Source organism: Hibiscus syriacus, unplaced genomic scaffold, assembly GCF_006381635.1.
Source record: "Hibiscus syriacus cultivar Baekdansim isolate YM2019G1 unplaced genomic scaffold, ASM638163v2 tig00110503_pilon, whole genome shotgun sequence".
In the NCBI taxonomy this organism is placed as follows: domain Eukaryota; kingdom Viridiplantae; phylum Streptophyta; class Magnoliopsida; order Malvales; family Malvaceae; genus Hibiscus; species Hibiscus syriacus.
Window position 1 is genome coordinate 2,151,093 of NW_024062764.1, and position 72,089 is coordinate 2,223,181.

The following is a 72,089-nucleotide window of genomic DNA, read 5'->3' on the forward strand; positions in this document are numbered from 1 at the left end:
GGATACAAAAAGTTGAAAAGGGTATTCGTTTATTAAAGCCGATAGCATTTTCCCCCATCATAAACGCGAGAGATCAGTTATCGTTCTTGATAACTGAATATTGCCTCGATTTTAAAATTATGATGTGATCTTTGAAAAGGATGTCGACCTATTTCGGGAATCACCAGTAGTCACCCCTGGGCATACTTGCGAGAGAGGTACCATTAATTCCCTAATAAGTGAACATTACCTTAGGTTTGAAAATAAAATGCGATCAAACAAATTTTTATTCGTCTTAATTAAGCTAAGGGAAAATTAAGGCCTTTTCTAGCTTAAAGTGTCAAATTATGAAAATTAAAGGACCTAGAGACATAAACCCTAAGGTGTAGGCTCTAATATTATTCCCTATTTGATTTTTAAACCAATTTTTAAACCAATTACGTGAAGGTCGACTCGGATTATTCCCTAAATTAAGAGGACTATATTGAAATCTAGCTAAAATTGGAGGTTCTATTTAACTTATTTAATTATGTCACTATTAAAGCTTTAATTGAAATTATGGGACTAAAAAGGTAAGATCTAAAATATTGATTTCTAAAAGATCTAAAAGCTTAGGACCTAAATATATAATTTCTAAAGTTGGGGGGCTAATTAACAATCTAAATTCTAGATATTATCTAAATTATTAAACCTAAAGTTTTTTAGAAAATATTAATTATTAATAAATTTTAAGAGTCAAGCAATCAATTTGAGTAATCGGACATCTTATGCGAAAACTCGACTCGAATTGCTCCCTAATTACACTAGAATGTCATCCTAAATTCTAAGTTTGATTCGAGTGTTAATCTAATTTAAAATTAAATCTAAGAATTTAAACTAGGAAATATTGAGACATTTAATAAACCTAATAAAAAATAACAAATAAAAAATAGTAAAAACATAGAATAAAGATAAAATAAACATAAAATAAGGATATAATTTCATAAATGTGAAATTACTAAACTAAATGGGAACAAATTAAACATTAAAATATGACTAAATTAAAACAAATCGAAATTCGAAGGCTAAATTGAAATAAAATAAAAAAATAGATTTAGGGATTAAAATGTAAAAATATGCAAAAGTTATAAGGACTAAAAAATAAATATACCAAAAAATATATATCATGCGTAAAGATGGTAAATCACAAAATCAATCCCTACTGGTGACCAGAATGCAAAAACATGCTAAAGTTAGGGGGATTAAAAGCGAATAACCCAAAAAAATAAAAGTCATACATGGAAAAGACAAAATAGTTGTAAAAACGAGGCAAACCTACAGGGGCTAAACGCAATAAACCCGTAAACTCTTTCTATAAAAGCCAATCTTCCTTTTTTTTATCATTTCAATCGATGTTTTGAAAAGAAAACCAAAAAAAATCAAAATGCTCTAGTTTTTCCTTCGACCGGCCCATTGTCGGTCGCCTTGAACCCTTCCAGCTGCCGCACACGGCGAACAAAAAAATAAAATAACTCCAAAAAATTCACTGAAACTAGATCTACCCTCAACCCTCTAGGACCATTTTAGGACTTAAAATCCCCTAAAAGCACCCTAAAACCCTAAAAAAACTTGCCAAAATGCTTCGTCTACCTTGAATGCCGACAATGCTCCCTCGACTCGGGTTCACTCCAATCTAAATCTTTTATTTTTCATATTTTTTTACTATAAAATGGTTTTTTGGTTGATTGTTAGATTATATTCAATTAAGAAAAATGAAATCTATTTTATTTTTTATTTAAACATGAAAAGGTTTTTTTTTAGAGAATCACTATATATATATATATATTTGCGAAACAGAAAGGGATGCTTTCATTCGAACTAAAAAAAGGAAAAGAAATTTTTTTCTTTTTATCTATTGGGTTTTGAAATTAGCAGTAAGAACACACAAAAAAAGAAACGGAAGTGAGCTACATTGAGTAAAAAAAAAATCAAAAAGATGAATAACCTTTGAAGTTTGTTATTGCTTGAACATAATATTACAATATTTTTTTGGAGGATTTTTTGAATCCCTTTTACATTGTTTTCGTTCGGGTCTTATACCCATTTTTTCAAAGAAAATTGAAATCATTGTTTTTTGTTTCTTCTCCTTTGTTTCCTACAGGTTGCGTGTTTGCTTGGTGGCTTCGTTGGCATTGGAGCAGAGAGGGGTGGCCCTCGGTTGGGTATTGGGGTGACTGTTACTGATTAGGGGGATTGAGCGACGACAGAGAGAGAGCTTAGGGTGAAAGAAACCGTAACAGGTCTGGGTCTCATTTGGGCCAGGTTGTTGGGCTCTGGGTTTAAATCTGGTTTTTAAAATTGGGGTTTGGTTTGGGCCCAGTTATAAATGAGTTATTGGCTTGTAATAATAATAATAATAATATTAATAATAATAATAATAATAATAATATAGGGTAGATTTAAGAAATGGTTATTACAATATGCTTTCCTACCAAGAACACTCAAAAATTATTTTCTTTCACTATCTAACTCTCTTCTTTCCGGGATTGTCTTAGAAAAGGCGCTTTAATATACGGCTAATATACGGTGTTACCAGATACATTAAAAGATATTTAATAAATTCGGTTTAGCGCTACCAGAAATGTTGAGTAATAATAATGTAGTAGGTCTAAATCTTGAAGAAATATTAAAAAATTTGGCAACAGACAAACTTAACTTGTCGATTTGTGTCGATCCAAATTAAAAATGTATCGATCTATATCAATATAACAGGTAAAAATATGAAAAAACCGGTCACGAAAAGACAATACCGGTGATATATTTAAAGTGTTGATACTTTAATATAAGTATCGACACTTTGTGAATTTAAAAGAGAAGCAATTTTAGCGCCTATAAAGTGTCGATACTTTATAAAAATGTATCAATCCACAACGATATAACAGGTAAAAATACGATAAAACCAGTATCAAAATGATAAAACCGGTAAAGCGCTACCGGATATATTGAAAGTGTCGATACTTTAATAAGTACGTGTAATAAATTATCGATACTTTCAAAGAAATAGGTAATTATCCTATCAAAAGTATCGACACTTGACATAAAAGTATCAACACTTTGGTAGTTGTATCGATTAAATATAAATAACATATCCGATGAAAATATAAAGGCCATAGCTAAATATCCTCTGAAAATAGATAGAACGGACGAGTTTCTGAAATCGAAGCGTAATTGTTGCTGTATTTCAGAAGGCATTTCTAAAGCAAAGTTTGTTTGTTTGTTTCTGCAGTCGAATCAAAAAGTATGTTGTCGAAACCCTAGTTTTTTATTATTACAGTAATCGTAAATATGATTTTTATGTGTTGTTTGGGGTTTTGGAGTAAAGAAGCATTTGGGACCGATTATAGGTAGAAAGTGATATTCAAGGTAAAATATAAATGTCGATACTTTTATTAAATATTATAGGTAGAAAATGATATTATAGGTTGTATAAATGTGCCGACACATTTTGTAGTGGCCATTCAAATTCTTTTGAAGAAAACCATTTTACCACAAGAGTAGTTATCTATATTTGTATATTGAATAAAGTGTATGTAAAAAGTATTTGATTTGATTTGCTTAAACTGATATATGAAGGAAAAATGGAGTCAATGGGTGGAAAAATTGTTGGTGGCGCAGATGACTTTGAAATTGAGGCCGAGACTCGAAAGCAACCAAAGGGTGGATATATGTACTTCTAGTAAGTATCAATGTCTTTTTGTTATTACTGCTGAAATGGTAATTGGATTAAAGTATTTAAGAACTTTAAATTGATGACAAATTTTAAATGTTGACAGTAAGGGTCAGTTGAATGTGCTGGGAGAAATAGGGTTTAGATCATTGGTAGGAGTAAGGGATCGACCTATTCGGAGGGAATTGTTTCGATCCTTGATGGCGCAATTTGATGTCAAACAATGTATTGTTAAGTATGGTGATTTTTCATTTCCTCTCGGGATCCCATGTGCTGCAGTCGTATTGGGGGTAGAAAATGAAGGAAAAAGTGTTGTAGAAGTCTGTAAGAGTAAGAACTGGAAAGAACTTGCCTCCAAATATGGTTTGAAGCAGAAGGTGACAAATACTGAACTTGAAGAGGAAAAAAAAGTGGATCTTACGGGGGGATGAGCTGAAGGCCAGAGTTCTATTGTACCTTGTCGGTATCTTTCTTTGTCCAACGGGTGATACGTTAACAAACAAGGACTATATGAAGCTCATTTGAGATGAAGGCTTGAAGGGTGAATTCAATTGGGCTGAATATGTCCATTCGAGATTGATTGAATCAATAATCACCTTTAAAAAGGGCATCCAAAGATACCTCAAAGGGTGCATAGCAATCTTAGAGGTAAATGACTTGAAGAACTTTTTTGTGTTTATATATAAAATGATAGTATAGTTATTATATAAAATTATAAATTTTATTATAAATACAGGTTGCACTGTTCGATTTTTGGTCGGGCTGTGAGGCAGTGCCGGCTTATGAAAGAACCGGAGTGGCACGCATCCGTGCATAGGGGAAGGAGGCGGTGGTTAGAGTGATGGAGAAGTTGAAGTTGGATAGACCGAGGAAGCACGAAAGGGTAATAAATGTAATTAAATAATATTAAGAATATAATCAATGTCTTAATATTGTAATTTAATTTTGAAGGTTATTGGCAAGGAGGTAGAGGAGGCAGAGGAGAAGAAAGAAGAGATGGTTGTATTGGGGGATGACGGTGAGGGGGATAACGGTGAGGGAAAACAGAGTAACTTCGACATTTTGATGTCTGAATTGGCTGATATCAAAAAAATCCAATTTGATATCATGCAAAGACAATCAAGAGTCGAAGAGAAACTTGAGAGAGTCGAAGATACACTTGAGAGGCATAAGGGGGAAGTGGAAGGAAAAATAGATGGAGTGGTGAAAGAAGTAGAGGTGTTGAGGGGTGAAGTGGTGATCTTAAGATGGTGACGGGTGAAAAATTTGATGGAGTGGTGAAGAAGGTTGTGGAATTGAGAAGTGGACTTACGGGGGTCAAGGGGGTGGTTGATCAATACTTGGATGAAGGAGATCAATTGAAGGGTGAAATAAAAGAGATGAAGAGCTATGTAGAGCAAAAATATGATGAACTGAAAAAATATGAAGAAGAAAAGAGAGAGGAGGAAGAAGAAAAGATGGAAGAAATGAGGAGGAAGGAAGTCGATGTCATTTATACACCGGAGAGTGTTATAGCAACAGATTTGAATTCGGAATGTCCTGCACCCCAGAACAAGAAGCAGAAGGTAAGTTGAATAAAAGAAAACTTAATTTGATCTTTATCATGTTGTTGTGACAAAAATTTGTTAGGTTGAAAAAGCAGATATTCCAAGTGGAATTGATGACATCGAAGCTGAAATTTGTGATTATTTATGGAATAATGAGTTAGAATCGGGGTAAGTGAAATATATTGCTTTGTGAGTGATATTTAAATATTTTATGACAAAATATTAATCCTAATGATTCATACAGATATTCTGTAATCTCAATGGGAAATCAATTCTCTAGTGTATACGACGTTGCAATGTTGAAGCCTACAGAATGGGTTGGCGGTGTGGTAAGTAGAAAGTAGAAAATGTTAAAACTTATGGAATATGTTCTGATTGTGTAATTAATTTTGTTAGGTTATTGATTTGCTTGCCTGGACAGTATGCTACGATTCTCAAAAGTCACTCCGGAGGATTGGCTACCTTCCATACCTCTTAGCGGTGAGTTAAATTAATAAATGTTGAAAAGCAGTGTTATAGACGGTAAATTAATAATGTTTATTGCGTAATTGCAACAACAGGCGTTGGATTCCAACAACAAAGAAAGTTTTGAGAGTATTGCTACCTTTTAGGGACCCATATTGGATAACTATGTGAAATTCACCGACTGTGAGAAGGTAAGACACCATACCAATTGTAAATGATGTTTTCAGATATAGAATGTTGAATTTTGTCAAATTGGGTGTGAAATTTGTTGCAGATCATAATCACAATAAACTACCATAATTCTCATTGGTATATGTTGGTGTTGGATATGGTAGATCGTGTTGCAACAATATATGATAGTATGTTTACATCTGAAGCAACTAAATAGAGAGTAAAGGATGCTAAGAGATTGGTATGTATGTATGTATGTATGTATGAAAGGACATTATGTAAATTATAATGCATAATTTGTTTGGACCATAACTTCTTTTTTTTAATACAAATTAAAATATTATATTTTTATAATAAGAAACGCATTTGAGTTGAATACTGTGGATCTCTAGGAAAGTTCCCCTTGAAAAATTTCAAATTTGTGGAGCATAAGAAGAATAAGCAATTGAATGGGTATGAGATGTTATCATAAATAGAAAGCTTAATTTATGCAGGATTCATAATTGACATGTGTGGTTTTCAAATTTTGTAACAGATATGATTGCGGCATGTATGTGATGATGTGGATGGAATCAATCGGTTCTACAGGGGCAACTATTGATTTTGTAAGTGGAATTAAAAATTCGTTTGTGGTAAAATTGTTAAAAGTCATAGATTGAATATTGTGGTTTACAATACTTAACGTTCTGAAAATTTGAATATAGGTTGTTGGAGAGTGGGATCGATCGCGAATATTAAATGATCTCGTAAGCCACAATCAAAATCAACGAAGACAGGAGATAACAAAAGCTGCCATGAGACACTACAATAACAAAAGGATGCAATGATGGAAATGTAGGGTTAATTTTTTATAAGATTTATAATTTTGTATGTGAATGTAATTATGTATGAGATGAGAAAAGTTAGCAGTAGGTTGTTGTACATTTTCTTATACACATTAAGAGTCATGTTGATACATACGATATATGGAGATTGTTGTAAAAGGTAAATTGACAATGTAGTTGGTAAAAATATACTTTTTACTAAAAAATTAATAAACACTGATTTGTTTCCAACATTTTTTCCAGTATGATTCCCAAACGTTAAGTTTCCAAAACATAAGTAAGCATATGTGTAATGTAATAGGTAAAATTTATCGATCCGAAAAACATATGCATCCATAATTATAATGTCATAGGTAAATTTTCAATGTAACCGGTATAAATATACCGATTTTATGAGAGAATAGGTCTACAACATGTATCGACACTTTTTTAATTTTGTGTCGATACTTTTGGTCCAGAATGGATGCAAAAAAGGATGAACGCATAAAGTGTCGATACATTTTCAAAAAGTGTCGATCACAGCAACATATGTATCCATAAGTATAATGTAATAGGTAAATTTTTAATGTAACCGGTATAAATATACCGGTTTTATGAGAGAATAGGTCTACAACATGTATCGATATTTTTTAATTTTGTGTCGATACTTTTGGTCCAGAATGGATGCAGAAAGGGTGAACGCATAAAGTGTCGATACATTTTCAAAAAGTGTCGATCCCAGAAATATTGAAACCCATAATTATAAAGTAATAGGTATATTTACAATGTAACCGGTATAAATATAACGATTTTATGAGAGAATAGGTGTACAACATGTATCTACACTTTTTTAATTTTGTGTCGATACTTTTGGTCCAGAATGGATGCCAAAAAGGGTGAACGCATAAAGTGTCGATACATTTTCAAAAAGTGTCAATCCCAGAAACATCGAAACCCATAATTATAATGTAATAGGTAAATTTACAATGTAACCGGTATAAATATATCAATTTTATGAGAGAATAGGTCTATAACATGTATCGACACATTTTTAATTTTGTGTCGATACTTTTGGTCCAGAATGGATGCCAAAAAGGGTGAACGCATAAAGTGTCGATACATTTTCAAAAAGTGTCGATCCCAAAAACATCGAAACCCATAATTATAATGTAATAGGTAAAGTTTTAATGTAACCGGTATAAATATACCGGTTTTATGAGAGAATAGGTCTATAACATGTATTGACACTTTTTTAATTTTGTGTCGATACTAATTTAAATCTCGCATGTTTTCCCCTTAATTATTTATTCGATACAAACTCCAAAATCGATAAACAAACCCTAAACCTAAAGGCTTCTAAACTCTTCCTACTTGACGAATACTAGCGTTATCATAATAGTGACGATCAGATATTCAGGTAAATTTATCGATATTTTATGGGTTTGATTGATTTGTATATTGGATTTTTTTCCTGAATGTGTTTGTGTTCCATTGTAATAGCATCCACACCCAAAATGGATCCAAAACGTCAGCGTCAGAAGCGCGGTCTTTCTCAAAGCTCTTATCAACCCAGTTCTTCTCAACCACAACCTCTTTCTCAAACAAACGATTCTTCTGAGGAAATCAGGTCATTTGAAACTCTGAACTTTAGATCCGATATGGAGAAACAAATATGGCAGACGAGTTTTAAAGTAAGGAAGATTCGTCCCGAACGTGTCATTGACCTGGGTTTCTTGTTTGATGATAAATATGCATTTAGTTTTAAATTCATATTTACATCTTGGGGTTGGCTTGAATTCCTTGGTGTAGAACCAAAATATTACCCCAACCTAGTTAGAGTCTTCTACAACAATGCTTCCTTACAGCACAAGCCTAATAAGACTAATATAATAGGAATTAATACCTATGTCATTGGGAAGGAAATATATATATCTCCGGAAACTATTGCAGAGGGTCTAGGTGTCGAGAATAAAGGGGATTCAGATGAAAATAATTTAGATACTACAATACAATGGGTTGCTAGAAATATCCCAATTCACCTAGATGTAGAGTCGAGAGTGTTTCACAAAATGCTCACATGGTATATCCGACCTAGTGGGGGAAAACATTCAACGCTTTGAGACAACGATTATTGGTGGATAGCAAAGTATAAATCCAAATCCAAAACGGCTCCAAACATTTCTAAACTGATATTTAATACAATTGTATATATGGTCACAAAGGGAGCAACAATTTCAACTTCACTACCATATGGATGTGTCATCACCCATGTTGAAGAAAAAAGAAGTTGATTTTTCGCATGACGCCCCTGTTCAATAACCCGCAAGATTGACATGTTATTTATTTAAAAAGTGGGATATGATTTTGTTGAAAACCTCGGTTGGAAGCATGTTAAGGAGGTCGGATTAGATCAAGAGAGGGAGGAAATGAACCCCATTGGCCATGAATACGAGCAACCAATTGGAGACGCAATGATGGAAGAAGCTCCAGTTGGAGAGGATGTCACAATTAAGACCGTGATGGAATACATGGTCAATTTTCAGGAGCATATTGATTCCCTTGTGAGTGGAATGCGAGCCGATATTTCATCATTGCACGATGAAGTCTCCATGTTGCATGACGAATTACGTCAACAACATTAAACGAGTTAGGTAATTCATTATTTATGGTTCTAAACATTTACACGTTCTGAAATGTATTTTATTTTCTTTTAACAGATGTGGATAACCAAGCGGTCAATGAAGATGAAGATGACGATGAAGATGACGATGATGATGATGATGATGATGATCCAAACAAGTATATCGTGTCTGCAACGCCGCCTTCAAGAAAACTTTTAATTTTTGATCTCAATGGTGTCCTTGCCTACATCCCAAGACTGCCTGCAGGTTTTAATTCTATTTTTTGTATCCATTATTTTAACATATAAGCGTAAAACTTTAATCTCATTTTCTTCATGTTATAGATGTTGTCCTCAGAACAGGATTATTTGAATTTATGTAATTTTGTGTAGACAATTTTGTTGTTGCCATTTGGTCTTCCAAGATGAGGTTAGAACTGTTGAGCAATTGAATTACTGTAGCCAAAATCATTAATATACAATTGAATGTTAACATTCAAACTTGATTACAATCTCAGGCATAACATCGACTGTGTACTTGAGAAACTACCTTTATTTTCTGAGCATTTTCTATTCGTTTGGGTAAGATAAATGTCATTATAGTTTGCTGACTTTTCTTTGTCTACGATTCCTACATATTTATGTTCGATTGTTTGTGAACAGGATCAAGCAAAATGCAAAACATACGATAATGTTACCTACTGTAAAGATCTCAATTATGTTTGGAACGCGTGTCCTGATTTTAACGAGCTAAATACACTTTTGGTCGATGATTCAGCGGAAAAAATGATTTATAATCCGGTAAGTTGCATTTATGCAATTTTTTTTCCAGTTAAACAGGTGTTCATACATTGATTATTTTAACAATTTATGTGTTTATATAGAAATACAATTACATATATCCACATACCTTTGACGTTGCTTCCCATTCGAACGACAATGCTCTAGGTATGCCACAAATTTATTCATGCTTATGCGAATTTAGTTTATTTTTGGTAAAATTGCACCTCATTAGTTTGATAATTGAAATTATTTTTGTATGTCCTCAGAAAAAGGCGGAAACATACGAGAGTATTTGGAAAATTTGTTGAAGGCGCCAAATGTTCCGGACTTCGCTAGAAATAACCTTTTTTCATCAGATTAATTTCGTTGTCGGTACATTATTTGAACATTGTTGTGTATGTATCTTTTGGTTTGATTATATTATATGTATATTTTCATTAATTATTCCATATTTGCTTCTATGTATACAGATACATTTGAGGATTGTTGAAATATCAATACTAGTTATTAATGTATTTTACATCTGCGTGCAAATGTATCGAAACACATTGTTAAAGAAATGTTTTCTATGATCTCCACAACAAAGTTTTCATACTTAGAAATATCGGTATATTTATAATCGTTGTTTATAATGTCTCCAAACTTAAAGTTTCCCATAAAGTGTCGATCCATATATAAAAAGTAACGACCCAAAAAACATCGAAACCCATAATTATAATGTAATGGGTAATTATTCAATATAACCGGTATAAATATACCAGTTTTATAAGAGAATAGGTCTATAACATTTATCGACACTTATTAGTATTGTGTCGATACTTTTTCTCTAGAATGGATGCCAAAAAGGGTGAACCTACAAAGTGTCGATACATTTTCATAGAGTGTCGATCCAAAAGGGTTTCACGAATAAAGTGTCTATACATTTATTAAAAGTGTCGATCCCAAAAACATCGAAACCCATAATTATAATGTAATAGGTAATTGTTTAATATAACCGGTATACATATACCGGTTTTATGAGAGAATATGTCTACAACATGTATCGACACTTATTAGTATTGTGTCGATACTTTTTTTCCAGAATGGATGCCAAAAAGGGTGAACCTACAAAGTGTCGATACATTTTCATAGAGTGTCGATCTAAAAGGGTTGCACACATAAAGTGTCGATACATTTATTAAAAGTGTCGATCCCAAAAACATCGAAACCCATAATTATAATGTAATAGGTAATTTTTTAATATAACCGGTATACTTATACCGGTTTTATGAGAGAATAGGTCTATAATATGTATTGACACTTATTAATATTGTGTCGATAATTTTTGTCCATAATGGATGCCAAAAAGGGTGAACGCATAAAGTGTCGATACATTTTCAAAAAGTGTCAATCACAAAAACATCGAAACCCATAATTATAATGTAATAGGTAAATTTACAATGTAACCGGTATAAATATAACGGTTTTATGAGAGAATATGTATACAACATGTATCGACACTTTATTGAAAAACCCCAGGTTTTATTGGCTATGCTGTCAACATGATTAACCTGGATAATCCCAGTTACAAAACTGATTCCGGCCATGATTGCGGGAGACTATACTCTACAGATTGTTTGGCATTTATGTGATGATGCGGATGAAATATTAAACGGTCTCGTAATCCATAAAAAAATATACTAAGAGAGTAAATTTTGTAAATATAGGGTTAATTTTGTATAATTTACATTATACTCAAACTGAGCTTGACTTGAGGACATGTTAGTTTGTTATGTCCCTCACCGTTGCAGTACCCACATCGCCTAATTATCTTCTCGACCTTGTTCTTCGGTACTTCTTTTCGCTTGCGTTGTTTTCGTTGGGGGTCACGAACGTTGTTTACTACAATGCTCTGGTTGACTGAATCATTCAAACCAAACGAGTTTTCTAATTCTTTTATTAGTCTTTTCATCTCATCTCTTGCGGTTTTGAAAGACTCGTCTGTCTTTGATGCAATGTAGCATAACCTACTTGAGGTTGAACGTAGAGCAGCGAACCGTGCCATTTGCATCACTTCTGGAGACACATTCAAGTTAACATAACTGGGTGCAGAAGCCTTCGCATCATTAGTCCACCTACTTTGAATCAAAGTCCTGGGCAAATATGTGTAATCCAAGTGCTTCAAAATGTGAAGTTGATGGTGACATGGAAGTCCAACGGTCTCGATTTTTTTGCAAGAGCAAATTAGGGTTTTCGTACGAGAATCATCTAACACACGTAACCCGTATTATTATACCTATACAGATTACGGATGTTATCCGAATTTCTAAAAACTATTTTACGATTCGAAAGAAATTTAAAATTTATTTTCTTAAAATAGTAAATGATATTATAAAATTATCATATCATAAAAATTACGTTTCGTTGTAACCAATTTAATTCAAAATATTTTTAATTATGAATAGTGAATAGTACCCGAATAGTGAACAGTGAACAGTGGGGGAATCGATTCCCTATAGCAGGGGAATCGGTACCCCTTTAACAATATGGAAATTTTGCTTAAAAACCGTGGTTACTGTTCATGCTACAATAACTTTCGAAAATTTACATATAAATTCATAAAAATTCACCTTTCATCACTATAAAAATTTCCAAAATTAATTAAACAAATAAATTGAACATTTTCAAATTACATGCCACTATCTAAAATCAAATTTCACAATAGGATGTCTTACTGATATTGAAATATACCTCTCGATGCTTGATGTCATTCTGAACTCTTTATTCTTATTCTTTGCTTTTTACCTACGCGTGAAAATCATCACACGCTAAGTATAAACTTAGTGAGGCAATTAAAACAATATATAGTGCAATACAATTCATGCATGAATTTAGATTTCAAATCCAATGCCATAAAACCATGCTAATAACATCTTCAATATTTTACCATGATCAATATAATATAAATTTCTTACCTTTTATCCCATAAGCTCATAAGCTTATTTTTACCAAAATACTTACCATTTAAATTCCATAAGCTCGTAAGCTTTTTTTTTTCAATATACTTGCCATTATTCCGTAAGCTCATAAGATTATTTGCATGGTTACCATTTATTAACCAATAAAACATAATCCATAGCTAATAGCCCATATTAAACCTTGAGGACCCTGGGTATTCGAGTAATATTTGCACCGTAGTGCTACACATAAGGTCGTGCCCACCATATACACCGAAGTGTATTACACATAAGGTCGTGCCCACCATATACACCGAAGTGTATTACACATAAGGTCGTGCCCACCATATACACCGAAGTGTATTATAAACCTGCAGCTGCTATACTCTATGGCATGCCAACTATACCCTGTCCCTCAATGACTTACTTGGGCATATAGTCTATTTTATTCGATCCATCCATGGCAAAGTATATTATCAAATTTAACATTGGGCAGTTCATACCCGAAAACATTCATGGTAAAATATCACATTTTTTCATGATCAATGCATTTTAATTTCATACTCTGACATCTCAATGTCAATTTATAAAAAATGATATAAAATCTTGCCGATATAAACAAGGTCGACTTATCGCAAGTCTTCCTTGTGATGTAGAAAACATCCATGTATAATTTCATGCATGTATTGCACTCACCTTGACACTTTATGTCTTTCAAAATATATGAGCCTCACTATTGTCCACAATATACCCTTTTTATACTTGACTTGCTTCAATTGCAAATCAACCATGATCTGTATAAATCATCAATTCATAATAATCCATATGTTAGTATTTTACTAACATAAATACATTCCACCATATCTCCATACTATATTTGAAATTCATCATCTATCAAAATATTTAACTCTTAATTATTCCTTATAACATTGGAACCAACTTTTCCCATTTACTCAAAATGGTCTTCACCATTTTACCACTTAAATTCTTAATACCAATAATTCCAACATTGAAATTATTTCCATTCAAATGCTTTTACAAAAGCATAAATACATTTACGTATCCCAACTATGCAATTGTTGTACTTAAATCACCAATCATTTCAATCTTCCCAAAATAATCAATTTCACATCTAACACTCATTTCAATTCTCAAACAACAATTTCCAGCATTCAGACAACTCGTACTACCTTTAAAGAATCATTAAACTGTATTGATACACACACTGGAATTTAATTCCCTTTTTTCTATTGAAAACTAGACTCGAATACGAATCTATCCATATAAAGAACTCCTTCTAATTCATTCTGTACAATTTATGGTGAATTTTCAAAGTTCACCAACAGAATCTGTTTTGTACAGAATTCTGCTGTCCGACTTTTCTGACCTTTCCTCAGTTAAAAATTCATATCTATTTGTATACAACTTGAAATTGATCCCCGTTTGTTTTAAACGAAGCTAGATCCATATATAAACACAATATATAAATATAACCTTCAAATTATTTTTATATATTTTCTGGTGAACCTACTGTAATTCCCAAAATCTACACTGTTTTTCTTTAACCTCATCCTTATGTTCTTCATCAATTCTTACAACCTCAAAATCATCAATAATCATCATCAAGTTAACAACCATAGTATAAACCCAAATTTCCAGATTTGGGGATATTTGAATCAAGCAAGATTATCATGCAATATTGATATCAAATGATAGCATTTTTCGCAAATAACCATTTTCTATTTTCATCATACTCATAATCCTAAAGAAATTGCTTGAAAAATGAGTTGAAGATTTGTCACCCTTTGAAGAAGCCCACGTCTGGTTTGAAGAAGAAGAAAGCAAATTTAGATGGAATTTAGGAAACATTTCATCTTAATTAACATAATATCTCACTTTAAATGAATATAAAATTCATTTAATTGGGATAAGACCAAATCACCCTTAATGAATCTCCAAAATCACCATAAAACCAAGCCATCTGATATTACAAAGTCAAATATAATTTAATTTGACTTTGACCTAGGAAAATGCCATGAAATTTTCAAAACTTATGTTTTAGTCACTAAATTCCACAGTTTCGCTTTAATCTGAAAAATTGCACAATTCCAAACCAAATTTCTCTGATCCAAAATATTACAATAATATTTCCAACCATTTTATAACATCCTTCAAATTTTTTGTAAAATTCCGATTCGATCAGAATTTACCGATTTCTTACCGGCTTTAACTCTTTCTTTACTAAATTCCAAATCCAACAATATGATTTCCATAAAACTCCAATCTCAAGAGTAAACCATATATTTATGGAATAAAAATCTTTTTAGGAAATTTATCACTTAATTCCCTAAACTTTTCCCAAGTTTTAACTTTGACCATCAAACTTTCAAAATTTACATTTTGGACATTATCTAAATTTTTGGGGTATTACAATTCTCCCCTCCTTAAGAAAATTCGTCCTCGAATTTTAAACTTTCTATGAAAACCATAACTTCTCTTTTATGAGGATTGCACTTTCTATTGTAGATTCATAACCCTAGTTTAGGGTTGTATGAACTAGTAAAACATAATCTCGTCTCATACAAAAACCTCTTCTGTCAACTTCTTGAATTCCAAATTTTTTTTCCTCTTTACTTTGAGAATTTTGTAAAGATCATGCACATTATTATATTTTGAACTTGTTTAATCAAATTCTTCAATCTGATTTAAAAATATCTACACATTTTCATATCATCCTCTCTATCCCAAGTAACGTCCTCTACATTATGATTTTTCTGAATCACTTTAACTAGAGAAATCATCTTGTTATGCAGTTCTTTGATTTCTCGAGCTAATATCCAAACTGATTTTTTTTTCAAATCTGGTCGGCTCTTAATTTCCTTTGATGAAATAACATGTGAAAGATCCAATCAATACTTTCTAAGTATCGACACATGAAAAACATTGTGTATTTTGTCCAACTCTGGTTCTCCATTACCTCCATAATAAATGCTAACTGATAATCCATCAGTCTAAATTTTTTTTTATCTCATAAGATCCAATGAATCTTAAGCTTAGTTCTTCTTTGCCTTTTTGAGCGCACAATATTTTTTCCAAAATGATACATTGAGAACTACTTTATCACCTTCATAAAATTCAATCTCTTATCACTTCAAGTCTGCATAAGACTTTTGCCAATTACATATCATCTTGAGATTTTCTTGAATTATTTGTACTTTATCATAAACCTCTTTCAATAAATCTAGGCCAACAAAATTTCAATCTTTTAATTTGAACCCATTCAATGGTGTTCGACATTTTCTCCCATATAACTTCACACGGAGTTATCTTGATGCTTAATTTAATAATGTCATTGTAGAAAAATTCTACTAAAAACAATTACTTTTCTTTTCCCATGATTCCTTAGAATCAATCACACATGCTCTCAGCATATCTTTTAATATCTGAATAGATTTTTTTTTTTAATTTACCATCCGTCTGTGGATTAAAGATCATACTGAAATTAAATCAAATACCCAACACTTTATGCAAATATTTCCAAAGTCTTAAAGTGAACTTTGGATCTCTGTTGGATATAATGGATACTTGTATTCCTTGTAATCGATCTATCTCCTTGATATACAACTCTGTATATTTATCCAATGCATATTCCATTCACATCGGAATAAAATGTGCCGATTTAATTAACTGGTCACTATCACCCAAATGGAATACTTTTTATTTGATGTTAAAGGTTGTCCAATAACAAAATCCATAGTGACTCTTTACTATTTCCACTTTGGAATAGAAATCAGTTGCAACAATTACGAAAGCACTTTATGCTAAGCTTTTATTTGTTGACATGTCAAATATGTAGCAACAAACTCAGTAATGTTTCTTTTCATACCTGGCCACCAAAATAACTCTTTACATCCTGATACATTTTGTTCCCACTTGTATGCATAGTCAGTAGACTATAATGTGCTTCAGAAAGAATATCTTTCTTCAATTCCCCATTATGAGATGTATCACTATACACCACATACTTTTTGTTCAATTCCAGTTGTACCAACACTGGTGCTTTTGTTAAAATATTCTTTAAAACTGTAAAACACTCTTGACATTTCTCAGTCCAAGCAAATGAAACATCCTTTCTCAAGAGCTTGATAAAAGGAGAAGCAACCATCGAAAAGTTTTTCACAAACCTTCGATAATAACCAAGAAGAGCAACTTCTGATAGCCAAAACTCACACTTTGACATTTTGGCATAAAACTTTTTACTCTTAATTATCTCGAGCACAATACAATATAAACATCATGCTCTATCTTCGTATTCGAGTATACTCGAATGTCATCAATACAACCACCTCAAATTAATCCAAGTAAAATTGAAATACTTGATTCATCAAGTCTATGAATGCTACCTGAGCCTTTTTCAAACCAAATAGCTTTACTACGAACTCGTAGTGTCTATACCGTTTCTTGAAAACTATCTTTGGAACATCTTCCTCTTTAAAATTTAACCGGTGATATCCCATTCGAATATCAATTTTAGAAACATTATTGCTCCTTTTAAGCTGATAAAACAAGTCATCAATCCTCAAAATAGGATATTTGTTTCTGATAGTTACTTTGTTTAACTATCAATAATCTTTTCAATAATCTATGCATAGTTGTATATATCCATTTTTTTATAACCAATACCTGTTTACCCCAAGGTATAAAATATTCAGTCTAATACATCCTCCATTTATCAGCTCTTGCATTTGTTTATTTATTCTTTTAGCTCAATCGCAATCATTCGATATGAATCCATAGATACAAGATCAATGCCTTAATAACCCTTAATATTGAATTTCACCTCTCAATCTGGAGGTAACCCATAATAATAAATCTAAAAAGACTTATGGAAATTCCTAAGTTATGGAAATATCATTTGATCTTACTTCAAATACTTGAGTATATATTACCTTAGCTATAAAAGCTATGCATCCTTTTTACATCATCTTTATCGTAACCATTTCTGATATCACTTATTGATAATTTCACTTTTTCATCAATCATTAATTTTTTTTTAATTTCTCTGCATTTTTCTAAATTAATCGCTTCTTGCGACCAATAACCCAACCTTATTGCAGAGACAACCAACTCATGATCAAAATGATCTACAACTCGTTAATGTTGACCCTATAAGATTCATCGGTAACATAAGCTCCTGAATCTTTATCAAACATTTACTATTTGTCCGATTAACACTTGTATCTCGACCGTGACCATGACCATGACCATAGGTCTTCCACGATAATATCACTCAATATCAAGTAGAATTGAATATTTTTACTTTGAAATTCCTTACTTCATTCTTAAGGAAATATTTATAACTTTTCCAGATCCATAGAAATTATTCTTGAATAATTGCAACATTTTCCATCTCAAATGAAAATTTCAATGTTCACATCATTCAATAAGAAAACTTGACAATTTGTAGCAATAACTTCATAGTTGTTAATGCTAAAATCACACTAGTAAACAAATTTACTCCTTTTTCTTATCATTACGAACTTGACACTTTTCAAGTTCTTGAGAATCAATCTCAATCTATACAATATTTCATTGTAGCATGGAAGGGTTAGACAATCCATTTATCCATTATTCCATATTTACCTTTACAAGGTAACTCTATCCAGTTTTAATGGACTTGATATCTATTCCCAATCCAACTCATAATCATTTGATTCACTAATAACTCATCTTTCTTTAAACTTTTAGCGGACAAGTTATTACCGCTTATTCATTTCCTCTTCTCAAAACAACAATTCTTTAAACAATTTAATGCGTAGCTTAAATATTTCTCACTTATTTAAGCTTACCAGGAGAAACCTCAGAGTCATCACTAGATTAAAAAATCTCTTCTGAATCCTCATCCGATTTGATTTTTCTTGAAAGTCATTCAAATTTTTTATCGATTCTCCTATTCAGAATCTTAATTAAAAACTGGGCATTTCTTCCACAATCTGGAGAAAATCCCTTACAACAATCACCCTTTTAAGGCATATTATAACAGTCGTTTCAGATTCCTTTTTGTCGACTTCAATCTCGACTTTCTTTTCAACTTTCTAACCTTTGTCTTTAATTCCAACATCTGAACATAGTCAGAATTATCATACATTATTAAAAAGTAACTTTACTCCCAATAACATCATCACACTATATATACAAATATCAGTAACTTTTGACATCCTAGTGGCATGTATATATTTTTTAACTCAAAATAACCTCGGTTTAGTCCTAGAATCGGCTAAACCTGTAGCTCTGATGCCAATAAATCTAACACCCGTAACCCGTATTATTATACCTATACAGATTACGGATGTTATCCAAATTTCTAAAAACCATTTTACGATTCGAAAGCAATTTAAAATTTATTTTCTTAAAATAGTAAATGATATTATAAAATTATCATATCATAAAAATTACGTTTCGTTGTAACCAATTTAATTCAAAATATTTTTAATTATGAATAGTGAATAGTACCCAAATAGTGAACAGTGAACAGTGGGGGAATCGATTCCCTGTAGCAAGGGAATCGATACCCTTTAACAATCTGGAAATTTTGCTTAAAAACTGTGGTTACTGTTCATGCTACAGTAACTTCCGAAAATTTACATATAAATTTATAAAAATTCACCTTTCATCACTATAAAAATTTTCAAATTAATTAAACAAATAAATTGAACATTTTCAAATTACATGCCACTATCTAAAATCAAATTTCACAATAGGATGTCTTACTGATATTGAAATATACCTATCGATGCTTGATGTCATTCTGAACTCTTTATTCTTATTCTTTGCTTTTTACCTACACGTGAAAATCATCACACGCTAAGTATAAACTTAGTGAGGCAATTAAAACAATATATAGTGCAATACAATTCATGCATGAATTTAGATTTCAAATCCAATGCCATAAAACCATGCTAATAGCATCTTCAATATTTTACCATGATCAATATAATATAAATTTCTTACCTTTTATCCCATAAGCTCATAAGCTTATTTTTACCAAAATACTTACCATTTAAATTCCATAAGCTCGTAAGCTTATTTTTTTTTCCAATATACTTGCCATTATTACGTAAGCTCATAAGCTTATTTGCATGGTTACCATTTATTAACCAATAAAACATAATCCATAGCTAATAGCCCATATTAAACCTTGAGGACCCTGGGTATTCGAGTAATATTTTCACCGTAGTGCTACACATAACGTCGTGCCCACCATATACACCGAAGTGTATTACACATATGGTCGTGCCCACCATATACACCGAAGTGTATTATAAACCTGCAGCTGCTATACTCTATGGCATGCCAACTATACCCTGTCCCTCAATGACTTACTTGGGCATATAGTCTATTTTATTCGATCCATCCATGGCAAAGTATATTATCAAATTTAACATTGGGCAGTTCATACCCGAAAACATTAATGGTAAAATATCACATTTTTTCATGATCAATGCATTTTAATTTCATACTCTGACATCTCAATGTCAATTTATAAAAAATGATATAAAATCATGCCGATATAAACAAGGTCGACTTATCGCAAGTCTTCCTTATGATGTAGAAAACATCCATGTATAATTTCATGCATGTATTGCACTCATCTTGACACTTTATGTCTTTCAAAATATATGAGCCTCACTATTGTCCACAATATACCCTTTTTATACTTGACTTGCTTCAATTGCAAATCAACCATGATCTATATAAATCATCAATTCATAATAATCCATATGTTAGTATTTTACTAACATAAATACATTCCACCATATCTCCATACTATATTTGAAACTCATCATCTATCAAAATATTTAACTCTTAATTATTCCTTATAACATTGGAACTTACTTTTCCCATTTACTCAAAATGGTCTTCACCATTTTACCACTTAAATTCTTAATACCAATAATTCCAACATTGAAATTATTTCCATTCAAATGCTTTTACAAAAGCATAAATACATTTACGTATCCCAACTATGCAATTTTTGTACTTAAATCACCAATCATTTCAATCTTCCCAAAATAATCAATTTCACATCTAACACTCATTTCAATTCTCAAACAACAATTTCCAGCATTCAGACAACTCGTACTACCTTTAAAGAATCATTAAAATGTATTGATACACACACTGGAATTTAATTCCGTTTTTTCCATTGAAAACTAGACTCGAATAAGAATCTATCCATATAAAGAACTCCTTCTAATTCATTATTTACAATTTATGGTGAATTTTCAAAGTTCACCAACAGAATCTGTTTTGTACAGAATTCTGCTGTCCGACTTTTCTGACCTTTCCTCAGTTAAAAATTCATATCTATTTGTATACAACTTGAAATTGATCCCCGTTTATTTTACACAAAACTAGATCCATATATGAACACAATATATAAATATAACCTTCAAATTATTTTTATATATTTTCTGGTGAATTTTCGAACCTACTGTAATTCCCAAAATCTACACTGTTTTTCTTTAACCTCATCCTTATATTCTTCATCAATTCTTACAACCTCAAAATCATCAATAATCATCATCAAGTTAACAACCATAGTATAAACCTAAATTTCCAGATTTGGGGATATTTGAATCAAGCAAGATTATCATGCAATATTGATATAAAATGATAGCGTTTTTCGCAAATAACCATTTTCTATTTTCATCATACTCATAATCCTAAAGAAATTGCTTGAAAAATGAGTTGAAGATTTGTCACCCTTTGAAGAAGCCCACGTCTGGTTTGAAGAAGAAGAAAGCAAATTTAGATGGAATTTAGGAAACATTTCATCTTAATTAACATAATATCTCACTTTAAATGAATATAAAATTCATTTAATTGGGATAAGACCAAATCACCCTTAATGAATCTCCAAAATCACCATAAAACCAAGCCATCTGATATTACAAAGTCAAATATAATTTAATTTGACTTTGACCTACGAAAATGCCCTGAAATTTTCAAAACTTACATTTTAGTCACTAAATTCCACAGTTTCGCTTTAATCTGAAAAATTGCACAATTCAAAACCAAATTTCTCTGATCCAAAATATTACAATAATATTTTCAACCATTTTATAACATCCTTCAAATTTTTTTGTAAAATTCCGATTCGATCAGAATTTACCGATTTCTTACCGGCTTTAACTCTTTCTTTACTAAATTCCAAATCCAACAATATGATTTCCATAAAACTCCAATCTCAAGAGTAAACCATATATTTATGGAATAAAAATCTTTTTAAGAAATTTATCACTTAATTCCCTAAACTTTTCCCAAGTTTTAACTTTGACCATCAAACTTTCAAAATTTACATTTTGGTCATTATCTAAATTTTTGGGGTATTACAAATCAAAACTAATTTCAAATTTCCTATTTTTTTCTTTGTACTTTGACAAAATATAATGTTGACATTCATCTGATAAGGACTGAATCTCTGCCTCAATTCGGTCCAATGTCTCCCGTAGAAGTTCATCTTGGAACGCACGAAAAGATTCGCGGGTAAAAATCGCAGCAATATGGCTTTCAAGTTCAAACAGTTTTATGATCGGAAGGGCTTCGTATGGGAACTTAAGTAATCCACTTTCAACTCGTTCATACGCATTCTACTAATTCCATCTTCAATTGCACGAACAACATCTAAATATGTCTTCTTGTGTTTCAGTGCAATCGGTAGTGAAGCATTCATAGACTCGTACCATTGTGTTGAGCGAATATTGGCAAAGAAATGACCAGTTAGATATGCTTGTGCCCATAAGTGCCGTGTATTTCCCTTCTCATTCACCCATGGATGCTTTTCGACGTTGAATTCTGAAACAACCGAATGCCATTGAATATCAAATTCCTCGGTTGTCCACTAGGAAGCCATGCATTTTGAGAATGCTGCTGTAAATTTTGGGTCACCGATGTTAGCTTGTGCATTGAGAGAAAGATGCCAAGAACATAATATGTGCTTAGCATAAGGGATAATAGATTTGATAGCCCTCTGCATTGCCTTATCCCCATCGGTGACAACTGAAATAGGTGATTTATTCATCATGGCTTCTAAAATATTCTGTAGCACCCACTCGAAAGATTGAGACGTCTCGTCAGCGATTATGGCAGTGGCAAATACAATTGTGTTATGGTAATGATTGACTCCGATAATATGCATAATTGGTCGGCCATACAAATTATCTTTGTACGTTCTGTCGAACGAAATTACATCACCGAAGCATGTGTAATCCGATCTCGATGTAGAATCCGACCAAATAAGATTATACAATGCCCCTGATTCGTCTACCGAGTATGTCATAAAAAACCCGGGATCATCATGTTTCTTATAATCAAAGTAGGCAATAAGCGCATTCACATCCCTATCGACAATTTCCTTTGCTTTACTTATTTGAAGTGCATTGTAGAGGTCTTTATGTGTAAATCCAACATTATGATAGCCCCTACCTGCTGCGTTAAATAGTTCATTACTTGTGACGTGCCAACACCGACCTCTTTCAATGTTGTTGCCTCATCGATATCAGCCTTACTTACATCTCTATTAGAACGTATAAATGGTGTCATTGCAGGTGTGCACAATGCATGATTATGTTCCTGATAAGACATACTTATAACCCACTGATCATTTGTATTTGTTGTTGTAACTACGACTCTAGCCTTACATCCTGTTCTTGTGACTGGCGTATGAGCACGTTGACAACTAACAGTATTGACTTTTGATGCTCGAAACCCTTCTTTGGAACAACAAAATTCTTGTGTCTTCACATTCCCTTCCACGTCAAGCCGTGTTGTTCCCTTATGTGCACTAAACCCATGTTCCCGTGTGAATCCCTTGTAAAAGTACCAAGCTTGATCACGTGAACAGAAGAGCTTACCAACCAATCTGTCAGATTCATCAACATTATGTACTTCATGGCATTCCTCGGTTGGCTTAACATTGTCTGCATCAGTATGATCCATGGAAAAAATTTTGTTGTGCAAGTTCAGTGGTCCCGGAGTTGATGGAGATGTAAGCAAGGGTTCATTGAACATGTTTCAGTCGTGTTGCTTTCAATAGGATGTGGTATTGGTAGTGTTAGTTAAAGGGTGGGTACAACATTAAATTCGCAGTACATATTAGGTATGTACAATAACTACCTAAATATGTGTCGATACATTTTATACAAGTATCGACCTAAAAAACATCAAACCCAATAATTATAATGTAATAGGTAAATTAACAATGTAACTGGTATAAATATACCAATTAATTAGAAAACAGGTCAACATAATGTTTCGAAACTTGTGTAATTTGTGTCGATACTTATTGTTCAGGATGAATGCACAAACGAGGTGCACGCATAAAGTGTCGATACATTTATTAAAAGTATCGATCCCAAAAATATCGAAACTGATAATTATAATGTATTAGATAAATTTACAATGTAACCGATATAAATATACCAGTTTTATGATAAAATAGGTCAGTATAAAGTATCGACACTTGATAAATTTGTGTCGATACTTTTGGTCCAGAATGAATACCAAAAAGGGTGCAACCACAAAGTGTCGATACATTTATAAGAAGTATCGATCCCAGAAACATCGAAACCCATCAGTATAATGTAATAGGTAAATTTTCAATGTAACCGTTATAAATATACCGGTTTTATGAGAGAATAGGTACAAATAATGTATCGACACGTTGTTAGTTTGTGTCGATACTTTTTTCCAGAATGAAATATGAATGTCCAACTAGGTGCAAGCATAAAGTGTCGATACATTTAAAATTGTATCGATCTAAAAAACATCGTAACCGATAATAATAATGTAATAGGTAAATTTGTAATGTTACCGGTATAAATATACCGGTTTACTTCGAAAATAAGTCAATATAAGCGCTACCTATTACATTATATAAGAGCTACCTAATATGTTATTGTACTTGATAATATTTCCGGTTAAATGTCTATTTTATTATATAAGCGCTACCTATTACATTATATAAGCGCTACCTAATATGTTATTGTACTTAATAATATTTCCGGTTAAATGATATAACATTACCGGTCAAAATTTTAACCGGTCACTTGTTTAACCGGTCACGTCATTTTTTAGCCGTTTTTTAACCGCTGCACAGCAGAACTTGCCCTTCTTTCCACCCTTCCACTTTTCCATCAAACCAAGCGAGCACCCTTTATTCGCGGTATTTGAATGCAAATTACTATCTGCACTCTTTAAAATAAGTATTTACTTTTTTTATTTTATAGGCTCATGCACCGCTTCTTCCATATAAATTACTTGGGTATAAATCTACATTTGATAGCATTAATGGATTGATTGTTTTCCTGCATTAAGTCAATCTTAAAGCTCCTGCCAAAAGTTTGCCCTTTTAACGCCGCCTTCATCTTTAAACTGTGTCTTCTCCTTCATAGTTATAAGCTGGACTCGGTTTTAAAATGCCTTTTGTTTCTATTTCAGAGCGGTTATGCGTGAAAGATGACTAAACCTAACCAACAATGTCAAACAATTTTGCTCAGAGTCACATGAAGAACATGAATTTAGGTCGCTGTTAAACTTCAGAAGGCTGCTGTGTTGGATTATTATTTTCTTTCGTTCTCCAAATGGCCTGCGATTGTGTGGCAAACTTGGTCATCGACATCGATATTCTGTCGATCTCCTTACGAAACCATTCTAATGACTTAAGGTTAGTTACTGATTTTAAGAAACGCATTGTACCTGGCTAAGATTCTTTGATGTTTTTTAATATATTATTTTTCAATCTGAAAAGTTAGAAACTGAAGCAAGTAGCCATTTGTATCTCTCACAAAAGGCAATAAAAATTGTATCTTTATAGAAATGTGATCTGATTTTTGCTTTTAGATATTTAAACTTACGTCACTCGCTCATGTTCTTGGAAACAAACTATCATGATTGGTTGGATGATGAGATCTTCATTCTATGCAAGAAAGTTGCATTCACCATGTTGCATGGTTTGTCTGATGGATTCTGAACTAATAGTTTCAATTTTGTTGCATTTCTTCCTTAAATCAATCTCTTACTATATTCTATCTCCCTATCTAGCGTTGAGGTCTCTAGAGTCCCTCCAAACCTCCTGACTTACATATTTACCAAAGTTTCTCAAAACCTCTAGAACTCCGTAAACTTCGGTCAGTTACATTTCCTGACGTGACCATTGATAGTCTCACGTGCTCTGTAATATATTATATGGTTGTAATCACTAATTTTTGGCATTATCTCTACTGCTGCCGGTCACCAACCGAGCTACTACCAGTCACCAACCCTGCTGCTGCACTGTGCCTGAGCTCACCAATCGAACCCATGCCCTGCAGCACCCATTCCCTGCCACCAATCACAATATCAACTTCAACAATTTTTTCCAGCTTTATGCAACAACAACAACAACAAAACCCAATTCCCATATGTATGGGGTAAGGGGGAGGTAGGGTAGTAGGCTTCCCCCAACACCAGGTTGAGAATAGCTTCCGTGAAAGACCTCCGGCAGTCAGAAAATTAAAAATATAGATAAAATGCAATGCATGTATAAATAATTACATAAATACATAGCTAAACAGTATTCATATGCAGTAATTAATATCATATGTGCTTCTGTAATGGGGAGTAATCCCTGCAAAATAATCCCTGCGAAAGAATCTCTGCATATAGACAGAAACCTAAGACCCGGCTAAATTTAACAGAGGAAACATGATGAGAATGATACACATGAGACAACGATAGCAAGCCCAGTTCTAATCTTTCATAAATACCAATAACAGAAAAGTATAAAAAGTAAAAGTCATGAAAATTACTACAAATGCATTTAAAAGAAGACAAAGATGATACACCCTATAGATGTGACCCACACTACTCGACTACCCTAGTCTTAAGCCTCCATAATTTCCTATCATAGGTCATGTCTTCGGTAAGGCCTAAATCCATCAAATCAGATCTCAAGCAGTCATCCCACTTCCGCCTTGGTCGTCCTTTCCTTCTGGCACCGTCGACTGTAATCGACTCTACCCTCCTGACCGCATCCGACGGTAGTCGCCTAAGGACGTGCCCAAACCACCGTAGTCTTCCCTCCCTCATTTTTTCGGAAACAGACACCACCCCTAAGGACATCCTAATAGCAGAGTTTGTCGTCATATCCCACAGAGTCCTACCACATGTCCATCGAAGCATTCTCATTTCTGCGGCCTCTATCCTCCTTACGTGATCCTTCTTGGGTGCCCAACATTCTGATCCATACAACAGCGCTGGTCTTATTGCCATTCTGTTTTTTCAAAGAGAAAAAGAAATAAAAAAGCAAGCTTTTGTTCCTATATTTTTTTCTCTAATTCGAAATATCATACAATACATAAATATATTTTTTTCCTTTTCTTTCGAGGAGAACCAAAAGCAATTTGAAACAAAATCGAAGCAGAAGAGAAGAGAAAATGTGAGTTCTTACCAGTCGGTCGAGCCCATCACTGGCGTTTGAAGGATAATCTCGACGATCCGAATGGTAAATATGTGGAGAAGCGAACGAAGAACGACATACTGAAAAATTGGGTCGATCAAACGGTAGACAGTGACGATCAGAGCTCGAGAAGGCCAAGCGATTTTCGGCTCCTTTGCGACGAACGGAGCCGATTCTCGCGAAATGGAGGTCAGATCGAAGACGAGGAGTTCAATGCGAACTTTTGGGTGAAATTTGGTGACCATCGACCATCGATGGCTGGCACAGCGGCGGACAAAGGTAATCATCGACGATCGACCAATTTTCTAGAGTCTAAAAAGAATTTTTTAAAAAATGAAATGAAAATTAAAAAAAAGAAAAGAAAAAATGTTAATATTTATAGAAAATTTTAAGGGAAATTGCACTTTAAAACCCTTAAGTTTGGCATATTTTATAAAATGATCACCAAAAGGGACCGTTTTTATAGTTTACCAATTTTTGATGCATGTTGTATGTTTTTTGGATTAATTTATGTTTAATCCTCCTAGTTTAACTGTGTTTTTGCATATTAGTCACATGTAGGGATTGTTTTTATTATTTACCCACTTTTATACATGTTATGTATTTTTAGGGTTATTTTTTCAATTTGTCCTTGTATGTTTAGCGTGTTTTACAGTTTGGTCTTGAGTAGTGACTGTTTAATTTTATTTTTTAAAAAATGATTAAGGACTAATTTTGTAAATTTATTTTTTTATTTTTTTTATTTCGAATGAATTATTTTAGGTTAGAAAAATTGGACTATTTATGAAATAGCCCATGTATTTTTTCATGTTTGTATTTTGAACCCGAATGAGTTTTTTTTATTTATTTTAATTTGGTTATGTAGTTTTAATTTATTTTAATTTAGCCCCATGTTTTTATTTATTTTTCATTTCTTGTAATTTTAGCATAGAAGATTGAAAATGTTTATTTTAGTCACTTGAATATTTATTTTTGTTTCAAATTTGTCATGATGGTTTCATTGTTTGTGCGTTATTCCTATTTTTAGTTTCTTTTAATTTTTGCATGTTATTTGAATATTAGTTCATTTTTGTCCTAATTAATTTCACATGAGAGCCTCATATGCATAACTCAACCGATTACATAATTGGATTAAGGGTAGTATTTATTTATTTTAGAATATTAAGAAGGGAATTCCTTAAAGTAACTAGATGTCCTATTCCGATGTTTTAAAATAAATAAATACCCTGCTAGAAGAACCTAAAAAATCAAATATACTTAAAATTAATCAAGCTTGAAGGGAAAGGGAAATATTCACTTATTTAAACTTATCGAGACGAATCACCTAATTTTATTAGGGATTATGTCTTGATATTTTTAAATAATTAAACATCTCTTATCTTTACTAATCATATGTAATTTGGATTAATTGACTTTTTTATTTAGTCGAATTAAATTATTTTACTCTTGAATTCTTGGGAGAAATTATTATATCCATTTTATTTCAATTGGAAAGAGAAATATTCATCCTAAAGTATTTTAGGAATTATTTTCTCTTCGATTGGAAATATTGGAATATTTTCTATTATCTCGTAGAATTTTCTATTCAATAAAAATTGCATGATTGAATTTGGAATAATGGAATCGTAATTTATATTTATATTAGAATTTTTAGATTTCCATTATTAGAGACAATTTATAATCGATGGGGTACCAATTTTGGGCGTTGTGGGGGTGCTCATCCTTCCCCACACGTAATCGATCCCCGAATCCCTTTTTTCATTAAAATAAAGAATGAATCTTTGGTTACAGTAGACTGGTTTATCTTTTAAAATGATTTTTTTCTTGAAAACTCTTTTAAAAGAAATTTTTAGGTATTCGACCTACCTAACCCAAAAGGTCGGTGGCGACTCCAAAACATTTCAAAACCTTTCCAAAGTAAAACCCCAAAGTCGTACTAAGTTTTTCCCATCCCGGACGAAAAACAGTGTCGACAGCTTGGCGATTCTGCTGGTGATCTTAGTGGATCAAGCCCTAAATCGATTATATATTGTCTCTATAGTTGAACATTGAGAATTTAGTTTTATTTAATTTATGATTCCTTTGATTCCTTTCAACTGTTATTTTGTTTAATTTTATATCATTGTATAATAATGTGTGTATTTGATTGATTTTCAAATATTAAAATCTTGGATTCGCTTTAGTTCAATTTTTTTGTGGGGTTGTTTGTCAAAGGTTTGAGAATTTTTCCTCACACACGACACTTGCATTGCATAACATAAGCTCTATATTCTAGCTCTTTCCCCTTTAAGTGGGAGTGAAAACGACGTCTTCGTGAGAATTTATTCTTTGTGTCAGACCTAGTAACTAGCTTTTGGGGTTCATATGCCCTATATATTTATGAGGATTTATTTTCCGTGTCAAGCATAGGGAAATGTGCCCTCTCGAATTGAACTCGATCCTCTTAAGCCTATAATGGGTGAGGATTGAGGGTCTCGCTCGCCCAAGGGGGCACGGACAAGGACAATTCGAGTTCCTTTACTCCTATAACCAAAACTCTGCATATAGTAAACTGTAGAAACCCACCCGATCTGAGACCATACTGAAACTCTGTCCATAGGTACCCAAATAAGTGTACACAAAGGAGAAATGAACTCTAACCTTCGTCTTTTAATTTTTTAGATAGATTATTTTTGAATAAATGCATGTGAACTAGAAATTATGATGTTAGGATTTTAATTTCCTCAATGTGTTTTATTCATTGTATTTTATGGTTCATTTACCAGTTGAATTTAATCTTTTCATATTTCACTAACATACATTTCCTCTCTTTGATTATTGTTTTTGCTAACATCTTTTCCTTGTCCTGTTTCTTTATTTTTGTGCATAAACATGTTGCTAATACCCGAGGTAATTATCAAATTAGAAGGCTTTTAAAACAACAACGTCACACGAAGGGGTAGATATTTTTTTATCCACTTTGACATGTTGGGACGTTGTGAGTTCTTTGAAAGTTGTTCTAGGATAATTACCTTTGAATTAACACATGTTTCATACATATCATGTCATAGAATGTATTGATTCCTGAGTTAATAGTCACATTAGAAGGCTTTAAATACGAAAATGTTACTCGAAGAGGTAGAATAGAAATGCAAAAACACATTAATGGTCCATAAGGGTGCTCCAAGAAACAACTGAAGAGCTACGTCAAGCTGGAATACATAAAGCTCAAATGATGCAGTAAGACAAGCTTTTCAAGGGTAATACGACGATGTTGATACAACTGGCCAAAAAGAAATTATATGTTTAAAGTCATCATGCAACGATGATAGCCAACATGAGACAATGGATAATAGCCAAAATCGATATTTTTACCTTCCCATACAGAAATGACCTTTCCATAACATTTCCTTTTTCATAATTATGACTTTAAAGTCACACATTTCCCTTCCTATACGTGGAACCAACATTCATTTCTCAACCTCGATAAATCATGGGGGCATGATAAGGATCTTTCATGCAAGAAAGACAAGATAGAGTGTTGTGGGTCAAGTTTTGAGAATTTGAATAATTAGGGCATACTAGGAGCAAATGAAAAAATAAGAGATAAAGGGAATCACTGAAATAATTCTGTCATGCATTAATTATATTTTTTTCATGTAAATAAGATTAATATTGAATACTCGTCCCCTTGGGGATACCTTTTTTACAAAGACTTCCATGTATGAGATGATGAACGGCTTTGTTTCATTTATCATTTCAAATATATATATATATCCCCTGTTGTCCCTTTTTGAGCGTGTAGCATTTTTCTTCTAATTCAACCCTAACCAATGATCACCCTCCACACTGGGGGCAAAGATGAAGGACATCTGCTTGCATGAATGAACATCATCAATCTGAATTTCGCTACAGAGGCAAGTTCATAGGAAGAAATAACAAAATATCACAAGGTGAACAAATATGAAGCGCTAGAAGATCAAATCGAGTTGACAACACAAAGAGAAAAAGAAGAGATATAGAAAAAACACACAAAAAGAAAGTAAAAACAGAAAGAAAAAAAAGAAAAAAAAAGAGAAAAAGAAAGAAGAAAGAAAACCGATCAAACATTTCAAGACGAGCGGTTCAAAGATCTCAAATTTATTTGCCAGAAGATCAGAGGACACCAAAAGAATATAAAATAAAATATAGACGAGCAGATTCAAATCGAGCACGATAAGATTGAAGACAACATGATGAATTGATCCTTGGTTTGTTAACCCTTAAACACTTGTTTGGGCCTATTTATCCCTTTCTTTCATAACCATGAGCCCCGATCTACATTACGTGCCTGAAAAGTCCCTTCTAATCATACATGGATTTCTAAGTGGAGAGACTATTTTCAGATTTCATTCCACCCTTCAGGTTTAAATTTATTTGCAAAAATTATTTTTCTAAAATCTTTAATGCATGATATGGAAAAATAATAAAATTAGGGTTTAAGACGTAATAGTTTAGATAACGCCTTGAAACCAAAGGAGAATTCGAGTTGAAAACCTGAAAAGGTAGCTCGAAGACGAAGGTTGTCAACCACTGCACAGAAGGACGATCTTATACATCTCTTGATAAAGCATTATACAGTCCAAAGGCGCTCACGAGGGCTTGTAACCAATTAACATTTTCGAAAGATAAGCATAACGACTACTGCATCAGATTAATAAAACACCAGAATCAAGGACGCAAGAAGCCATCCTGAAACACATTACCTCCCAAATTAACCTGAAACACATTACATACCTGTCAACCTAAGCCTTTTATCAGCATTAATCTTTACACTTTTCAAATGTATATAATTTTTGAAGGATTATAAGAAAATATGACTTATTTGATATTCAGTGAACTATTGTTTTACAATTTGTTTTGATTGTAAGCCAGAAGAAAATGAAAACAATTTTAAATTTTATTCATTAATTTTTTTACATTTATAAATTAAAAGAAATGAGAAAAACATTTTCAAACAGGACAATCTCAAGTGAAAAAGGTCATTGAAGCTGGTGAGGCTCATTCTGCCTCAATTAGAGAAAAAGACAAACGATGCCAGAACAATAAAGCATTTCTTAAAAGCAAATAATCTGAGATATTTAAAGGACTGGAAGACAGAACTTCTAACATTGTCAGAAGTAGATGATCGCCTTCAAGCTATTCGTTAACATTGCTGATTAGCGACACAAGAGTTAGGCCATTTGAGATTAAGATTTTGGCATAAAGAGAGCCATGAGTACCCACATTGGGGCATTACCAAAGCCAGATGTCGTTAAGATCACAAGGTTCAAACCAAACAGACATGATGAATGACCCCCGTCGCTAGGAGTGCCAGGGGTGAAAGATGAACACAAAAAGAGCTCACCTTGAGTTGAACCATTCACGCTGCAGTTAGCTAAAGACTCTTGAGAAATAATTTTGATTAAAAAATCGAGTCAAATATGTGTAAGGTGCCCAATTATCTACCTGATCGCAATGAGATTTCGAGGAGGAAACACTTCTTCTAGAATCATGTTGAAGAAGCAAGTTAAAAGATAGAATATGGGAGGGACATAATTGTTCTAGATGATTAGTCTGACCATGCTGATGTTGGGGGCAGACTCCATACAAGAGTGATCAAGTGAAGGACGATCGAGATCTCCATTTTGAAGTCAAAAGAGGATTAGTGATAAACATTTCTGCACATAAGAAAGTCATGCATTATATTTAGATACGTATTGTATTCACATTTCATACATCAAAGCATATTTTTACAGATTTTTCAAGAAAAGAAAAGAAGGAAAAGACATAACTCAAGCCTTAAATGAAGCGAGTTATATTCAGAGTGGCAGAACCTCAAGAACTGAGGAACTCAATACACATAACAATCATAATTTTTGAAGTGGGGCATGTTACCTAGCTAATGTGTTTTTTAGGAACTAAGTCTGATTTTTAGAAGTTTCTTGACAATTTGTAATTGAGTTTTTAAAGAAACTAGGTATGATTTTCAGAAGTTTCTTGACAATTTTTAAATGAGTTTTTAAAGAAACTAAGTCTGATTTATCAGAAGTTTCTTGACGTTCAAATGAGATTTTAAATAAACTAATTCTGATTTTGAGAAGTTTCTTTACGATTTTTAAATGAGTTTTTAAAGAAACTAAGTCTGATTTTCAGAACTTTCTTGATGATTTTCAAATGAGTTTTTAAAGAAACTAAGTCTGATTTTCAGAAGTTTCCTGATGATTTTAAATCTGTTTTTTTTAAGAAATTAAGTCTGATTTTCAGAAGTTTCTTGATGATTTTCAAATGACTTTTTAAAGAAGTTATGCCTAATTTTTAGGGGTTTTTTGATACTTTCAAATAAATTTGAAAGAAATTAAGTCATATTTTCGAAAGTTTCTTGATTATTTAAATGAATATTAAATAAGATAAGCCTAATTTTTAGGGGTTGCTTGATGTTTTCAAATGAATTTGAAAGAAGCTAAGCCTGTTTTTCAGGGATTTCTTGATTATTTCCAATGGATTTAAAAAAAGCTAAGCCTGATTTTCAGGGGTTTCTTGATGTTTTAAATGAATTTTTACAGAAGCTAAGCCTAATTTTTAGTGGTTTCTTGATGAAAACTAAGAAACTAAGCTTGATTTTGAAGGGTTTCTTGATGAGCAAGTCCTTCGGGCCATCAATAAGTCTTTCGAGCATGATGTGTAAGGCATTCGGGCCATCTATAAGTCTTTCGAGCAAGATGATAAGTCCTTCATGCCATCCATAAGACCTTTGGGTAGGATGTTTTCAACATTTCCTATTGCTCGATTCATAACACTTCGAATCAGTTTAAGTCCTTCGGGCCATCCATAAGACCTTCGGGCAGGATGTTTTCAATATTTCCTTCGCTAGACTCATAACACTTCGAATAATCTTAAGTCTTTCGGGCCATCCATAAGACCTTTGGGAAGGACGTTTTCAACGTTTCCTTTGCTCGATTCACAACACTTCGAATCAACAATGCCCCACCAGAGGGGTTAACATTTCTTTTGCTCGATTCACAATACCTCGAATCAGCAACGCTCAACCAGAGGGGTTAACATTTCCTATTGCTTGATTCACAACACATCGAATCAGCTTAAGTCATTCAGGCCATCCATAAGACCTTCGGCCAGGATGTTTTCACATTTCCTTTGCTCGATTCACAACACTTCGAATCAGCAACGCCCCACTAGAGGGGTTAACATTTCCTTTGCTCGATTCACAACACATCGAATCAGCTGAAGTCCTTCGGGCCATCAGTAGGTCTTTCGAGTTTGATGTGTAAGTCATTCGGAACATCAGTAAGTCTTTCGAGCATGATGTGTAAGTCCTTCGGGCAATCTATAAGTCTTTCGAGCAAGATGATAAGTCCTTCGAGCCATCCATAAGATTTTCAGGGAGGGTGTTTTTAACATTTACGGTACTCGATTCATCACATATGGAGTTGAATCAGCAACACCTCACTCGAGGGACCAACATTGCCAGTAGAGAATTCATAATGAAGAGCTTGTTCAACCTTTTTCACAACAGTTTGAATCAGCGATGCCTCACTCGAGGGACAAAAATTTCCAGTTGACAGATTATGATGAGAAGAACTTGGAGCTCAGATATATCAAATGACCAAGTCCAAAATTTGGTTTTTTTTATATTTGCTTAATTCCCGTTTCACAACAATGAGCAAAGAGGGGCAACTGTAATCACTAAATTTTGGCATTATCTCTACTGTTGTCAGTCACCAACCAAGGTGCAGCCAGTCAACAACCCTGCTGCTGCACTATGCCTGAGCTCACCAACCGAGCCTATGCCCTGCAACACCCATTCCCTGCCACCAACCACAACAACAACTTCATCATTTTTTCAGCTTTATGGATATATATAACCGAATGTAAAAGGAAGGAGAGAAAGCAATGTAAGAAAGAAAAAAAAAAAGGGTCTTGGACTCATTTTGTTTTTTCAAAGAGAAAAAAGAAATAAAAAGTAAGCTTTTGTTCCTATATTTTTTTATCTAATTCAAAATATAATATCGTACATAAATATATATTTTTCCTTTTCTTTCGAGGAGAACCAAAAGCAATCTTAAATAAAATCGAAGCAAAAGTAAAGAGAAAATTTGAGTTCTTACCAGTCGACCGAGCCCATCATCAGTGTTTAGAAGATCATCTTGAAGATCCGAACAGTGAAGATATGGAGAAGCGAACGAAGAACGACATACTAAAAATTGTGTCGATCAGACGGCGGACGGCGATGATCGGAGCTCGGGAAGGCTGAGTAGTTTTTGGCTTTTTTACGACGAACGGAGCTGAGTCTCATGAAATGGAGGTCAGATCAGTGACGAGGAGGTCAAGTCAAACCTTCGGGTGAAATTTGGTGACCATTAACCACCGGCGACGGAGGCGGACGGAGGTAAACACTTGCGATCGATCTGTTTTCTAGATAGGGGAGACCCTCTCTCTCTAAAAATAATTTAAAAATGAAATGAAAATTTAAAAAAAGAAAAGAAAAAATGTTGATATTTATAGAAACTTTTAGGGGGAAATTATAGTTTAAACCCCCTAAGTTTGGTGTATTTTATAAAATGGTCATCTGAAGGGACCATTTCTATAGTTTACCCATTTCTGATGCATGTTGTATGTTTTTTGGTTTAATTTCTGTTTAATCCCCCTAGTTTAGTTGTGTTTTTGCATGTTAGTAACATGTAGGGATTGTTTTTGTGATTTACCCACTTTTATGCATGTTATGTATTTTTAGGGTTATTTTCCGAATGGTCCTTGCATGTTAAGCGTGTTTTATAGTTTGGTCATGAGTAGTGGTTGTTTAATTTTATTGTAAAAAAATGATTAGGCACTAATTTTGTAAATTTTTTATTTCGAATGAATTATTTTAGGTTAGAAAATTTGGAATATTTATGAAATAGCCCTTGTATTTTTGCATGTTTGTATTTTGAACCCGTATGTTTTTTATTTATTTTAATTCGGCTTTGTAGTTTTAATTTATTTTAATTTAGTCTCATGTTTTATTTATTTTTCATTTCTTGTAGTTTTAGCATAGTAGATTGAAAGTGTTTATTTTAGTCACTTGTAGATTTTATTTTTGTTTCAAATTTGTCATGATGGTTTGATTGTTTGTGCTTTATCCTATTTTTATTTTCTTTTAATTTTTGCATGTTATTTGCATATTAGTTCATTTTAGTCCTAATTAATTTCACCTGAAAGCCTCATAAGCATAACTCAATCGATTACATAATTGGATTAACGGTAGCATTTATTTATTATAGAATATTATGAAGGGACTGTCTTAAAGTAACTAGATGTCCTATTCCGATGTTTTAAAATAAATAAATACCCTACTAGAAGAACCTAAAAATCGAGTATGCTTAAAATTAATCAAGCTTGAAGGGAAAAGGAAATATTCACTTATTTAAACTTATCGAGACGATTCACCTAATTTTATTAGGGATTATATCTCGATATTTTTAAATAATTGAACATCCCTTATCTTTTCTAATCATATGTAATTTGAATTAATTGGTTTTTTTTATTTAGTCAAATTAAATTATTTTAATCTTGAATTGAGAGAAATTATTATATTCATTTTATTTCAGTTGGAAATAGAAATATTCGACCTAAAGTATTTTAGTGATTATTTTCTCTTTGATTGGAAATATATTTCCTCTTAGAAGTTTATGTTCAATAAAATTTTCATGGTTGAATTTTGAATAATAAAATCATAATTTAAATTTATATTCGAATTCTTAGATTTCCATTATTAGAGACAATTTATAATCGATGAGGTACTAATTTTGGGCATTGTGGTGGTGCTTATTCTTCCCCACACGTAATCGATCCCCGAATCTCTTTTTTTTATTACATAAAAGAATGATTCTCTTGTTACACGTAGACTGATTTATCTTTTAAAATGATTTTTTCTTAAAAACTCTTTTAAAAGAAATTTTTAGGTATTTGACCTACCTAACCCAAAAGGTCGGTGGCTACTCCAAAATATTTCAAAACCTTTTCAAAGAAAAACCTCCCAAGTCGTACTAAGTTTTTTCCCGCCTGGACAAAAAACGGTGTTGACAATGGTAAATATGTCTATTTAGTTTGCCAACCTACAAATAGCTATTATTATCTTAGGTTTGACACCTACACTAAAAACTAATATATAAGTGATTGCGCAAGGCTAATGGAAGAATATTCTTTCTCTCGGTCTCTCTCTCTTTAGGAATTTCCTCATATCTCTCATCTTTTTTAACTTATTAGATTATCGACGGTTGCGAGCACCGATCAATATTTTGCAACAAGGAGTTACCGTCGATAATCTAACAAGTTAAAAAAGAGAGGTTTACTTTCAGCAATTCTGATGATCATGGTGACGGTTGCGAGCACTGATCAATATTTTGCAACAGTTTTTATCAATTTGCAAAGAATCCAAGGACTGAAAGCATAATTGAACCTCTCGATAATTCAAAAGATGGGAAATCATGAATAAAGAACACGAGCTTTCACACGTGATATATAAATACCCTCCTAACTAACTACTCAAATGTTGAAAAGGAGAAGAAATTAAGCAATGGGAGACAACAATAAAAGGAGGCGTTTATTTTTAGCTATTCTCGTAACGACGGTGGTGAGCGATTATCTCGCGACGACGAACTCCCTCGCACACTGTGTCAGCTCAATTGAGGAAAGCATTCTTCCGAAGGTAGATCTAAGGTCTAACATCGTCAGATTGGCTCAAAATGTATTTCGATTTCAAGTTCTCCTTGGCACCGCAACATGCGGGCGAGGTCGTTCCAGCCCCTGCACTCCACCGCCAAATTCACCATTGCGTAAACCTCAACCTTGCAATAACAAATCATTCAACCGTAATTGCTGAAAGTGACGAATCTCATGATTTTCTGGTAAAATCATATCCATTTGCTAATTGTGTTCGATTGTTATTTTCACATCTTTGGAGAAGAAATACGGACCTCGTTAGAACCTCTCGTTGTTCTTCACATTGCCAATTAAGGAGTCAAGGTATAATAAAATGAGGGTAAATTTTTGCAATCAGTTCTTATATTATTAGTAAGTTTCGAATTAAGTAATTGTATTCTCTAATTTTATTCGTTAAATCTGTTAGATCATTATGTTATTAGTTTTTACATGATGTTTAAATTGCGGGTTTAATCTCTGGTATCCAATTTGATCATTTTCGATTTTAGAATTTAACAGTTATTATTTAAGTCAAGATTGAAATTTCATATTTTAGAAAGTACATGAATTAAAATTGAAAAATTTGAAATACATAGATTAAATCTAAAATTTAAGTATAATTAAAAGACTATATAATTTCACCTAAAATGTATATGTTAACATGCTTCTTTGAATGATTATACAAATTACTTACAAAAAATAAATAAATAAGGATATCTATGTGAATAAATATATGTAATATAATATTATAAAGAGGCGAATAAAAAAATATATGAAATGTCTTATTATAAAATAAATATTCTAAAGATGATTTTATTATGATCATAAAAGAAACATGAATCATAATAATTGCATGAATTAGCTAATTAAGATTTTGAGTTCTAACTATACACGTATTTTCTCATGCATTCATTCTTATTTTTTCCCGATTCTCAAGGTTTTGTCTTGATTAATCCGCATCGACTTGGATCGTGCGCCTAGGTTTGGTGGGCGAGTCTTCCAACAGAGATTTTCTGCATATACAAGGACTCGAACTCAAGACTTGCTTTGGCGATATCGAGTTGTTTATCACTTGAATCAATCTCGTTGGTAATTCTTACTTTTTTTTAGTAAAGGAGTGAGGGTTTTTTTTTCCAGGGTAAACTACATAAATGACCACCCAATTATGGGATTGGTCTCGAAATGACCACCATTTTCAAATTTGCGTCAATATGACCATTGAACTATTTAAATAGTTTCAATATAGTCGCACGTTGTTAACATACATTTAACAGGAGTGTTTATGTATCAGTTAACAAAATTGATATAATTAGTGTGTGAGTCCTTGTAAAGTTGCGTATTTGTGGCGTTGACATCCTACTTTATTTTCTTCCATTTTGGTCACTGCTTGTATATGATTTGTTTCCTTGGATTTTCATTTAATGCAATTTGATCCCAGTTCTGTTTTTAATTTTTCTAATGCTTTAAATTGAGCATTAACTTTAAAATCTTTTATTCTAGTCATGAATTCAATTTATAGATTAAATCACGTAGATTTTAGAATTAATCCAAGATTAACTTTAATTCTTAATTTTTAATCAGGTCTTAATTTTAATTTAACTTAATAAATTTATTTCTCAAATCAAATAGTGACACATATCACAATCTGATTAGAGGGCTTTTTAGTTTTTAATTTAATTAATTTTAAAATTTTCAATTCAATCAAAAGGGTAACCAGTGCATGCCTTAACCATTGAGCTAGTTCTCACGTTTGTAATTTAGATAATACATAATGTTATATAACTTGTTTGAGTTTGGGAAGGAAAAAAATTAAATGATTTTGAACCTAAAATGAATTAGTAACAAGCAAGCTTTAACCAATAAGCTAAATTTAATATCTAGAAATCGATTATAATATTATATATAATATATTATAGTTAATGATAAAAAAGTAAAAATGGATAGCTGAGAACTTACATCTAGGCCAATTGAGAATATGGCAACACTTAAATCACTAAAATGAATCTAATAGTTTATTTATTATTGATTTAATATTTTAATATTTTTAAACCAAATTTATTATTTTTATATTTATTTTAATTATTATATATATATATATATATATATATGAAATCAATCTAATATTTAAATTATATCATAAGAAAAATATTTAATATTTAAATTTTAAATTTATCTTTTGATTTTAAATTGTGCTCGTAAGTTTGGGTATGTTAAATAAATTTTTAATTTAATTTTAGGGTAAAGCACACAGGTAATCCCCTGACTATATGAAAATACTTTATTGAGTCCCTTGACTAGTAGAAGTTACAAAATGGTCCCTCAACTGTATAATATTTCTTTGTTGAGTCCCTCGACTATTAAAAGTTACAAAATGGTCACCCGACTATTTATTATGTTCCAAACTCATCATTTTCCATTATTTTGACGGTAATTTGAGATATACGTTAATCTGCTGACTGAGATATGATAAAATTTGATCTCATAATCTCAAATGAATATCATATCCCAATCAACATGTTAACGTCCAACTCAAACGATCGTTAAATTTTTAACGAAAAATGACAAGTTTGGAACATAATGAATAGGCGTTTGACTATTTTGTAACTTTTAATAGTCGAGGGACTCAACAAAGTAACTTTCTATAGTTGAGGGATCATTTTGTAACTTTTAATAGTCAAGGGACTCAATAAAGCATTTCCTATAATCGGGAGACCATTTATATACTTTTACCCTGAATTTTAAATATAACTTCATATATATAATCATTCATAAATAAATAAATTTAAAATAAATAAATTTAATTTAAAAATATTAAAATCTTAAATTAATTATAAATGGTATATTATATTTTTTTTAGCAATTTAAGTGTTATCATATTCTCAATTGGACTAGATTTAAGTCATCACTTGTCTATTTTTATTTATATCATTAACTATAATATATAATATATAGAAAATATTTTTAATTGATTTCTTAATATTAGATTTAGCCTATTGGTTAAGACTTTCTTGGTTAGTAATTGATCTTGGGTTCAAATGCAATTAAGTTATTTTAGTTTTAGTTTTATGCCTAAAACTGAACAAGTTATATAACATATGTATTATCTTGATTACATGACTAGAATAAAAGATTTTAAAGTTAATGCTCAAATTAAGGCATTAGACAAATTAAAAACAGGATCTGGATCAAATTGCATTAAATGAAAGTCCAAGAAAACAAATCATATACAAGTAGTGACCAAAATGGAAGAAATAAAACAAAGTGTTGGCACCGCAAATACGTAAATTTACATGGACCCGCACCTTAATTATACTAATTTTGTTAACTGCCATGTAAACAGTTTTGTTAAATGCTAACGGTAGATGGCTATTTTGAAATAATTTAAATAGTTCAGTGGTCATATTGACGCAAATTTGAAAATGATGGTCATTTCGAGACCAAGCCCATAGTTGGGTGGTCATTTATGTAGTTTATCCTTTTTCCGAGCAGTTACGTCTACATGCAGTATAAATATATGTTGTCAATAAATTAAAAAAAATTCTAAATAAATACTATATTTACAATAACTCCTAAATTATTCAAAAAAATGATATTAGTTTTTTTAACTTATAGCTTTATCAATTTAATCATTTTAGCCATTAAACATTTAGATCACTCGAATAACAGTCAAATTATAAATAGATCATATTATTTTTCTGAAAACTATACTTTACCCGTTCAATTAACATATTGTTATAAACAAGTCACTAGACCGTTAAATATTAGACATAATAGTTAAGTGGCATAATACAATAATGGTTTGGGTAAAGTATATAAATAGTCCCTAAACTTTTAGGACACTTGTATTTTGGTCACCCAACATTTAGTTCATTTTTAGTTAGGTCCCTAACGTTACTTTTCGTTAGTTTTATTATATAAAAATATTACATTTGATGTTAAATAAAGAAAACTAAATTAATACATTACAAACTAAACATGTCTATCGATGTCTGCATCTCGAATGTATTACATAGGGCGGTGGTTATTTCTTTCGATGAGGGTTTCTTCGTATAAGTTATTCTTCCTCCTCACTCTCATTATCATCATCATCATTATCAGTAGTAGTAGGTACATTTTGTTGACCAGGGACGGATGACAATTTACCACCTCTATAGAATAAGGATCCTGGAGGTGTACGACTAACTAGGCCTGTAAACGAATCGAACGTACACGAACGGATGTATGTTCATGTTCGTTCATTTAATAAATAAGCGAACATAAACGAACACGAACATAAACGAACAAAAATTTTTTTGTTCATGTTCGTTCATTAAGGAATATAGCTTGTTCATGTTCGTTCATTTAATAAATAAACGAACATAAACGAACACAAACATAAATGAACACGAACATAAATGAACACGAACATAAACGAACATAAACGTTGGAGACCCTACCTTCCATTGTTCTTTCATGCAAAATAGTCGACAATGCAAATCAACCAAATCTACAGTGATAATAGCGTAAGAGCTGATTAGCAGTGATGAAATGTTTGAAGATATCAGATATTTCAATCAATCTTTTAAAGATATTAAATGATTCACACAACTTTAGAGTTAATTTGTTCGAACACGACAAAAATATACATAAATCATAAGTAAGCTATATGAATATAATAAAGTCTTAAAGTTAATTTGTTCAACAAAACAATCTTCTTGAAATCCAAACAACTTCAATAATATTCGTAACATATTCAACTTGCATTCATAATCAGTCGTTAATTCATCATCCATCCTGATCAAAATCAAACAAATAAAATTATATTAAATTAAAGGAGTTATAACAAAAGATGAAAAATATACTAAATTAGCGAGGTTATACCAATTCATTCATCCTCATTTTCAAGGAATCTCAACATGTATGATATCTTCGTTTTGCTACAACAAATCAAAAAACCAAAAATATATTAGTCATTGTAAAACCAAATTCAATAAAACTTAAAACATAAAAATACCTTGTTTTTATTTTTCTCTAACCCATAGTATTGACGATACCAATCAGCTCCACAAACAAGCATATCTACCATCTTAGTTCCTAAAGAGGATCGATGCGGATCAATAACCCTCCCACCAGCACTGAAAGCAGATTCAGAAGCAACAGTAGTGACCGGAATTGCCAATATGTCAGCAGTCATTTTTGACAAAATGTTAAATTTAATATTGTTCTCCTTCCACCATCCCAGTCCACAGTCTTCATCTTTCCCAAGCCTCGAACCTTCCTACCATGCGAGTCCCTCATCTTCCTTATACCCGAGTCTGACTCGTTTCAATTCAAATACCTCGACTCACCTCCTTCCATTCCTCCGCAACATTGCAGTCATATCCAGCAGCGCTCCACTGACCACGCCACTTTCTTCCCCCACTAGAGGATATAAGCGCAAATCTGACTGGGACTCCCTAAGGGCAACTCTAACGCGGATGACTAGGCAACGAGGGGTGGGCTGGAGAAGACTGACTGGTCGAATGCACCGTTCATAGCGGCATACAAGGGGTTCCACATCGTTCAAGATGCCACAAAAAATCCCTAAATTCACACCCCAAAATTAACAGACCAAAAAAAAATTCAAATTATTTACCTTATGAAATCACGTTCAAGAAGGGAAAGAGATAAAGCTCTGTCGAATCGTTGCAGTTGAAGACTTGAAGCTCCGTCGAATCGTTGCAGAAATGAAAATTGTGGAGGGTGGGGAGAGTTGAGAATCAAGAACAGCTGAATGACGGGTTGGAGAAGAGTTGAGAAAATATTGTTTTTAGATTTAGGGTTTTTTGTATTACCGCTTAATCAGGCTGTAAAATTGGGTTAATTATGAAATTGGTCACCAAAATTGATTTAAGAATATTAGGTTAAACATAAATGAACGCACATAAACGAACATAACTAAACGCATATAAACGAACATAACCGAACGTTCACGAACGTAAATGAACGAACACAAAATCTTGTTCATGTTCGTTCATTTAATAAATAAACGCACATAAACGAACTTCCCGCCGCACGGTTCATGAACGGTTCGCTGAACGTTCAGTTCATTTACAGGCCTACGACTAACCATCCCACCACTCATAGAAAAATGTGAAAATAGTAAAACATAGACCTCGATTAATGCAAAAACTAGGTCAGAGGTGTCTGAGTCTATGGTGGCACATCACCCGCGAAATAAGCAGCATATGAAGCCCATGTTGGATCTACAAGCATGAAACTATAATATTCACCTTGAGGGGTCAAAAAACCCTACAGGGATGACGTCAGAACCTGTTATGGTGGCATCTAAAATGGTGTTGGTGGAGTCTGAAACAGCTGTGGAGCCATCTGAAATTGTTGTTGTAACACCCCAATTTAGGGGCTAAAATTTAGAAATTATAAAGTGGTGGATTTAATTGGTATTTTGAAAGAAACGGTGGATTAAATTGAATAATTTCAAAATTGGCAGACCGTTTTAAGAAGTGAAGGAAGTTCAGTGGCTAAACTCATGGTTAACCCATATTTTTATTTTGGGAGAATTATAACCCCCATTTCCCGTATGTTTTACAGATTAATTTCCCAGTTTCCCTCTCCCTTCAACCCTCCTTTGATCTCCGATCTACTCGCCGTCTGACCTCCGATCGACGAGCCAAAACCACCATCGTGTTCGTTGTCGAGCGAGGAACAAAACCCCTCAAACCTTTCGTCGTGAATCATCACCGTTCGTCATGAATTTCAGTCGGAAGTATCGTCGGTAATAACTCGGTTTTAGTTGGTTTTTCATCGATTCACGACGATCGGGTCATCCGTTTACGACACCTCCCGCACCATCATGTTCGTTGCATCGTTCCGAGTTCGCTGGTGTTATCCTTGGTCTCCGTTGACGGCGGCGCGTGAGGAGGTGAAGCGGTCAAAGTTTCCGATTTGTTGAAATCGAGCTCTCCGCCGTTCAAAATTGTGAACCGATCTTTGTAAGTATCTCGAAATCGCTCAAAATAATTTTTAGAAAATTTTCCAGGATTTTATCACTGTTCACGCGCCCCCACGCGTGCCACTGCGCGTGGGGAAGGAAAAAGTGACCGGTTTGACCGGTTTTGGAACTGTTTTGACCGGTTTGACCGGTCATAACCAGACCCGACCCGACCCGACCCGTTGACCCGACCCGTTGACCGTTGACCGTTGACTGGCGTTGACCACTGTTGACCAAAACTTTGACTGGCTTTGACCGGGCATTAAACGACCTTTGACTTTGACCGAGTATACCTATCCTGACATTATTCGATGTTCCAAATCCGATTCCGCTGTCTGTTTTTCGAAATTCGAACCCGAAGGCCTCGAAATTGCCAGTCAAACCCGTTGACTTTGATTTTGACCGAAAATTCCAAATTTCTGAAAAGTCATATTTTATGCTTTCGACGTCCTGAACGTGAATCCGAAGTCCGTTTCGCCAAATTCAAACCCGGTAAGACGTCTTTCACTGATTTATCACATGATTCGATCTGTTTATCACAATTAAGCTCCGTTTCTGATATAATTTATGTTGATATTTATCTGAGGAATTATTGGAAGTTGAATTGAAGATCAAAGGCATTCGAATAGAATTTTTATGGTCGATCGGTATTGCACGGAAATCGAGGTAATACTTTACTACCTCTTTATGCTTTATGGAACATGTTGATATTGGTAAATGCATGAATGGAAATGTTTGGTCTTATATGTGTAATAAATGAAGATCTACACTAGAAACGAATACGGTAGAAAATAGATAACTGAATATGGCTCAGATGATTATTATAAGAAATTGGAGGACAGTTGGAATTAAATTACAAGTTCTGAAATTAAGTGATAAAAGAATCAACCATGGATTGTAGATTATAATTTATCTCATTAAATGTACTTAGATGATAAATTATGAGAATATTTCGATTAGGTAAAATTACGAAATTACCCTTATGGTGGAAAATGACAAGAATTGTCTCTGGAAGTGGATTAATAAATCTGAAAAGAATTATTGATCTGCTAAAACTATTGATGTGCATAAGGAAATGTTAGTTTTACTTGGAAATTATGGATAACCAGTTTTTAACACCAAGAGGGTTTATGCAAGATACTAGAAGTATGTTAAGGAATCACTTCAAGATCAGAGAAGGTTCGGGAAAGCAATTAATCATAGGATCTCTAAATTATATTATTTTCGTTAAAAGCTAATATCGAAATTATCTGGTTAAGAAATTACAAAAATGCCCTTAAGAGATCGAATAGTCTGAGTTAACCCTGAATGAGAAAATACTTAGAGAATTCGTACTTAACTCGATTAAGTACAGATTTGATTGTTAAGATCCTGACTTAGCAGGAAAATTCATGATATTCCGTTTGTAAAATCTGATAAGGCACTTGACCCGAAAATATCCGAGAAATGAGTAAATACCTGAAGAATAATTTATCGGGGGTATTCTGCTGTCAGAATTATTCGAAAGGACTGAAACAAATGATGAGATTGAATTAAATAATAAGATCGGATGGAGGAAAAAGATATAAATTGGAATTAAATAATAAGACCGAATGGAGGAAAAAGATTGAAATACTGTGGATCTGTAAAATGACCAAAATACTCCTGTAATGGAAATGACTCAAGAATGTCAACAAGCTCAGGAATGATTGGATATCCTCGAGCTCTGAAATGAATGGAAAAAACTAAACATCAAAATTACCAAAATACCCTTATGGCCTAAATTAAGTAAATGTCTTGGATTAATTAAGGAATCCAAGTAAGCATAGGTATTGGACTACCTTTAAAGGTAATGGGAAACAATTTAAGTGAGTAGATCAACCCTAAAACTATGTCAATACCTGAATGGCATAGATATTACTCGAATATGTGTTCGTCTTCTCAAGTTTGGCTCGATGATAAATTTTGGAAGTATTCAGCTCAGCCCAGCTCTAGATTGTATTCAGTACTAAGAATTGGACGTTTGTTCGACAATCAACCACGAAGACCAAATTGAATGGAATGGAAGTACAACATGTATCTGAAATTCAGGAACGTTTGAATTACTCTGGAAAATCCTGAAGTAACTGGAATGGAGATGACTGCTAAATGAAATAGGTAACCTGAATGACTGAGGATTTAGTAAGTGATTTGGATAAGTCTGGAAACTCTGATGAGTTTACGTAGTGTACAATTACAATAGGTTATGAACAAATTAATCAAGTACGTCAGCATTTCATGATATTGTGGAAGTGTGGAAATGAAATAAAGACATTGGAAGATCTATTCAACGATGATTCCGAAAATGGTCTATGGACAAGAATTGTGGTATTAAAGAGTAAATACCCTGGAAGAACAATGAATTGACCAATCGACAGGCATTAGTTCTGGGAACTATTCATGTAAGAGTTGTCTGATAATCCGATCAATCGACATAGAATATAAATGTCTTGAACCTTCATTTCTTCCTTATCAGCTCAAGTCGCATTCTGAATAACTGATGATTCTGTCAGTCATTGAACTCTTCCAATAGTGATTCTGAATTCCGAAATTCTATCGGTATACTGAAGATCAGTATTCCTCTACTTGTTAAGATTATCCAATATCTTTGAATACTATCTGTAAATTCTGGTGTGTTCCCTACTCACATGAATATTTTATCAGATTTTCGATTTGAATTCTGATCTGATACTTGACATGGATTCTGATCTGATATCTGACATAGAATCTGATATGATACTTGACTTGGATTCTGATCTGATACTTGACCTGATTTATGTTTTGATTTTTGATATATCCGTTTACGGACGGACATATTTTACTTGGGGGTAATGTTGGAGGAAGTATACCTGGAGGCTCCTCGGCTGTGTGCTCAGGGCCTTATTTACCGGTTCCTCGGCTGTGTGCTCAGGGCCTACTGGACTTGATGGTAGGTGTATGGTTCTGGGGAACCTACACAATTTGGACTTGTTGGATGGGGGTATATATATATATATTTTAAAAAGATCTGAAAATTTACATGGTTTTTGGGAACACACTAGAAAACCTATTCTGATCTCCTAAACTCAGTCATCCGAAATATTTCTCTGAACTGAAAGCTCATTGTCTGTTACCACCTGAAATATCAGTAGGATCTCTGCTCAGTATAAAAATCTGTAAATGTTCGGAAACAATAAGGAAATATATATTTAGTTGTATCTGCACGTTCATCAGCATCATCTGGTAGTTCTTTATTACTGAGCTTTTCGAAGCTCACTCTATTACTCACCTTTTTAGGTTAAAAGAATTGTACCAGTGCATCTATCGACTTCAGTAAGGGAGTTCGTCCGGCGTTGTAGCAGAGTATGGTACATGTGATTAGAGGGCATGTAATTGTATTTTGATTTATATACGTGTTTGGAAATTTGTTTTATTTTTAAATAGTGAAAATTGATTTTATAAGTTTACATGTTCTGATAAAAAGTTTTAAATTTTTCGATATTTTTATAGTGGGTTACTCCGGTGGCCCAAATGTGACACCCCGGATCGGATCGGGCTACCCGCATTGGTCTGGGTGGTTACATTTAGTGGTATCAGAGCTATGGTTTGAGTCAAAATTTTTCAATATAGACCGGCCGGTCGAATGTCAAAATATGTCTGATCAGTACATGCCCCTAGACTGCAATCGTACCTCTCTGAGCCGAAACTCCAGGGCTGAGTCCCTATCTGTAGCGAGTAAACCAAAGTTTCTATCTGTTAAGGCTATACTTGTACAAAAAGGAATACCAGTAACATCTTTCTAAACGCTGTGAAGTACCTCACGAGCCATGTGAGAGTTATTCATCTGAGAAATTCTGACTCGACTCCGGAATTGAAATTGGGATATGCTACTGCTCTATGAGCCTATTCTCATGACAAAGACTGAATTGATTACTCAAGGAAATTTTCGTTCGGATTCTTTTATTGAAATGAGAGAGAGTTCTTATAAGAATGTATACTCAACTGGTTAAGGATTAGTGGAGAATCCGTATTTCTATAAAAGCTACATGAAAGATATGAAAGAACTGATGGAAGTTTCATTTCTGCAATTATGTGACATTAATGAATTTCGAGGACGAAATTCTTTTAAGGAGGGGAGAATTGTAACACCCCAATTTAGGGGCTAAAATTTAGAAATTATAAAGTGGTGGATTTAATTGGTATTTTGAAAGAAACGGTGGATTAAATTGAATAATTTCAAAATTGGCAGACCGTTTTAAGAAGTGAAGGAAGTTCAGTGGCTAAACTCATGGTTAACCCATATTTTATTTTGGGAGAATTATAACCCCCATTTCCCGTATATTTTGCAGATTAATTTCCCAGTTTCCCTCTCCCTTCAACCCTCCTTTGATCTCCGATCTACTCGCCGTCTGACCTCCGATCGACGAGCCAAAACCACCATCTTGTTCGTTGTCGAGCGAGGAACAAAACCCGCCAAACCTTTCGTCGTGAATCGTCATTGTTCGTCGTGAATTTCAGTCGGAAGTATCGTCGGTAATAACTCGATTTTAGTTGGTTTTTCATCGATTCACGACAATCGGGTCATCCGTTTACGACACCTCCCGCACCATCGTGTTCGTTGCATCGTTCCGAGTTCGCCGGTGTCATCCTTGGTCTCCGTTGACGACGGCGCGTGAGGAGGTGAAGCGGTCAAAGTTTCCGATTTGTTGAAATCGAGCTCTCCGCCGTTCAAAATTGTGAACCGATCTTTGTAAGTATCTCGAAATCGCTCAAAATAATTTTTAGAAATTTTTCCGGGATTATATCACTGTTCACGCGCCCCCACGAGCTGCCATTGCGCGTGGGGAAGGAAAAAGTGATCGGTTTGACCGGTTTTGGAACTGTTTTGACCGGTCATAACCCGACCCGACCCGACCCGACCCGTTGACCCAACCCGACCTGTTGACCCGACCCGTTGACCCAGCCCGTTGACCGTTGACCCGTTGACCGTTGACCGGCGTTGACCACTGTTGACCAAAACTTTGACTGGCTTTGACCGGGCATTAAACGACCTTTGACTTCGACCGAGTATACCTATCCTGACATTTTTCGACGTTCCAAATCCGATTCCGCTGTCCATTTTTCGAAATTCAAACCCGAAGGCCTCGAAATTGCCGGTCAAACCCGTTGACTTTGATTTTGACCGAAAATTCCAAATTTCCGAAAAGTCATATTTTATGCTTTCGACGTCCTGAATCCGAATCCGAAGTCCGTTTTGCCAAATTCGAACCCGGTAAGCCGTCTTTCACTGATTTATCACATGATTCGATTTGTTTATCACAATTAAGCTCCGTTTCTGATATAATTTATGTTGATATGTATCTGAGGAATTATTGGAAGTTGAATTGAAGATCAAAGGCATTCGAATGGAATTTTTATGGTCGATCGGTATTGCACGGAAATCGAGGTAATACTTTACTACATCTTTATGCTTTATGGAACATGTTGATATTGGTAAATGCATGAATGGAAATGTTTGGTCTTATATGTGTAATAAATGAAGATCTACACTAGAAACGAATACGGTAGAAAATAGATAACTGAATATGGCTCAGATGATTATTATAAGAAATTGGAGGACAATTGGAATTAAATTACAAGTTCTGAAATTAAGTGATAAAAGAATCAACCATGGATTGTAGATTATAATTTATCTCATTAAAGGTACTTAGATGATAAATTATGAGAATATTTCGATTAGGTAAAATTACGAAATTACCCTTATGGTGGAAAATGACAAGAATTATCTCTGGAAGTGGATTAATAAATCTGAAAAGAATTATTGATCTGCTAAAACTATTGATGTGCATAAGGAAATGTTAGTTTTACTTGGAAATTATGGATAACCAGTTTTTAACACCAAGAGGGTTTATGCAAGATACTAGAAGTATGTTAAGGAATCACTTCAAGATCAGAGAAGGTTCGGGAAAGCAATTAATCATAGGATCTCTAAATTATATTATTTTCGTTAAAAGCTAATATCGAAATTATCTGGTTAAGAAATTACAAAAATGCCCTTAAGAGATCGAATAGTCTGAGTTAACCCTGAATGAGAAAATACTTAGAGGATTCGTACTTAACTCGATTAAGTACAGATTTGATTGTTAAGATCCTGACTTAGCAGGAAAATTCATGATATTCCGTTTGTAAAATCTGAGAAGGCACTTGACCCGAAAATATCCGAGAAATGAGTAAATACCTGAAGAATAATTTATCGGGGGTATTCTGCTGTCAGAATTATTCGAAAGGACTGAAACAAATGATGAGATTGAATTAAATAATAAGATCGGATGGAGGAAAAAGATATAAATTGGAATTAAATAATAAGACCGAATGGAGGAAAAAGATTGAAATACTGTGGATCTGTAAAATGACCAAAATACTCCTGTAATGGAAATGACTCAAGAATGTCAACAAGCTCAGGAATGATTGGATATCCTCGAGCTCTGAAATGAATGGAAAAAACTGAACATCAAAATTACCAAAATACCCTTATGGCCTAAATTAAGTAAATGTCTTGGATTAATTAAGGAATCCAAGTAAGCATAGGTATTGGACTACCTTTAAAGGTAATGGGAAACAATTTAAGTGAGTAGATCAACCCTAAAACTATGTCAATACCTGAATGGCATAGATATTACTGGAATATGTGTTCGTCTTCTCAAGTTTGGCTCGATGATAAATTTTGGAAGTATTCAGCTCAGCCCAGCTCTAGATTGTATTCAGTACTAAGAATTGGACGTTTGTTCGACAATAAACCACGAAGACCAAATTGAATGGAATAGAAGTACAACATGTATCTGAAATTCAGGAACGTTTGAATTACTCTGGAAAATCCTGAAGTAACTGGAATGGAGATGACTGCTAAATGAAATAGGTAACCTCAATGACTGAGGATTTAGTAAGTGATTTGGATAAGTCTGGAAACTCTGATGAGTTTACGTAGTGTACAATTACAATAGGTTATGAACAAATTAATCAAGTACGTCAGCATTTCATGATATTGTGGAAGTGTGGAAATGAAATAAAGACATTGGAAGATCTATTCAACAATGATTCCGAAAATGGTCTATGGACAAGAATTGTGGTATTAAAGAGTAAATACCCTGGAAGAACAATGAATTGACCAATCGACAGGCATTAGTTCTGGGAACTATTCATGTAAGAGTTGTCTGATAATCCGATCAATCGACATAGAATATAAATGTCTTGAACCTTCATTTCTTCCTTATCAGCTCAAGTCGCATTCTGAATAACTGATGATTCTGTCAGTCATTGAACTCTTCCAATAGTGATTCTGAATTCCGATATTCTATCGGTATACTGAAGATCAGTATTCCTCTACTTGTTAAGATTATCCAATATCTTTGAATACTATCTGTAAATTCTGGTGTGTTCCCTACTCACATGAATATTTTATCAGATTTTCGATTTGAATTCTGATCTGATACTTGACATGGATTCTGATCTGATATCTGACATAGAATCTGATCTGATACTTGACTTGGATTCTGATATGATACTTGACCTGATTTATGTTTTGATTTTTGATATATCCGTTTACGGACGGACATATTATACTTGGGGGGTAATGTTGGAGGAAGTATACCTGGAGGCTCCTCGGCTGTGTGCTCAGGGCCTTATTTACCGGTTCCTCGGCTGTGTGCTCAGGGCCTACTGGACTTGATGGTAGGTGTATGGTTCTGGGGAACCTACACAATTTGGACTTGTTGGATGGGGGTATATATATATATATTTTAAAAAGATCTGAAAAGTTACATGGTTTTTGGGAACACACTAGAAAACCTATTCTGATCTCCTAAACTCAGTCATCCGAAATATTTCTCTGAACTGAAAGCTCATTGTCTGTTACCACCTGAAATATCAGTAGGATCTCTGCTCAGTATAAAAATCTGTAAATGTTCGGAAACAATAAGGAAATATATATTTAGCTGTATCTGCACGTTCATCAGCATCATCTGGTAGTTCTTTATTACTGAGCTTTTCGAAGCTCACTCTATTACTCACCTTTTTAGGTTAAAAGAATTGTACCAGTGCATCTATCGACTTCAGTAAGGGAGTTCGTCCGGCGTTGTAGCAGAGTATGGTACATGTGATTAGAGGGCATGTAATTGTATTTTGATTTATATACATGTTTGGAAATCTGTTTTATTTTTAAATAGTGAAAATTGATTTTATAAGTTTACATGTTCTGATAAAAAGTTTTAAATTTTTCGATATTTTTATAGTGGGTCGCTCCGGTGGCCCAAATGTGACACCCCGGATCGGATCGGGCTACCCGCATTGGTCTGGGTGGTTACAGTTGTATCCTCATCTAGAATGTATGTGCAATATAACCCCATATAGACGGTGGTTACTGTGATGGTTCCGGTGGTACGGCTTAAGACGAACAGAAAGTGATTGCTCTTTGTCTACGAGTTGAGGGATGATACGACTGTGACGGCGGATGCCTTTATCGACACGGTGAATGCTCTGGGCTCATGCTTCCTTGGAAAGTAGGAACATCTTACCATTCATGTTGAACTACTGGTAGTAGCCATCCGTAACCGAATACTAATCCACATAAATCGGCTCCCTATAGGGAATGCGTCCACGCCGATCCTCCTACATCATCACCTACTCGTTGTGTTTCATCATCCAGTTGACTTCTTTTTTCCCTGTCTATTGATGTTATGAAAATTGTCGAGATTCATAGGTGCTTCTAGATTAGATTGTTTGAAACCAACTTCCCGGGGCACGCGATCAGTCGGATTCCATTTGACAATATCATAACATATAAGAGGGACCACCACGATCCATACATCTAGTGGGCCGCACATATTAGGTGGGATACAATGCCTTATTTCGTCAGTAGAATAAGGAGTCCATTGAAACTATAAAAAATATATATAATTCTTTTCACAATCATATTTTAATTATATAACAATAATTAAAGGTAAATAAAAATATTTAAACACATACCCGTGTACCAGCTTTTTGATCAATGAGTATTCAAATTTCTTCTAATTCGTCTGGTATATCATAATGATCTTTCCTTACACATGACCAACAATTCAATGTAAAAAACATTTATTATATACTCAAAAAATTATTTATATAGAACTCAGTATTGAAATTACATCAGCAATAACGAGATGAATAACAGGTTCTTCGTCACCGGACATAAAAAAGGCATGCGTTACCCCATTAACCTCCTCCGCCTCCTCCTTCTTCCCCTTATGCCCTAATGTGTTCACTCAAGGTATGAAAGATATGCCTTTTTTTTCTTTATGGAAGTGTTAAAATATACTTAAAACAGGCGTTCATGGATATCATATCCCGTTACATTTGCAGAACAACAAGCACTTGATCTACATCAATTATTGAACTTAGTTTTGACAGCAATTACATTCATTTCCTTCCAAATCAAGTTACTTCATAACTGGAATAGTCTTATTTATTGTCCTTGAGTGGATTGTTTTGAGTGCAAGATTTTTATGTGTTAAATTTTTCCTCAAACTTTGCAGTTCACTTTATTTCTTCTTTCAACATGCTCTTGGAAAATGCGGGTGGGATGTGCTTCAACTCTATGTTGGTGTTTCTATTAGAAGTATAAAAATTCGAGATAATAAAATAAAAATAAAATGTTATTTAAATAATAAAAAAGAACAATATATAGATAAATAAATGGTTTTTATAGAACAACTGATTGGAAATGAGTTAACGCTTACAGTTACATAGTTTCCTCAAGATATATTTTTTGCCACTCCTATAGTGCTTGAGATCGTTGGTCGTTTGTCTCCCACAATACAACAACTAGATGATTAGCTATATTTGTACTATTGTAGAGATCATGAACTATTCATTGCCTTCGTCTATCACTAAAAAAAACTAGAGGAGAAGAAAAGAAAATTCTTTTTGAATTCTTTTTGAGTTGTTTTGAATTGTGTTTAACCTAGTAGGTTTACACAGCATTTATAGGGATCTCACATTGTGAACAATTGGAAATTTTTGACCTAATGAAGCATTAATGAAAATCAAGCAATAAATCAATTTCCAAAATTACTATTTTGATTAAAGGAACTTTTAAATATTTATCCTGTATTCTAAAACAAATTTTGAAAAGATATGCTCTATTCGAGGAAAAATATTTTACATTTGCGTTAAAATATCTACAAGCCCATAAAGAGCTCAATCAGTTCGGACATTCACGTTACCCTTATTGTGCACGTCTGCACATGTACGAGCCAACAATTGGTTCCACATTTTCCTCAACAACGTTTAGATTAATTTATCTTTCAAAGGTCCAAAATTATCGAATTTTTTTCCAATAATCCCCCACATGAATGAAATTTATCATTTTATCAAAACCATTTTGACTCGATGTAGTGATAGACTCTAGGGTAGATAATTGCATAGAATAAGTAGGTGTCCTCCTTTGAACTTTCCCTGGTGACAATATATTTACTTTACTAGCTGATCAATAGACATGATGTCCTTTAACTATTTCGTCGTTTGTATAAACGATGATATACATCATACAACTACCCCTTTGACAAGAATATTAGTTCTCATGGGTATGTCCATATAGGCGTGAACATCGCCTGGTTCTGTAATAGTTTGAAAAAACTATGTCCAATAGTCTCCTTGTAGTGGCCCTACTTCACTCTCGTATAGGTGACTTAGTTGTTTGACTCATTGAAGCACACAATGATCATTAAAAGCTTTTCTTAGCCTATATCATTTTGATCACTATTTACAACATAGGAATAGACTTGGGATAAGAAATCCCCACACTGATTGCACATAGTTTATGAAATTAGGTTGTCCCTTTGAACCTAGATCTTGAAATCTTCCTTCAACTAGATAGTTTTTCCTTCACATAATACCATTAAATTTCATGGGCTTTAGTCCTATTCCTTTAAATATTTTCTCAATTTGATCTCAATTTAACCATTTGGTTAGTTGATCCACGATGTTATCCTTTGATCTTACAAAATCAATAGAGACAACTCCCTTTGAGATCATTTCTCAAATGGTATCGTGTCGATGACACATATATCTCGACTTACCATTTTACATAAAATTATGTGCTATATTAATTTCATTTGTTTGAGTATATGAATATCGTGGGCACACACTTTGGTCATTCAAGAATATCACCCAAGAAATTCTAAAGCTATTCAGCTTATTTTCCAGACTTGTCTAGAGCTACAAACTTAGATTCCATTGTGGATCTAGTGATAACCATTTTCTTGAGGTTTCATGACATGACTTATCTTTGCAATGTGAAACATATTCACTTGTGACTTTGATATCTTGAATATAAGATATTCAATTGGAATAGGAGTATTCTTATGGAATAATTCAATTCATGATCTTGAGCATATTTGAAATATCTCAATTCTCTCTGTCACACCCCAACTGAGGGCCTAAAATTTTCTTAAAATTTTTCGTACTATGGGTTATCACATTGAGGGTGATAACTGAAAATTTTATTAATGCATGAGACCAAAATTGAAAAAATTAGAAAATTTGGGATTTAATTGAACATTGTTGAGAACTATTAATACTAGTTGAGAACAGGACATGAACCGGGATGAATGAATAATAAAAATTTTAAGGCTTAATTTGAGGGAATTTGATAGCTTGTAGGTGATACATTGGTGAGATAAAGTCGAATTGGACAGTTTCAGAAAAATTGTTAATTGGAGAAATTAATTGGATTATTAAGGGTTAAGGTTGATATGAAAATATAAGGAAAGGACAATTTAAATAATGGTAAAAAGAGTTAAAACAAATCGGTAAGGATTCTAGGTGAATAAGTTCACCAAAGTGCATCGAATTACAAAAGTGACAGAATGGTCACTAGAAATTTGTCCTGATTTTAAATAAAAAACTGTAATCATGTAGAAGGAATTCAAATATGATCCATATATGTATAGAAATATAATCGAATTAGATTTCCGGGAGTGTAAATTAATTAAAAATCCGATGAGTAAATTAAGAGTTATGGTCATATTACTATAAGGTGTACCAATCTTCCAGAACAGAATCTGTTTTGTACCATGTAGCTTAATTGAGTTTGAATTCCTATTGTATTGATTCGAATGGCTCTCCTATGTTGTGTATAATTTGATAGATCAAGAAGTTGAGGAAGTTTCTGAAGGAACTATGGGAGGATCCTCCAAAAATAGGCAAAAAGGGATAGTGATTTAAGGCTAGCTTGGAGTATTGTGAGTGTAACTATGTTAGGGTTGGAAATTAGGTTCCAACCACCCCTTTTTTTTATATGCTTAATTACTTATTTATTGGTATGCTAATAATGAAATTAAATCATATTGGTAATCTAAATTAAAGAGGAACAAAGGATTAATTAAAAAATTTAAGGTTATTGAGTGCAATATGCAATTTGATTGGTAAATAAATTATTGCTTGTTACCATGATTGAAATAAACCACATGCGTGAAATCTTGGTGCTTGGAAAGCTTGCTGATTTATGAAATGTAGCCTTGTTACCCTACTATGTTTCAAGTCCTAATGGTGAAAATGAATGAATTACTTTTTATTGATTTAGTGTAACGTGGGAATTACTACTTGAATAATATTGGACATACTATGGTTTATCACAATGAGGATGATAACCGAAAAATTTGTTAATGCATGTGACCAAAATTGAGAAATTAGAAAATTCAGGATTTAATTGGACAGTGTTGAGAACTATTAATACTAGTTTAGAACAGGAAATGAATCGGGATGAATGAATAATAAAATTTTAAGGCATAATTTGAGGAAATTTGATAGCTTGTAGGTGATACATTAGTTAGATAAGTCGAATTGGACAGTTTAGAAAACAATTGTTAATTGAAGGACTTAATTGGATTATTAAGGGCTAAGGTTGATAAGAAAATATAGGGAAAGGAAAAATTAAACAATGGTAAAAATATTTAAAACAATTCAGTAAGGATTCTAGGTGAATAAATTCATCAAAGTGCACTGAATTACAAAAGTGACAGAATGGTCACTGGAAATTTGACCTGACTTTAAATACAAAACTATAATTACGTAAAAATAATTAAAATATGATCCATATATGGATAGAAATATAATCGAATTAGATTTCCTGGAGTTTAAATTAATTGAAAATCGGAGGAGTTATGGTCAGACTAATATAAGGTGTACCAATCTGCCAGAATAGAATCTGTTTGGTAACATGTAGCTTAATTGAGTTCGAATTGATATTGTATTGATTCTAATGACTCTCATATGTTGTGTATAATTTTATAAATCAAGAAATTGAGGACTTTTTTGAAGGAACTATGGGAGGATTCTCCAAAGATAGGCAAAAAGAGATAGTGATTCAAAGGCTAGCTTGGAGTATTGTGAGCGTAACTATGTTAGGGTTGGAAATTAGGTTCCAACCACCCTTTTTATTTATATGCTTAATTACTTATTTATTGGTATGCTAATAATGAAATTAAATCATATTGGTAATCTAAATTAAAGAGGAAGAAAGGATTAATTAAAAATTTAAGGTTATTGAGTGCAATATGCAATTTGATTGGTAAATAAATTATTGCGTGCTATCATGATTGAAATGAACCACATGTGTGAAATCTTGGTGCTTGGAAAGCTTGCTGATTTATGAAATGTAGCCTTGTTACCCTACTACGTTTAAAGGCCTAAGGGCATATGGTTAAAATTAATGAATTACTTGTCATTGATTTAGTGTAACTTGGGAATTGCTACTTGAATAATCTTGACATTTAAGGATTCTTGATAGATAAGTAAATTGAAATATGATTCCTTGACGAATAAGATTCGAGTCCTTGGTTAACAGTTAGTCCAAGATATAAGGCATGGCTTAGAGTCTAGAGCTCATATGTGTGGGGGACTACAGTCCAGTACTACGGTACTTATTTGTGACAGATGGAGGGTACGATATATGATCCTTGGCGATAGTAGGAGGATTGACCAGAACTATGGCGCAATTGTATGGCGATAGTAGGAGGATTGACCATAACTATGGCGCAATTGTATGGCAACAGTTGGGTGGAGAATTGCTTATCTCGACTAAACTAGTAACCAAGGCGTAAATCGATTAATAAGATTAAATCAAAGAGTATTATATATTATATATGAATTGTTTAATTCGATTGCTATATAGATTGGATGTATACATATGTTTGAAATTGTTCCTTGTTCTAATGGAGTAGAGATTGATATGTATGATTGGTTGATTAAATTGATTGCTAATTAAATATATATGGTTGTGATTATTTCTCCTTATTCGAAAATGAAGCAAGATCAATTAAAGTGTTTAAATTTGAATGCTATTCTAGTAGATTTTATAGTAACTCATGAAACCAAAATTTTAATTGAATGTTAAAGACATTTAAATGGTAAAAGTTAAATAGAATTAAGTGTTACCTCACTAATTACTTTAAGTACTTATCACTCTTGTTTCTTCGTTCCCCAAACAACAGGTTCTAAAGTATTTGAAGCACAACCTTCCTAATTAGTCAACTCAAGGGAAGATTAAAAGTATGGCTTGTTTTGACATCTTTATACTCATAGTTGGTAGCTTAGCTTTGAGTATAGTGGTTCAAATCTTATGCATATGGTGGATAATTAAGTTGTTTATGAAATATACCTAAGAACTTAATGAAATGTTATGGTCTATGAAGTTAATAGACTCGTTATATATATAATGTCAATGACTCTTTTGGTGTGTATAAAGTTTAATAGTATGATCTTTTGTGTAAGCCATTAAGGTTTCCTCTTGGAATGTAAATATACAAGTTTGGTTATGAATTAATGTTATAAACATTGTTATGTCCATTATATCTCTAAAATATATATAGGACACTATAAGAGTATCGTTGCCTGCGCATAACTTATTTTTTTAGTTCTATTGATCTTGATCATGTTTAATGGTCTTGGTAATGCTCCTAACCCTCGATTCTGGATCGGGGTGTTACACGTGCTATCTGAACAAACACTTCTCTAGTACTTCTACGAAGAACTTCTTCCCTTAGAGATGAAGATGGTCGATGTTGCTAGTGGAAGAGCTCTCATCAACATGATACCAAACGCAACAAGAGAATTGATTTCAACGATGGCAGCCAACTCTCAACGATTTAGCTCTGTAAGTGAAACATATCCAACAGGTTCATGAGATAAATAATATTTCAATTGAAAATAAATTAGATAAACTTACTGAAGTAGTTCATTCCCTTGTTACAGAAAAAATTGGACTAGCGAGAGTATCTGAAATATGCACAATGCCAGACCATCTAACTGACTGCTATCCAATGTTACAGGAAGAAGTGGAAGTTAACATTGTGGTGAACTTTTTGGGACCTCCCCAGAAGTCGAACAATCCTCACAGTAATACATACAATCCGGGGTGGAGAGATTATCTAAACTTTAGCTATGCACATAATAAAAGACCAAATCAAGTCTATCAATCGAGGCCACCTCCACCATAACCTTATTAGCCATAAAATCATCACTTGAGTCAATCGTTGAACGATTGGCCACATCCCAAGAGAATTTCCAAAATCATATCAAGGCACATTTATAGGAGATCAAAAAGTAGATTAGTCAACTGGTTCAGTCCTTGGGACACCTAGAATCACAAGGTAAAATTTCATCTCAAACCGAGGCGAACCCACTGGAAAATGTAAGTGTAACCACCAGTCCCAAAGGAGGTAGGCGTAGATTCCCAGAAAAGAGAATATGAGCTTGAATCTTAGAAAGATGATGTAACACCCATATCCCATATACCTTTCCATACACAAGATACAGAGGTCACATCACTTTATAAAAATTTATGTCATTTGAAAACCTGTAAAACTTTGTTCCAATTTAATCCACTATACTCTAATATATTTATAAAAGCAACCACTGAAACTATTACTTAAATACATTACAAATTATTCGCTACAGTTTGATTACATGCCAACTATATTCTCCAAATGAATAAGATTATCATAAAGTTAATGATCAGTCAACCTTTAATGAATAAAGTTGTTGTTACTGCTACACTCCTTACGCAACTAATATTTCCTTTTACCTACATGGAAAAGAAATGCACGTTAAGTATTTACTTAGTGAGACATAATACTACAATGATATTATGATTATACGACAATATCTTACAAATATTGAATGAATAGTTTAATTTCATCAGTCATAAAAACCAGTAAAGCCATTCTGAATTAAACCATAATTCTTTTATACCATCATACTTATCCTTCTGTATGCTTTTTCTTTTATTTTCTCTGTATACATTAAATGTTAATGTACTATACATGTATTGCACCAATGTGCTAATTAATTATGTATCTTTTATAATAATTATGCTGGCACTTTACATACTATTAATACACTTTTTTGTGCTTTCATTTAGGTATCCTTTTCTACCCATTATGTTCTGTTTACGTTCTCCTTTATAACCTCCCTTCATACGAGTTATGTATTATTGTACATTATATATATATACATATATAGATTTCCTTCATATCACTTATATATATCATTCTTATTACATTACATTATAATCATTTATTCTTTTACCCAAAGGTATTTAACTTTTCACCTAACTTGCATATTTGACACTTTTCTGTCAAATGCAAAACTAGTCCATTATTCTTTTACTTTAGAGCAGTCTCAACTATAATAATCGTTCCTAGTATCAATTAACCATTCCAATCATTATACATTATATGATTTGTACCCATAATGCCAGTGCATTAATACCAAATTTTGTCTATAATTTACTTGGATTACTCATCCACTAAAATTACGATAATTTACCTTATATATACATAAGTATTTCATTAATAACATCCATTCATGTTTATCATGCACCATTTTGCATTTTAAACTATAACATCTTTTTTGTTGATAATGCACCCATATGCATTTTAACTATAGTATACTTTTCTATTGATAATGTACCCATATACATTTCAACCATAGTATACTTTTCTGTTGATAATGGACCCATATACATTTCAACCATAGTATATTTTTCTGTTGATAATGTACCCATATACATTTCAACCATAGTATAATTTTCTGTTGATAATGCACACATATGTATTTCAACTCTAGCATACTTTTATGTTGATAATGTACCCATATACATTTCAACTAAAATATGATTTTCTATTGATAATGTACCCATATACATTTCAACTATGGCATCATTTCATGCCAATAATGCACACATATGCATTTTTCTTTTATACTGATAATTCACCCATATGCATTTCAGCTATGGCATCCTTTCATGCCAATGATGCACACACAGTGCCCATACGTCATTCATAAACATATTATGAATTCCGCGTTTTGTAAACTCATTGCCGAAATGATTATTTATCCACATAGGGTGAATTCCGTGAAATGCACACTTATTGCCTATTTGGTAATCAGCACATACATTTTTAAAACAGTCATACAAAAGAGAATATAATTATTCTAGAACTTGGCCCTTGCCTTTCGACTTACTCGACTCAGGAGCTTGTTTGTGATCTTTTGAGCTATGGAGGAAAGCAAACCCATGGAAAGGAGAAGAAGAAACTAGTTTGTTGCCTTCTTTTTCCCTTTCTCTTAAATCCCTAATTTAAATGGGTTTTAAATTCATTTCACTCTAAAAGACCATAATGTCCTCTTTATTCATTTATTGATACAATTTAGTCTAACACTATTTCAAATCATTTCCTATAGTTTATCGTTTATTCAATTTAATCCTCCAATTTTATATGTTTGCAAGAAAGTCATTGTCCTGTTATTTGGGGTATTACAGATGAAACTATAGTTGACGATAACTCCCACGAAAATAACAAGGTTGACATAGGATCCCAAAAGAATAAGAAAGATGACATACAATCCAGTTCCATGCCATCTCCCTATACCGTTCCACCTCATTTTTTCCTCCAGGTTAGTAAAAAGAGATAAACAAGCTGAGGAGAAAGACATTTTTGATATTTTCAGGGTAGTCAAAATTAATGTACCTCTCCTTGAAGTTATCTAAAAAGTTCCAAAGTATACTCGATTTCTCAAAGATCTTTGCACCATAAAAATAAAACTTATTAGACATGAGAAAGTCAATCTGGGAGAGCAAGTTTCAACCATTTTTCAACATAAGCTTCCACCAAAGTTAAAGGGGCAAGGTATGTTTGCTATACCCTGTAAAATCGGTAATGTTGGAATTAAATGTACCATGTGTGATTTAGGAGCATCTATAAATGATACGTCATTATCTGTATATAATTCATTATCTACTAAGCCTTTGAAAGATATGAGAGTTACTATACAGTTAGCAGATCGATCGATAATTTATCCTAAAGGACTTTTGGAGAATGTCTTGGTTAAGGTAAATAAGCTTATATTTCTAGCAGATTTCTATGTCATTGACATAGAAAATGACAAAACAAATAATTCTTCTGAAATTATTCTTAGGTGATCTTTTCTTATAACACCACACACAAAAATCGATGTAAGAAGTTGAATTCTTATAATGGAATTCGATGATGAGGTCGTAAAATTTGATGTATACAAAGCAATGTGATATCTTGATAATGTTCCTAGTTTAAATTTTGTTGATTTTATTGAGCCTGTTGTTGATGAATTTTTTTGTTTCTAACTTTTTTAGGGATTTAAGCAAGGTATTGGAGGAGTTTGACAAATAAATCAAGGAGTTTGAAAAAGTTTTTTCAGTTTATTCTAATTCACTTCTAATTCCATCAAATTCTAAACTTTTACCTTCTATTTTGTAGGCACCCGAAATCAAATTAAATCAGTTATAGAAACACTTAAAGTAGGTATTTTTTTTGTGGAAAATGAAACTTTACCAGTAATCATCTCAAACAAATTGATAAAAGAACAAGAGGAAGACTTTGTAACTGTATTGTGTGCGCATAAGTAAGCTATAGGGTGGATGATTGCCGATATTAAGGGACTTATAGAAGGAGCAAAACCATCACTAGAAGGAAAACGCTGGTTAAATCCACCAATGATGGAAGTTATGAAAGAGAAATACAAAAACTTCTTGATGCAGATGTAATTTATTCAATAAAATATAGTAATTGGGTAAGTCCAGTCCATGTGGTTCCTAAGAAAACTAGTGTCAACATGATTGAGAATTCGGAAGGTGAGTTAGTTCCAACACAAACACATAATGGATATCGAGTCTACATATGTTACAAGAAGTTGAACTCTTTAAATCAAAAAGACTTATACATCAAATGATAGAAAGATTAGCTAGTAAAACTCATTATTGTTGTCTTGATGGATTTTTAGATTTCTTTCAGATCCCAGTGGCGCCAGAAGATCAGGAAAAGACAACATTCACTTGTCCCTTCATCACATTTGCTTATCGTCGTGTGCCTTTCGGACTATGTAATGCACCTGGAACATTCTAGAGATACATGCGCATCATTTTCTCATATTACATTGAAAAATCTATTAAAGTCTTCATGGTCGATTTCACTGTGTACGGTAATTCTATTGATGAATGCCTTTTGTATTTAACTAATATACTTAAAATATGCCTAGAATTTAATCTTGTTTTGAATTATGAAAAGTGTCATTTTATGGTAGATAAAGGATTGATTATAGGACATATTGTTTCTTCGAATGGAAGTTTGTTTACTCCCTTACCCCACAGCGGTAAAGGAAGTTCGTTCTTTTCTTGGTTACGCAAGTTTTTACAACAGATTTATCAAAAATTTCTCAAAGATAGGACAACCTTTATGCAATTTGCTGCAAAAAGATCAATTTTTTTTATTTTAATCTAGAGTGCAAGGAGTCATTCAATACTTTGAAAGAAAAACTTATATCAGCTCCGATTGTACAACCACCAAATTGGGACTATCATTTCGAGCTTATGTGTAACGCATCAGATACAAGTGTTGGCGCAGTTCTCATCCCAAAAATTGGCAAAGTGTCGCATGCCATAGCTTATGCGTCTCATACTTTAGATACATCATAGAAAAATTATTCCACGACTGAAAACGATTTATTCGCTATAATTTTTACTTTAGAAAAAATTAGATCATATTTGCTGGGAACTATTACGATATTTAATGAGCAAAAAGGAAGCGAAGCTGAAGCTTATCAGATGGATTTTACTTCTCCAATGATTTAATTTGGAGATTAAAGATAAAAAAAGATGTGAGAACTTGGTAGCTGATCATTTGAGCCGTAATCCCCTCTCCATGTCAGATCCACCATTTAATGAACTATATCAACTCTGATTGGACAACCACCAAATTGTGACTATCCTTTCGAGCTTATATGTGGCACATCATATACAAGTGTTGGCGCGGTTCTCAGCCCAAAAATTGGCAAAGTGTCTCATGTCATAGCTTATGCATCTCAGATTTTAGTTACATTATAGAAAAATTATTCCACGACTGAAAAAGAATTATTCACTATAATTTTTGCTTTAGAAAAAATTAGATCGTATTTAATGGGAACTAAAATCATTGTTTTCTCTTATCATGCTGCTTTATGATATTTTATTAGCAAAAAGGAAGCGAAATCAAAGATTATCTTATGAATTTTACTTCACCAATGATTTAATTTGGAGATTAAATATAAAAAAAATGTGAGAATTTGGTAGCTGATCATTTGAGTCGTATTCCCCTCTCTATGTCAGATCCACCATTTAAAGAAAAATTTCCCGAAGAAAATCTAATGTTAGCACAGAAAGCAATCCCTTGGTTCCTGAAGAAAATTGAATATACAAGAACTTGAAGAAATTCGAAGAAACACTTACGACAGTGCCAAGATATATAAAGAAAAAACAAAAAGAATTCCATGATTGTAGAATTTCTTTTAAATAATTCATTATAGGGCAAAAAGTTTTGTTATTTAATTCTAAAATTAAATATTTTGCAGGAAAGCTTAGATCGAAGTGGCTTGGACCTTTCACGGTAACCCAAATATTTCCTCATGGCATGGTGGAAATGGAAGACAACTCGAGATGATGATTTTTAAGTTAACGATCAAATATTAAATTCATCATACGAGAATGCTCCAATTGGGTTGATCGAAGAATTAATTTAGAAGAATTTGTTTTCTGAAAATAGGTCGTCGAGCTAATGACGTTATTCATACTAAAACTTTAGTACAACTTATTATCAGCAATTGATGGTTTGTTGAAGTGGGTTATTCATATTCTAAAATGTAGGTTGAAAGGTTGCATTATAGGGTTTTGAGATAGTTGGTTGGATCATTTATCGTTACCTGAGGATTATAACACCTAGTCGGATTCTGTGATGAGTAAGACTAGTTTCTTAACGACATGAGTTATTGTTTGAGCTTGAGTGTACTTATGTTGAGGCGTTATTGTTCTAAAATCCTTATGTTGTTTTTGTTAAGAATATTGAGCTAAGATGTGATTTAACTCAAGAGGAGAAGCCTATAGATTATTTCTTATGAGGATTTAGTTCTAGGAAGCATATAGCCTTGTGAAGGCCACTTGGGAGACTCAAAAGTCTATGAGGATGTTGTTCCCTCATCTTTTTCTTCCAGGTAAAATTTTGAGGTCGAAATCTTTTTTTAATAGGGGAGAGTTGTTACACCCCAAATATTAGAAGTTAAATCAAATGGAAAATTTTTTTGAGAGCTTTTGTAAGTTTCCAAAAGTTAAGGGATTAGTTGCTTAATTTACCCAAAAGTTTAAGTTGGTTTAAAAATCATCTCATTTCTTTCCCACTTTTTCCCCTATTCGTGTTGTCTCTCCCCCTAAACTATTTTCTCCATTATTTCACTTTATATTTGGTTTTTCTTCTTTTCATCGCTAATTGTGAGGTGGTGTTTTAAACCTTTAGAACCATTGTGTTTGTATCATTGACCCCGTTCGTCTGATATCCTTGGATCATCATTTTTCGGTGTTATTTGTAACTAATATAGGTTTGAATATTCAGCTTTCATAAAAAACACAATCCCAATCGATCATTTTAGGAAATTGATGCTTGTAAGTGACTTCTTGTAGTTTAAAGTAATTTTTAGAATTTTTTCATAATTGTTCAACCACCGGAGGAGGCCTTATGCGCCTTCCTGACGCATCATCGTGCGCTAGTGGGCTTTGTTCTGTCGTTCAGATAGTGAACTGGTCTAACCCTAAATCAACCTTAAACCGACTTGGTAGAAACAATAACCAAACTAGTTGACCCATTGACTTTGACCTAACCCATTGACCGTTGGGTTTTTCGTTGACCATTGACTTTGAATTTGTCTTTTGATTGTTGCTTTGACTTTGATTTTTTACCATTAACTTTGAATCATTGACTTTTTTCGAAGACCTCTATCCTGGCATTTTTCAGCGTCTTGAGTTTGTTTCTATAGTTTGTTTTCCTAAATTCGGACCAAAAAGCTTGTTTTTGCATGTTTTAATACTTTATATTATAGTTATAGTATGTAAGTTCTGAAATGTATGGTCTTATTCTATGATATTATATTCTGATGTGGTCACATGTCTTTATATCATTCCAAAGTAAGTCTGAATCACCTCTATTATGGTCAACTTGACTCTGTACGTTCGACATGAGATACGGGGCTTACTACTATTATTTGTGGAAAATGTAAAGCTTACTAGGTATATGTTAGTTGGTATAGGTGTGTCCCCTTGACTCGTATGATGCATTTAATAATTTTATAAGTTTTACATTGTATGATGCTATCTGGTACGCATGTTCGTATTCTGATTTTGTTGGCCTGAGATATGTCTGCTTTCTAATTTGTGTTACGTCATTTTTTATTTGTGCGTTGTTATATTTCTGTCATCTGCATGGGATCCTCTACGGAAGGCATAACCCCATCCTGGTTCTGCATGGGATTAAATTTACATCCTGATTCTGCATGGGATTAAATCCCCGTCCTAATTCTGCATGGGATTAAATCCATGTCTTGATTCTACATGGATCCTCTACGGATGGCAACATCCCCGTCTTGTTTCTGATTTTTGATATGTTCCTCTTTAGAGGTTAACTCGAGCTCCTCTTCGGAGGATAACGCCTATATCATGATTTTTTTTTGTTTTCTGATCTGGATTCACTTTGGTGGTCTCAGGCTCCTTTTAGCAAGTGATGTTTTCCATTCTATTTGTCTATGAATAGAGGTAAGGTTGTGAGAAACTCTATATGATTTTCTGGCAATAAATATATGGTTTTACTATTACTTGATTATTTTATTGTTTTTATATCATGCCTTATATATCTGAATTGTTATTTGTATTTAGAGGGCACACTGAGCTTTGTAGCTCACTTTGTTTCTATTTATATTTTCATTTTCCATATGTGTAACTAGTTTGGCTATCGAAGTAGTCTCGATTTCATATTATGTGAGGTTAAATTTTGCTTTCAATCTCTGTAATTATGGCATGAGTTTATTTCTGATTTTATCACTGATTAATATTTTTCTGAGTTTATTAAAGAAATTTCCATCTCTAAACTATTTTTAAGGTCAATGTGTTTACCCAAATTCAATTTTAACTCCTAGGCTAGGTCTAGGGCGTTACATCCAACATCCCTACAAAACTATCTCTGCAACATAAGCCCTAAAAGTTGCAAATATCAAAAAAGGATTACATCTATCCAAAATAATTCTCTCTCTCAAATTACCTTAAAGATTAAGACATAATCTCTATTTATATAGCCAAATACTTGGCCACCCATAAGAATTCTTGCCTAAAATAAATATTTACTTTGATAAATAAAATAAATTACCAAGAAATCCCCAACCACTAGAATTACAATGAAATCTAACTTAATTATCAATTATATTTTAGGTAAAAATATATCAATCTCCCTGTTGACCTAAATTTCATCAAAAATTGGTCTTCAATTCTTAAACAACTTCAATCTTTATATAAGTTGCATATCCGTTGAAGTATCGTTGTTAAATCTTCAACAACTTCAATTCTTACCCAATATACATTTAAGTATCCCTAAATCAATCGAGAATTACTTCCCTACAACTAAAAACTCATTGTAGCAAATTTATCTTACATGTCTCCAAAATCGTTAACAATATCCGCAGCAACAAATTCCTTCAAAACTTGACAACCCAAATTGCAGCTGCGATACCACTTGTTAGAAATTTGAGAGCGCAAAAATAACCGAAACGATATCAACATAAAATAAGACTTGCACAAGAGATGAGATTTAACGTGGTTCAACCTTGTCTACCTCCATGGACGAGATAAATAACAATCCACTATAAACGTAGAGAACACAAAGAGTAAAAATACATGATATCACATGTATCCTAAAACCCGGTTTATCCCAAAACACTCTTCCGACATTCCTACAAAATTATCTCTACAACATCTCTCCAAAATAATTCTCTCACATTACCCTAAAGGTTAAGACATAATCTCTATATACATAGTCAAATACTTGGTCATCAAGAATTCTTATTCCATAATAATTATTGTCTAAAATAAATATTTACTTTATTAAATAAAATCAATTACTAAGAAATCTATAACCACTAGAATTAAATTAAAATCTATTTTAATTATAAATTATAATTTATGTCAAAATATAAAAATAACTTTACTCAAATCTGTTTTCTCCTCTACCTTTGCGCCGAACTTATCTACCACATTAATAGCACCTATTTGATTTAATAACACCTATTTGAGCTTCAACAACTAACATGAATAAAAACAATATTAAAGACATGGTCGAGACAACATTTAAGTTGTACTGCCATGGCTTTATATTGTTTTTACTCGAAGGAAGAATGAGTTTTTCTTTTGCTTTGTTTCAAATATAGAGACAATGGGAAAAATTACAACCAATCAAAATTTTCAGTTACATTTTTTCTAATTTAATAAATGTGTGAAAATCATACGACTAAGCTTTAATTTCTTTTATTAATTTTTTATATATACCGGGATTGGTTAGATAATTTTAAGGTTATTTTGTTCACAAACTTGAATCATCCAGACTAATTAAAAGGATTTTAATAACAAGTTATTTAAATGAATTAATTATGATTTATTTATGTATAATAATAATACCATTATACAACTATATTGGTGAATAAAATTATTTATTATTATTAGTTTTTTGAAATTTCGTTCCTATAATTATAATGTTAATTACATTTTAAAAATGTTCGTCACCAAAACATTTGTAATACTAAATATAGTGAGATGATACGTCTATTACCAATTTTTTTTTCTAAGCAAGAAATATGTTTATTATAGATAGTAGGCAACAAAGACTTACAAATCAAGGGAAAATCCTGATTATTGCACCGAATAAGGTCAATATTAAAAACAAGAAACAAAACCATGAAACCAATACCCCATATAAACAAAGAAATTTTTAGCCTATTTTACGTAAGAACCAAAACTGTTGTCAACCTCTGTCGAAAAATTAATATTTTGGAAATTTTAAGTAATATTTTCAATGTGTAAAGGTAGAGATTTGGATCGCAAAAGTACGGTTTTATATTCCTCCCCATGAGACTTTAAAACGATATATCATATGCTTAAAATTGTTAAGTAATAGATAACAATTTAATACTAAGAGTAAGCTACTTGTGAATTGTGTTGAGGAAAAATAGAAAGCTTCCATCTGACATTGGTGGGATACTAAGCATTGGAAGTGTTTTACATGAACTCAACGTTATAGGGGTACACCTGAACAAAGTGGGAGATATGAAATACCTAGATCAGTATGTCGAGTTATTTGGGAGCTTGTGGATATTTTATCCAAATCTGAAATTATTTTTTCTGTAATAAGATCATATCTTGTAAAAATTTACAGAGAATTAAAAAGGAATTTACTAACAAATGATTTAAAAGAACTAATTATGATTTATTTAATTTATAATAATATCATTATACAACTGTTGATGAATAAAATTATTAACTATTATTCTTTTTAAATTCCGTTCCCATAAATATAATGTTAATTACACTTTAAAAATGTTGGTCACCAAAACTTTTGTACTACTTAATACAATGAGATGAGATGTCCATTTGCAATTTTTTTCTAAGCAAGTAATGTGTTCATTATAGATAGTAGGTAACAAAGCCTTACGAATCGAGACAAAAGCCTTATTAATAGACTGAGGTCAATATTAAGAACAAGAAACAAAATCATGCGACTAATATCCAAATTAAAAGGGAAAACTCATACAAAAGAAATTTTAAGCCTATTTTACGTAAGAATCTATCCAAACACATTTGAGCAAATTGGCGTGCAACCAATAACTATCAACTGTTGCTAACCACTGTTCGAAAAAATAATATTTTGGAAACTTCAAACATATTTTCAATGTGTAATGGTAGAGATTTGGGTCGTAATATTACGACTCTATATTCCACTCATAAGACATTTACAATAGTATATCATATGCTTAAAATGGATGAATTATAAATGAAAATTTGATGTTCAAAGAAAAAATAGAAAGCTAATTATTTCTTTATGTTCATTTGGAAAGAAAAAATATCCTCCCAAATATAAACTCAATTAGTTTTATGTTTATTTACATTCATTCATTTGTTTTCGTTTACATTCGTTTGTTTGTCTTTGTTTATCATTTTAACGAATGAATTTAAACAAACAAGAACAAGCTACAGTCCTTAACGAAAGAACACGAACAAGCTACATTCCTTAACGTACGAACACAAATTAAAAATTATGTTTGTTTAGTTGTTTGTGTTCGATTGTTTGTCGGTTAAAGTAAACGATCAAACATGAACATATCCTTGTTTGTGTTCATTCAGTTCATTTACAAACCTAGTTAACAAAGATATTGAACATATAAATCACCAACAATGTGTGACACCTAGTTAACAAAGATGTTGAACATAAATCACCAACAATGGAGGGCATTT